This window comes from Lactuca sativa, chromosome 4 (genome assembly GCF_002870075.4).
Source record: "Lactuca sativa cultivar Salinas chromosome 4, Lsat_Salinas_v11, whole genome shotgun sequence".
NCBI classification, from domain to species: Eukaryota; Viridiplantae; Streptophyta; class Magnoliopsida; order Asterales; family Asteraceae; genus Lactuca; species Lactuca sativa.
Window position 1 is genome coordinate 132,352,593 of NC_056626.2, and position 72,089 is coordinate 132,424,681.

General features: G+C 37.5%; 4 protein-coding genes across 4 annotated transcripts; 1 reads left to right on the plus strand and 3 right to left on the minus strand.

Annotated features, from left to right (window-relative positions):
• Positions 1-17,499: 17,499 nt before the first annotated feature.
• Positions 17,500-19,790, minus strand: LOC111898732 (BTB/POZ and TAZ domain-containing protein 1). Its single transcript, XM_023894600.3, has 5 exons — positions 19,574-19,790; positions 19,207-19,340; positions 18,604-18,907; positions 18,115-18,434; positions 17,500-17,783 (listed from the first exon to the last, which is right to left on the minus strand). The coding sequence occupies exons 1-5, from the start codon at positions 19,691-19,693 to the stop codon at positions 17,609-17,611; spliced, it is 1,053 nt and encodes a 350-aa protein (XP_023750368.1). The 5' UTR covers positions 19,694-19,790; the 3' UTR covers positions 17,500-17,608.
• A 4,336-nt stretch (positions 19,791-24,126) lies between these two features.
• On the minus strand, positions 24,127-24,696 carry LOC128133521 (glycine-rich cell wall structural protein-like). The gene is made up of 2 exons (XM_052770989.1): positions 24,610-24,696; positions 24,127-24,519 (listed from the first exon to the last, which is right to left on the minus strand). The coding sequence occupies exons 1-2, from the start codon at positions 24,694-24,696 to the stop codon at positions 24,127-24,129; spliced, it is 480 nt and encodes a 159-aa protein (XP_052626949.1).
• An 8,634-nt stretch (positions 24,697-33,330) lies between these two features.
• LOC111898739 (F-box/FBD/LRR-repeat protein At1g13570) lies at positions 33,331-34,905 on the minus strand. Its single transcript, XM_023894610.1, has one exon. The coding sequence runs from the start codon at positions 34,903-34,905 to the stop codon at positions 33,331-33,333; it is 1,575 nt and encodes a 524-aa protein (XP_023750378.1).
• A 10,388-nt stretch (positions 34,906-45,293) lies between these two features.
• Positions 45,294-46,691, plus strand: LOC111898740 (F-box protein At5g03100). Its single transcript, XM_023894611.1, has one exon. The coding sequence runs from the start codon at positions 45,294-45,296 to the stop codon at positions 46,689-46,691; it is 1,398 nt and encodes a 465-aa protein (XP_023750379.1).
• The last annotated feature ends 25,398 nt before the right edge of the window (positions 46,692-72,089 follow it).

Consider the following 72,089-nt stretch of genomic DNA (forward strand, 5'->3'; position numbering starts at 1 on the left):
CATCCAATATGGAAACATTTCCATATTTTCCAATATTGTACTTCCAACTACTCACAAGCGACCAATTCTCGACGAACTTTGGATTGTCCTTTGATAGTTGTTTAATTATTTAGTCAAAACTGATTCTTGTCCCTTTTCCCTCTAAATGCGCTAGACATTTGGAAAAATTAGAATGGTCAAATATTATAGCATTTGCAATCGATCCTATACCCGAAGCGTATGGGACACGATGCATAATGTCTTATATAAAGATTCGATACTTTATCAATCTTCTGCCATAATATTTTATTTGCTATGTTCTCAAAATTCGAATTGTGAAGACGAATGTTGTAATCATAATCGAAATTTTAAGAACACACTATGTACCTTTGACTAAAATATTAACATTCCACAACCTAACCCTTTAGATGTGAAATGAAGCATAATATTCTCTCCCTTAATTATAGCAAAACAACTATTCCATCCTTACGACTTTGCAAAGAATGACTCTTGTTTTCTATAATTAATATTGCCAACATGCAATACTTTCAATAATAATCATACAATCATAACATTTATACTCCCACTATCATGATGATTATTATAACCATAACACTTATGCTCCCACTAGCTTTGACATGTATTCAGAAACTAGCTTAACTTCTAGAAAATCAATACTTATTGAATTTCTTAAGTTCATGTCTAATACTTAGTGCTTTGATAATCTCTTATCAAGGCTTCTTGAACTTATACACCTTTGTCTTAGATAGCTCATATGTGTGTCTAAACAATTCGGACTAATTGCCAAACCTCACAATTCAAATTATGGAAAGGGATACCGTAACCATAATCGAATTCGAGAATACAATTTTCACAATCACTATCTTCTTAAAATCTTTCTTAGTGAAAGCATTTCCTCACAGTCATTTTCATGAAGGAGGGAATCTTATGACACTTAGATTTTAATGATGTATGTGTTCCTATCCATGTGAATTTGTCAAAACCAAAGTTTGCGACAAATTCAAACTCAAATGGACCGAACTTTCTTAATCTTGATTTCTTGTCGTATGGTAGCACAGCTGCCCACCATGTCTTCCAATTAGTTAGACAGCTCACCTTTTCCTATTAATGTACTTTTCATTGATCAAGGTCCTTGCCTTTTATGCATTCAAATGAGGACTCATAGGGCTCACATGCATAATTAACTCAATTGGAACGGCACAGAAACAATATAGTGTCAACACGATAGGTTGTAAATCTCAACTCGTGTGCTAGTGATGATCGATAAGGTTTATTTTGATTTGTTCTTGAAACCTTTCAAGATCATTAAGACTCCTACTGACTCCTTGACATATAAGATTCTCTTGTCAATAAACATTTCTTGACAAACAAATATTCAAGAGTTATTGTAGTTTTTATCAAAACACTGCATAAATTGGTCCTAGTTGGTCTTTGTCTTATCACGACATTCCGCATTTGATGAATTTTATAAACCTTCTTAATACTTATCACTCAATGTCACAATCTTAACTCTAAGACTTGTTTTGGAATGAAGTATGATTGACTTCTTGATTCAACCATTTCTTCAATTCTTGAATCCTCTTTTTAGACATACAATTGTATTAAGACTCACTTAGAGGATCAATTGAGATATAGTTCTTAATCATTAAGACATATCATAAAGCATAAAAGCTACTCTCCCTTCTTCTTAGAATGGATAAACTTTTATCTTTCTGCCTACTTGACTCTTCTTATTCGTTTTTCTATTGATTTAAACCTTTTTAATCAATTCACAATTACACTTAATCTTATAAGTGTAATCATATTTACTAAACCTTTAGTAAATCATGACGAATTTCTTTGTTACTCTTATGGTGGACTTTGATCAACACACAACTTTGTGTGCTCGATCTCCTAGTCCTTCACTTGACACGTAGTCAATGAATTAGTCTAATTTCCAAATATGAAATTTCTCATTCATCATGCAACCAAGTTGCGTGATTCCAAATTTCTGTCCAATTGAAACTTGGGCGATGAGAAACTCTCCCTATTTGGTAAATTCTCGACTTTTCCACAAACATCATAAATAAGAATCATATCCACTTGTTGTAGAAATATGCAAACATCAATTTTCATAACGATTTCATTGCAAGGAAATAAACAAATAAATAAATAAGTCAAATCAAAATTTATTTTATTTATAAAAGCAGCGGAAAACATTTGTCCTTACAATGCAAAATCCATTGAAAACTATGTATTTCAAAAAGAAAAATGTCTAACAACTCTATCATAACTATCTAAGCTCAAAATCTAATCTTCAAGTCCATGCGATCAAGATCCATTTCTTGTGATTAGATTCATCTTGCTCTTTCACCAAGCTTCCTTTCTCTTCACCGATCCTGCAAAACATTCAAATGGAATCTTATCACATCATGTATTAAGAATCAATGAATAGGAACTTAACGAAGTTAGATAGTGGATTTTACCTGAAGCGCAGCCATACTCTTTGACTCTCCCATCTTCTGGACTCTTCAGGCTCTTTGGGCAGACTTGTATCTAACGCCCTTTCTTTTGGCAGCAAACGCAGGTCGGTTCTCCTAGAAAGTCCTCGGAAGCATGGTCGGTTGACTTTCCCAACAAATACGCCCCATTGCTTCGCCAAATCATTTCTGATTCAGCAGCAATGAGCATGTAAGTTAGGTTAATGAGGTTGTCGTCATGATCCATCATATAATACTTTCTTTTGAACCCATTATATGATTCAGGAAGTGACTGCAAAACCCAATTCACAGCCAACCCATCCGGGAATGACACACCCAACATTATCAACCTATCAATGTGTGATTTCATTCCTAGAACGTGGGCACACACGGGTTTACCATCTTCATGTTTCATTTCCAATAGGGCTTTAGTGATATTGAACCTTTCAATTCTTCGATCTTGTGGGTTAGAGAGAACAATTGGAGGAGGTGGAGGAAGTGAAGCATGATTTTTTGTTCCTCGATCGAATCGTGGAATACCATCTTTATGTGGAATGCTTGTTCCACGGGATTTGGGAAGACCATAGTCGTCGAACTTTAACATCTACAAAACGGGAGAAAACAAATTCAAGTTAGTTGATCGATTGAGTCCTTAGTAAATCACCCAAATGAGATACTAAGGCTAGGACCCAACACAATACGCTACAACCTAGAAAAGGGATGTCGTAATCTAGTTGCAGAATATTTGAAGGTAAGTGAATGACGATTCATTAATTTCCACCATGAAAAACGAAAAAGAAATTTAAGTTTTAAATATATGAAAACTCCTAGATCCTTTGAGATTCATTGAACATTTCAATGACATGTTTAAATCTCGATGTGCCCCTCTTGTTTGTGACTGGGATGTCGAGGATCACAAAGCGGGTGTGAATAACCATGCAAACTACATGGTGCCCTCACATGTTACATTCACCTATTCGATGTGCCGGTAAACCACACACGCTCCACCGAACTATGACAAACATTGAATCACACTTTGCTACCTTTGCTTAGAACCATTTAGTGTGTCGGTAAACCACACACGCTCCACTAACGTCTTCGCAAGGGCACAAAGTGTAATTTCATGGAATTGCATCAATTCACTTTTGCCTAGGTAACTAAGATTGGGAATTTGTAAAACATTTAGTTACTTTTGTATTTCATTATACTTATAATGGAAGGTTCTGTCCTATCCTACCCGTTCGGCTAACGACCCTCCACTAGTCAAGAGTGCGGTGGGTAAGAGTGGATACCCATTCAATCGCCATTTTATAGGCAATTTCCTTAAACACCCCTTATAGACTAGCTTCGTAAATGAGGCCTACTAACGGTAAGACTGACTTTTACTCATACATATATATAATGTTAGACTTTTAATGTTATATATAGTATAGGGTGTATTTTACACTTTTAAAATACTAGTTGGTCAAATTTAATAATTATACCTTTAATTCAATTAAATTGTAAACCAAAACTTTTATGGAATTATTAAACCTCTTTTAATTATACACCTTAATTAATTAATAAAACCATAAGGGTGAGATTTGAACTTTTCAAAACAATACTAGTGTTTTAAAATTTAACATTCCTAATTAAACTTTTAATCAACTTTTAAATTCCAAAACTTGAGGGCAAGTTTTAAAACATTTCAAAACATTAGGGTTTAGTATTTAAATATACATCAAAATTAAACTATTAATCAAAATTTAAATTCTAAAACTTGAGGGCAAGTTTTGAAACCTTTTTCAAAACAATAAGGTTTAGAATTTAAATATACATCAAAATTAAACTATTAATCAAAATTTAAATTCAAAAACTTCAGGGCAAGTTTTGAAACCTTTTTCAAAATAATAGGGTTTCAACTATTTAAATTTCAAAACAACAAAACTTTTGAGGTCAAATTTAAACTATAAAACCTAAAGGGGAAAATATGAAACATTTCATAACACAAGGATCAAATAACAAATAATCTAAATTAACATTTAATCACATAATTATCCATATTTGATTTATTTAATGAATTCTTGCAAAACAATTTACCAATTTAATCAAAATAATTAATCAATTATCACATAAGGAAACAAATATTTTATTAATTGATAAATATCTTCAATTAGATCAAGAATTTACTCATATATATCAAAAAATCGGATTTATATTGATCTAATATGATAAGGCAAGTATCCTCCAGCAAAAACAGCAAGAAATCCCGGTTTTCCCTCTTTCTGACCAGCCGACTCGTCGAGTCACCATGGACTCGGCAAGTTCATCTATAGACTCGGCGAGTCCAGCAAGCAGAACCACAGAAAACGAATTTTTCCAACATACAAGGCATCAATACAATAGAAACCAATCAAGGCTCTGATACCACTGATGGGTTTTGGTCATAAGAACATCCTATGTGCTCATACAAACCCTAATGCTTGGATTTAGGTTTCTCTATTGTACATGCAAGTTATCCAAGACTATAAACCCCAGATCTAGCATATGATAATCAATATAACATATAATAGGGTTTAGATCATACCTTGATTGTTATGTAGCAATAACAATCCCAATTCCTCCTTGTATTGACTTTAGAAAGCTTAGAGTCACAAATGTCACTCCTCTAATGGTTCACAAACACCAAGAGCAAGAGGATGAAGAGGAGAGAGGAAGGAGGCTACCCTAAAACATGTGAAACCCTAGAAGGATGCTTAGCCACATTTTTGGGTCATAAGGGATCTATATATATAGGAGGCTATTAGGGTTATCTAACAAGGAAACCCTAAATTGGATGCTTAAGCCCTAAGCAACCCATAGATTCCTTTCCTTAAGGCCTTGGATGATTTCCCCATGGGTTTCCCCATAGAATTCGTCCACTCCTTAATATAAGGCAATCCATAGCCCAAATTGCAATTATCTTATAATTACAATTCCAGTCCCTTAAGTTTAATTAATCTCTTTTAGTCACAAAACTAATTACCAATTAATTATTGACTAATATTAATTAAACAATATGATTTCTCCTTTAATATATTATTCCCATAATATATTAATAAATCATATTTAATCCTTTCTCTCCATAATTTATCCTATCAAGTTGCTTTGGTGAAGGCAATCCAAAAGGACCATGCACAATCGGGTCAAGTACATACCAAAAAAGTTATGGATTTAGACACTAATCCAACACATAATACCATAAATTACAATAGTCTTCTTTTAAAGTCATTGGAAGTGTTCGAGTTAAAAAAAATTAAGGACTAAATGTGCACCCTACCATAAATCTCAAGGATTATTCATATAATTTACTCTAAATAATTGATGTAACAAATATAGTTTGGAGAAAAGGAAAAAATAGTATCTTTTTTAATTTTTTATAAATGATATTAAAAAAAAACTAGAGTGACTAAAATGAAAAAAAATAGTCACCAATGGTAGCTTGAACAAAGTATAATGAATAAAATAAAACACCTAAAAATATTCAATGACTAATTATAACCTTGAAAATGTCGTTCAATTTTATATACCTGCTATCCCCGGTTAGAATGACCAAAATGAACAAGTTTAATGACCAATGATAGCTTAAACAAAGTATAATGTAATGTCCCAAAATTTTCATTTTTGTATTAATAAAACCCTCAACCAAACATGTTTATGGAAATCATAAGGAAATTAGTGTACGTCACGAATCACCCAAAAGTACATCAGGATCAAATAAAACAGAAAATCATTGAGTGCGCGATGCGATCATCCCGAACTCTTCCCCTTCAAACTGGAAGTACCTGAAATATAAACTGAAAACCATAAGCACAAAGCTTAGTGAGGTTCCCCCAAAATACCACATACAATGCATAGAATGGGCCCCAACCGGTATAGATCTATCAGTAACATACAAAGGGCCCCGCCCGACACACATACAAATACATACAAACCATGCAAGAGTCACACAGACAGTTAACATTCTAATCACAATAAACTAGGGGCCGTTATTGGTGCCTTCGACCCGCTAAACACTGTGAGAAGACTCACCTCGATCAGCTGAAAAACAAATAACACTCGGGTTGTTGAACCATAAAATCTCACACTAAATCACAAATAATGAAAACCTAATTAGCAATTAGGCCATTAACCAAAACTGATACTCCAAATCCTTAATCCCGACTCCTCAGGTAAAAGACTATTTTACCCCCTCCCTAATTGGGCCTAACTTATTATGCTCCAAACCTAAAATAGCCCAAGGTCCATCAAGGCCCAAGAGACCTAAAGCCCACCTGGCCTAAAAAGGCATAAGATCCAATAGTGTCCTAATCAGCGTAAAACCCAAAAGGATTCCTGCTGAGTACACTAAGTGTACCACCAGTACATCCCACGTACCAAATTGTATCACTAGAATCGGGAACCCAGATGCGTACACTCACCGTACACTTGTGCACGCCTGACGTACGTTCCAGTTAGCCCAAAACGCCATTAAGCACTTAATGTTTTAAGTCCAAACATCCAATTTGTAGTTCTAAGTCTTGGGGAATGTCTTAAACGATAAAGTCACCAACTTGATGCCTTTGCATGGCTCAAAGACAGTCAAGTCCAAGATTTAACACTCTACTTCCATCAAATGATCATTAACTCATGCATGGTTGATCTACCACTATCAAGATGCAAACTTTATGATCTATGTGACAACTATCAATTTTGGGTCAAACAAAATCAACAAAAGTCAACCAAGTCAACTCAACTTGTATTAGAATTTTAGGTGAATTGTGATATTCCCTAATGCGTCCAATGTACGATTGACAAGTTATAATACAAAGCAACACTTTTATTGGAAATTATAGAACATAAACCCTAAATAAGGTTAGTATCGTAACAATTCGGTAATTCAATTTTATATTGTTTTAGTATAAATAATATCCATAACACGATGTAGTAGAATTCATAATCCTTACACTACATGGAAAATTCATAACAAATGTTACAAATACGAATTTTTGGTTAATTCGTCACCAAATACGACAAATTCCATATCCGCCTAAAACGCTCAACTTTTAACGAAAAGAATTTAGGGATCAACCTAATTTTCATGTAATTAACATATTATTATTTTTAATAATAATTATTTTATTAACAATTTGAATTTTTATAATTCAAATTAAATATTTATACATCATTTATATCCTATTTTCTTTATAAAAATACCACAATTTTTATAAAGAATATTATCTTTTTATAAAAATTACCCCATTTTTATAAATTACCTAGATTTTTATAAAAATAAGAAGAGTTGACTTAGTGACATGATTGTTACATCTTTACCAAATATAAAACATTAACCAACATGTATGAAGACCATTACCCAACATATAACAATGCAAACATCACCTCACCCCCACCCTTACCCCCTACCCACCCCACCACCATACCTCCCTCATAAATTTCGTTCACCTCCTCCCCCCCCCCCCCCTTCTCTTTTCATCTTCATCTCTCACTTCATCTTCTTCATTCCTCCATAATCCTCTCAAGAACAAGTTCAAGTCTTCCAAAGATCCATCCCTCCAAGTTGGTTCTTAGGATTTTTGGTAAGCATTCCTTGTTAATCTAGTGTTTTTATACACATTCAAACTAGTTTTTTTTACATTTACACACATTTATATGTGTTATTATCCATAGGGTAATATCATCTTCAAGTGTTCTTCAACCATCTTCAAGTGTCTCATCTTGAGGATCTTCATCTTCATCTCTTTATCCCCTAAGAAATTCACTCAAGGTGAGTTCATACCCCTTCATTTTCAATTTTTTCCAAGTTTTAAGAGGGTGGGGGGGAGGAGAATACAAGTAAATAAATCCTATTTGGATGATCTAATGGCTTTGTAAACTAAAAACACAAGTTAGGTCACTAAAACATATCTAAGCTTAAAAATCAGTTTTTTACAGAAAAATTGTGATCTGTTCACGGTCTGTTTTACTCTTCTTAAACTTAATATATTTCAAAACTGTTCAATAGGAAAATATTTCAGGTCTATACATTTTTAAGGACTACTCGCACGCGTTCATACGATTTTTCTACAATTTATGGTGATTTTTACAAAACTGCCTATCATTTCAGAACATTTTTGGACCAGACTGTAAAAATGAATATTTTCACTCTGGTTAGGAACCACTTAAGGCCAGGGAAAAATATTATGGACAAAGTAGACTCATTTTCTAAGCTCTGAGCGTTTACGGATCCAAATTTCGACTTACGATGAGTTTTCTATAATTTTTCAAAGAACATGGACAGAAAAGTCAAAAACTAGAAATTGTCTTTATCATACTAAAAGTTCTTATACTTGTGTTAGATGTAACTTTATATGATATATTATTTTAAAACATCTAGACATGTTAACTTATATGTATTTATATATATGATTATATAAATTGTCTTGACAAACAAACATAATAAACTATAATTGGTATAGCTTGGGAGTCACAAACACTACACTATCATTACGAAAGAAACATATAATTACTTAAAGGTATAATTTTGTCATTTACAAGAAAAATGAGTCATAGTTCATGTAAATCTGTTAATGCTCTTGTGAGACGTTCCTTCACCGTACCTACCTAGCGTACACCTTAAGTCTTGCATTATAACCAGAGTCTCCTTGAGGGAGAACGAGACCGTTGTGTATAGATCTATACAGGATTGACAACCCCACACCTCAGTTGTTCACTACAGTTAGACCGGCAAGTCTAGGGTGACAAATGTCTTACCGACTCCGACGCCTGAAGAACGTCGTTTCAGGCATATCAATCATATTAGCATGGTTATAAGAACTCACATAAGGATTAGCGAAACTATTTGATTTACGGGAAGCTTATACTTCATTAGTTTTATTAAAAGAAACGAAACTATATACTATTTTCAGTACATCATTCACTTACATCTTGGTCTTAGGGTTTAAGACTACAGTTCATATTTAAGAAAATATTGGATTTTCTGGTAACATACCTTTTTACTTTAGATGGAAAAGATACAAAGGAATCACTTACAAATACAGTTCATATTTAAGAAAATATCGAATTTTCTGATAACATCCATTATTACTTTACAAGGAAAATATACAAAGGAATTACATACAATTATAGTTCTTATTAAAGAAAATATTAGATTTTCTGAAAGTATACGAAACCTGTTTTCGCAAAACAGTTACAAACCTTTTTCATACAAAATGCTTATGAACTCACCAACTTTATAGTTGACACTTTTTAAAATCACTTGTATTCTTAGGAAACCAATAGACAGGTATTCAACCCTTCTTGAGGGCCAACGTCGTCATTTCATGTTTTCCACTTTTCAGTTATTTGTATTTAACTTTTGAACAAACATAGTTTGTAAACAATGTAATACTTGCATTATCAATGTATGGATGTTAGGGTTTGCCCCTGACTCACGTACGCCCAGTGTACCAGGGGGTTAACCCCGTGTCTAACATCCATCGAGGTACGCCCAGTGTACGTCATGTACGCCCAACATACAAGGTCCTTAAGCAAAATAAATGTGAAATTAATAACTAAGGAATTTATCTGAAATATTGGGCGTTACATATAATGACCAAAATAAAACATCCAGAAAAGTTCAATAACTAAAAATGACCTAAACCCTATAACAAACCCCAACTCTTCATCGTCGTACTTTACTTATATGGTTACCAAGTCAGAAACAATTTCCTTAAACTCAAAAAATGATTTATTAAATTTCCTCTATAGACGTCTGCAAAAACGACTTCTGCTTTATATGTATTTTATTGGTATGATATTTTTTTCATGCATATGGATTCAAGTTTGAGCGAAAGGATAATTACCTCCTTCTCTTTTAGAATCTCTTGTAGAATGTTGTTATGAGAATATACTTGAATTTAGGCAAGGGCTTTAAGATCTTTCTTCATAGTTTTCTCAATTAAATTAGTTTGTCTTTTGTTTTTGAACGCATCCAGTATATCATGTGACAACCCAAGTTGTCCCATTACATTACCCCGTTACCGTTAACGGAATAATCCACTGTATAAAAAGTTCCGTTAATTAGAGGGCGTCAATTTAATAAACATTCCATTTGCTCTTAATTAATATGCCGTTAAGTCGTGACAAAAGGGAATAGAAACACATGACACACATTTCCATTAAGCTGGAAAATGTCAAGTTTTGTGTTACGACCACTAAATCGGGTGCGACCAAAAGCCCCGTTTAACGGCAGTATCGGGTAAAATTCCACTGATCCCCGACTGTGAAACCTATATAAGAGTGAGTGGAGTCCATTGGAGACTTTTTACACTCTCTCTCTCTAGACCCGTTTTCGCCCCGAATTCGTAACTAAACGCTCCCAAATTGTAAGTCCGCTTACCCTAGCTCATTCTAAACGTATTGATTTATGTTTATAGCCCAAAAATCATCCAAGAAGGCATAGTATAAGGAGTTTACGGCCCAGGAACATTCTAGGGCCGTAAACCCCTAAAATGGTGCCAAACATGCCTCTAAACTTGTCCATAAGCTTGGAAATAATTAGGGGATATAGCCTAGGGGTGTTTAAACACTAAAATGCATGGATTTAGGACTCAAACAAGAGTTTACGGCCCAATCACAATCTTAGGCCATAAACTCCTCAAAATCTTGTTTAAAGGTCCCAAAAACACTCCCAAACTCATCCTAGGGCTTACTACATAATTTAGGGACTTATCCTCTTGATTTTAGACCCTTGAAACACTCCAAAATGATTTAAAGAAAGGAGTTTACGGCCCAGACAATGGTCAAGGCCGTAAACACCCTAAATCATGCCCAAAAGGCCGTAAACACCCTAAATCATGCCCAAAAGTTAGTTTTTGCCCCCCAAATGACCATAGGCTATCTCTATAAAATGCTAGGAAGGATTTAAGGGCTTAAACACAAGGAAAATGAGGGATTTCTTGGAGTTTACGGCCCAAGCATTTATCTAGGCCGTAAACTCCCCAAAACCCCCTCAAATGTTGGTTTTAATCACCCAAAATAGCATCAAACTTCATAAGGAAATTCTAGGAAGGCAATAGGGGCTTAAAACTTCACTAAACTCAAAGATTGAGAGTTTACGGCCGTAAACTCCCATGGGAGTGTCCATAGGCCGTAAACTCCTATAAAGTACCCTTAGAGGCCTCAAACCCACTCATACCTTTTAGGAAAAGTGCTTGGAATAATTCTATGAACAAGCTAGAAGCATCAAACACCCAAGAAATTGACCTTGGGAGTTTACGGCCGTAAACTCCCTTAGGTTGGGCCGTAAACTCCTTGTTTGGTCCATGTTGATGCTTTAAATCCATTCACACACTTGATATTTGAGTTTAGCAAAGTTCCACAACTGATAGGAGACCCTTAGCACCCTTAAACACTACCCGGGACCCCAAACACTCAACCAAAAGTGTTTTCCACTCCTTTGAGTGTATATAATTGTTTAATTAGTATATTATATGCTAACTGTATGTGAACATATGTTATCATATGTTAAAATAGGTCCTTGTGTGTGTTCAAGTCCTTGCGTGACCCTGAACGCCCAAACGGCACTTTCGTCGGACCTACTTACACCAGGTGAGTTCATACCCCTGAATGAACCTTTTCAATGCTTTTAAATGTTTTATAGGGGGGGATTACAAGTTAAACATGCCAGTTATCATATCAATCACATGTGATTGATAACCCGCATGCACAAGATTTTGCCACTATACACTGTTTTTACCGAGTAGGACGCTTTAACGCTTCTTCAATTGTTTTAAAACTCTTACTTATACCTTTTGAACTAAATTCATTCTAAACTGGTTTGTGAAAGATTTTCCAAGATTTTCAAACATATTTTACAAAAGAATACAAAGTGTGAAATTTTCTGTTCGTAAAGGCTTATCATTAAGATTCCTTTTTACGTATATTTTTATGAGAAGTTATTGCTGGTTCGCTTATACTTATTTCATATTCCTACTCTGTAATGCTTCCACTTATACTGATAGTCGCTTATACCTGATGACGCTTATACTTATTCACGCTCTTACTTAGTGATACGATTCTTCTTCGCTTATACTTGATAACAACTCTACTTCACTTATACTTGATATCGACTCTATTTCACTTATACTTGACACACCCTCGTTTCAATTATTGTCGTCACTGTCTTGTGATACGCTTATACTTATTCGACACTTCTACTTCACTTGCGAACGCTTTTACTTCACTTGTTAGGCGCTACTACTTCACAAGGATCACTTCTACTTGAAACGCACTTAGTCATAGTTAGATGTATGTCCGTGCTTATATAGGTATATATAAGTAATGATTGAAAGACTTAGGAAGGCTCGTCGGCCCTATTTCCTTTTCTTCGTTGAGATGTGGTCTGGTGGGATCGGGTAGCCGTCCGAAGGTCGTTTGGTCCATTAGTTAAATACTATGTATATGAGTATGGACATACAGGAAATTCTCTAGTCAAGTCAGTTAAGAGTCTCTACCTCTATTCTACATTTACTTTAGAAACACACTACCCACTGTTTGGAAGTCTCTACCTCTAGTATATCACTTGCATTAGAAACCCACTCCCCTCAAGAAACACACTACCCTCTATTTGGGATGCATCTTCGGGATGCGGCCTTCTCCGTCGTCTAGTCGGTAACCAGAGTCTCCTGTAGGGAGAGCGGACATTGTGTGTATAGGCCTATACGGGATTGACAACCCCGTACCCTGACTGCTAGCTACAGTCCACGGCCCACCAATCCAATGGGGTGACAAATGTCACATTATATAGATGCTTGTAGGGCGTCTGGAACTCTAGTCAGTATGGTTACGAGTATCCTGGGTTGCCTTATAATTTATGGCTTTAAGGTAACGGAATTTTCGTCAGCAATTTACACTGTATGCTGATGTCACCTTTCAGAGTCGCACTGTTTTGACCTTGCTAGATGTATCTTTCATTTGATACTGCCTGGGGTCTGTAGTCTCTATCTTGACCTTGCTAGACGTATCTTTCCTATGATACTATATGGGGTCTGTAGTCCCTGTCTTGACCTTGCTAGACGTATCTTTCATTTGATACTGCCTGGGGTCTGTAGTCTCTGTCTTGACCTTGCTAGACGTATCTTTCCTATGATACTATCTGGGGTCTGTAGTCCCTGTCTTGACCTTGCTAGACGTATCTTTCCTACGATACTATCTGGGGGTCTGTAGTCTCTGTTTTTGACCTTGTGAGATATACTTTTCATTTGGTATCGTCTGCGGTCTGTTTTCGCTGTTTTGACCTTGCTAGATGTATCTTTCTTTTGATACCGTCTGCGGTCTGTAATTCACTGTTTTGGACCTTACCAGTCGTACTTTTCATTTGGTACCTTCTGGGGTCTGTGTCTCTACTCGATAAACGGAGCCAGGCGTGTTGTTCATTCGATACTTTCCTGGAGTCTATGATTCCTTTGCCTTAGTCAGCAGTCCTCACTGCTGAGGCATATGTTATTTCCCTGCCGTTTGTTGCTTTCTTTAGTAATCAAATTCAATGTTTTGATAAAAATAGCAATTAAGGGAAAACTACTTTTTACTACATTACACTGACCAGTCTTGGTAGAAGGCTGCATTTATTAAAGAAAATATAGGATTTTCTGGAAAGAACACTAATACACAGAAAACACTTAAACTACTACTTTATAAAGTTATTTGATTAAATGACACTAAATACTTATTGACTCACCAGCATTTGTAAAAATGTTGATACTCGCTTTTCAAATAACTTGTAATCTCAGGTCAGCAATTAGACAGGTACATCCCCGAAGCTGCTGATGAAGATGGCTTAAGTACCTTGCTGCACTTTATATATTTCGCTTGTATTACTTTGATACCATGTAATGTATCCATGTAAAATTATTACTATTAATGTAATGTTTTGTTGTACTTTGATTACTATATTCATGTGTTGTGATACTTGACATGACGTCATCCACCCCAGAACATTTCCGCCGTTCTGGTTTTGGGGTGTGACATATCATCATAAATTTCTTGATTGAATAGCGCTCGCATCTTGATTCGTCATAATGAGAAAATTGTATCTCGATCTAGTAGTGGAAGGTAATATTTCAGAGACGTCATTGTCGAATATCAGCTTAACGGTGTAACATCCTAAAAATCATGACCAAAAATTTCATTTTTTATTTATTAAACAAACCATAGTTATCAAAATCATTCCATCCAAAAACATAAGTCATAGTATCAAATCAGAGTATCATATCAATACATTAGAGTGAACATCCCAGGCTAAACATAGTGGTGTGTGTAATGCAACCATCCTGAGCTCTTCCCTTTGCTATCAGAAGTATTTGAAACCAAAACTGAAAACTGTAAGCACGAAGCTTAGTGAATTTTCCCCAAACTACCACATATCAGACACATAATCATGCTACTAGGAGATACGGGCCCAGCCCACACTCAGCTAACTAGGAGATATGGGCCTTGCCCACACTCCGCTAACTAGGAGATATGGGCCTCCCCCACACTCCGCTAACTATGAGATACGGGCCTCGCCCACACTCAACTATCTATGAGATACAGATCTCGCCCACACTCAACTACTAATCATACATACAAGTATCATGCAAACAACAAGTATAACCAAATCTATCAATCAATTATGTATCCCTACTCAAATAATGCAATGAGGTACGGGCCTCGCCCACATTCCACTACCTATGAGATACGGGCCTCGCCCACACTCAGCTACTAATCAATACACATAACATATACGAGTCGGCCTTGGTGCCTTCGACCCGTTCAAATCAGAAGGAAACTCACCTCACTGTCGGATGATAGCTGAAACGTCTCTGCCCGGAATCAGCTCTACTCACTCCCTGAACCAAAACAACCCCTTAGATACCTCCATACTCATAACCCTTAAGGGTCAACTCTAGTCAAGTCAAAGTCAAAGTCAACACTCCGAGTTGAATCAACTTGTCGATTTTACCTTTCAACTCGTCGAGTTCCCATGAATCACAGAATTGTGAAATCGGGATCTTACTCGTCGAGTTTTCCTCTAACTCGTCGAATTCCTCCTTTCAATAGAAACGAGACTTTCCTGGTACAAATCATCGAGTCCCCTCGTGGACTCGCCGAGTTCCATAAACAGAATTGGGAATGATCGACCAAACACGTCGAGTCCCTCTATGAACTCGCCGAGTTCCTCGCATTTCTAGTCTATTTAGCCCTTTCCTCAGATCTAGGGTTTCAGGGAGGCTGATGAGGGCTGGTGGGAAGAGGTTAAGTCCTTTAAATAGGGTGCAAAACTCTGGAAATTAGGGTTTCGTCCCAGCTGGTCTACTCGTCAAGTTGAGGCCTCTCAACTCGTCGGGTAGGTTACTTAAATCACGCGGTCCTAATAATCTCTACTCGACGAGTTTGGGGCTTCCAATTCGCCAAGTTGCTCTGTAAACATGAATAAATTATAAATTAAATGCATACCAGGAACCATGCGTTACAAACGGGTTAAAAATAAATTGATTTGAAACCCTTTTGCTAGTTTAGATCAAATCGATGATACATTTGTAGGTGTAGGAGAATATCAACTATCTTTGCATGTTTACGGGAAAGTCAATTGATGGAAACATTTGCAGCTTTCAAGAATGTGAATGTCGATGAAAATTTTAGTAGGTTTCAAGAACTCATTTATGATACTATTTGTTGGAAATATCTACCAAACATGGACAAGTAGATGTAATAGTATAAGAGCAATCAAAACACACGCCAACTGAATGGAAATCCTTGCGAAACCCCACAAGGAGGTCGACTAGATATTATTAAAATCGACGATGCGTGGGGATGTTACAAAATTGATGAAGATGCAGGATAAATTTTGATGGCTACCAATCAAAACAACAAGCCTATTATTCATGGACTCATAACAAGTTTCCAAACAAAGGTTAATAATTAATAATATATAGAAACATGCCTAATACAAAGGATAAAGAATTAAACAAAAAACATCTGAGAATTCATTTCACTAAAACAACACGTACAACCACAAATCCCACCTAATATAATATTAATTTATGCAATTATGCATAAAAGTCAAAGTAATTAACTAATTATGTTAAATTTTTATAGGTACAATCAATTTCAATCTTTATATTGCAAAATACATAACTTCAAGCCATATGTAAACCTAAAAGTTAACAAAACCATAGAAAAAAAAATAACAAAACAAAAGATGTTACGTTCCATTGTATGAACAACAATTATTAAAAAAAATGTTTATTGGTATTGAACGTAGACCTACACACTTACGGTCCTAGATCAGTATCGGGTCGTTTTCGAAACAGTCCGGTCTTTTTATGGTTGGTTTCGGAGCCGTCCGTTTTTTTTTTTCGGTCCGGTCTTTTTTCAGACCGTTCTCTTTTGGTCCGATTTGTTTTGGGACCGGTCTCGGCCTTTTCCGGTCGGTTTCGTGGTCTTACCGTGCGCTGTTTTCGGTTCGATTTTCGGGTCAGTTTTGGTATTTGTTGGTTTTTTTTAGTTTCAGTTTCGAGTTTTTCCCTAAACAAATGTGTGATTAACAACAAAATGGTAGATTAAACTTTATTTAAAATGATACACTAAAATTTAATAAAAGAAAAAAATGAAGTTAGATCAGTGTGAGATTAAAAATTGTGTAATTAACACAAAAATGATATATTTATTTTGGCTAGCGGTTTTTTTAGATCGGTCTCAGACTAATGTCGGGTCGATCTTGTTTCGGTCTCGAAATGGTCCGATCTTTTTTGGGACTGGTCTCAGACGATCTTTAGTCGGTCTTTTTTCGCTCCGGCCTTTTTTAGGACCGAAATTTTTTCCGGTCTAGTCTTGTTTTAGACTGGTCCGCTCTCAATCTTTTTCCCGGTTCAGTCCAAAGCTAGTCCTTTTGTGCAGGTCTAATTAAACGTCCAAATGGTAACCATATTATGTGTACAAGGGTCCTCCCCCTAACACCATTTATGACCAACCAATCTATTGAATAAAAAACAAAAAGATAAAATATACATAAATTTCTATGATATTCCACACAATACACAATACACATGCTTTGCTATTTCCTCATAGAAAGAAAAAGAATCAAACAACTATTTTGTTTTCTTATATTATAATTAACAAACTAAATTTCTAATGCCATAATCATTTTTTGGTGTTGGATCCTTTTCGTTCCTTTTCTTTTTCGGCAATAACAAGGAAGATGTGGCTTTTGCCAAGGTCACCTTTCTAACCAATAACTCCCATCTTCCCTCTTCCTTCTTGTTTTTCATATTTTGTGCCTTTAATGGCCTGAAAAAAAATACATTTATAAAAAAATCAGTAAATGGTTATTACACTATTTTAAAGTATGGTAACAAAGTGATTTATTGTCAAACATTGTTAAAAAAAAAGGCATATTGAATTTATTTTGATTTATATATCGTGTCTTTTATGCGGAAAATTATTGCACATAATGCTTTTGTCTACCAAAATTATTGCAACTTTCTCAACTACTCTTCACATGTTAAACACCTGTCTTCTAGAACCCAAATCCGGTACACGGGTACCCGGTCCGTGTCAAATCTACCCGACCCATTATAATTTATGTAAAATTTTGAAAGAAAACTATGGTTATGGTTACCTGCAAAGGGGAACTTTACAAGTTGAATCAGATAGTTCGCAGATGGAAGAATGGAGTTTGAAAAGTTGCCACATCCTTTTGCACCTAATACACCCTCCATTCACTCTCTTCTTACAGTTTGCCACATGTTGAATCGAGAGCTGCAACCCTTGACATGTTGAGAATTTGCTACATGGAGACATGTTTTTGGTGGGTTCTTTGTTGCATGGTCCTACACTTATGCACCCTTCTGTGCAAATATGTTCTAAACAATCCATGGCTTCACTCAATTGAATATACAAGTTCTGTTCTTTCCTACGCTTCCTGCTTCTCTTCCTCAACTGCACATTATTTTAATCCGAATCAATAATCAGACAGAAATCAATTTTTTAACAATCTTTGATTGTTGGATAGCTAAACCTTTTTTTTTTTTTTTTATTAAGACCACTTAAGAAGAAATTACACTCTGTTCTTAAATTGTTTCTTGAATAGTTTTAAGAGAATACTCACCGATTCAGATTCATCGATGACCTGAAGGATTTCGAGCTCAAGGAAAGGATCATTGGTTTGAAGAAACTTCCAGCCTTCAGTTTTCTCAACGGCTTTGAAGCTATTAGACACGAGTTTCACACATTTGAGGTAAAGATCAGGTGCATCGCAGAGTCTCGCAAGTTGAAGAACATCAACTACGTTCTCAATTGTTAACCGTTCGATTAAGGCTTTGCTACAACGCGATTTCAGTTGTGGGACCAGGTAGACATGAGAAAGCGCCAATAGATGAATCCCGAATTTCTCCATGTCGTCTTCCGTGCACCTGAAAACGATGGCGTTTCGAACGATTAAAAAAAGTTACCGGCGGCGTTGCATTTTAAATTACTGGCGGTGCTCGGCGGAAAGGGATAACTGTCAGTTTACATTAGAAGTGGTGCCAGATGTGCCATGAAGAATGGACGGTGCAGATGTTTATTAATAAATATCATTTTATTCCACTGTTAACATTTAAATAAATCTTTGAAATAACAGAAAAACGATTATAACAATATAATATACGAATAATAAATAATAAATATATAATATACGAATAAAATGGTTGGCTTGTGGTTGGGAACTAACTTGTTTGAATAAAGGAATCCGACGAACACCTCGACGGCGTCACACGGAACGCCGAGTATGGGAACAGTCTTCTCGGAGCTCCGATGCTTTCTCGGTTTATCGATTATGCTTTTCAACACCGTCGAAGCTGATGCCTGAATGCACATAGCAAACAAATCACAAATTAATATCGTAAGATTATTGAATCTCACAACTTGAATGAATGCAAAAGACATACAAATCAACCGGAAAAACGACAACTGTTCCCGTGAAAATCATATCGCCGGGTTTAGTTAGAGGCTTTTCCGATTGACTGTTTGTCTTCAACTTTATTTTATGGGCTTTTTGGTGCGACAACATTTTCGATCTTCCATGAATGAGTGATTACCAGAATGTTAGCATGCGCCGGAATCCTTCGACCACCAGAAGTTAGAATTTGGATATAGGTATCCGTGGGTTCACCGGAAGCATTGTCGGAGTCTGTAGGAGATGCCGGTCTTTTACACATCTTGCTGGAAAATCAGTCGTTTACTATCGTTTTTCGTTTAAATTGGTATGAAAGTATAGGGAGTAGTCCAAACTTTTCGCCGATGTGTTAGATTCAGGCCTAGGATGTCTGATTTTATAGACAGCTCAAAGCCAACCATGTTTAAAAGATCTCAAAGTACAAGTTCGGCCCTTAAACTATTTACAGCCATTCAAATTTAGTCCTTTCAGAATTTTTTTTAGTATATTAACCAAAAACCAGACATCAATGAAAATGAGGGAACTTTTTTTTCCTTCCATATTTTAGACCTTTTCCTTATTTTCTTATAACAATAATCCTTGTGTATCTTTAAAAAATGATAAACCATGTGAATAACTTACATCAAATCATCCTAAGGCCCATATGAGATCAATTTCGAAACATTCTTGATGTTTTGGGTGTGATAAGTATTTGAACTATGTATTGCAAAATATATAGCTAAAAAGTTTTTTAATTTTCTTGTAAGAAATACATATCTAAACATATTTTTTAATTTTGCTGAACTGAAAAAAGAAAACTCGGTCAAGTTTAACAAAATGAGCTTTCTAAATTTTATACTAAAATTGAAAATGAAAACCGATAGAAAATACATATCCATGTTGAAATAACATAAAATGGAGACATGGAAAACATTGTTTTTTAAATAATTATTAAATATTGGAAAACTATTTTCTAACTTTGCATTCCTGTTAGAAAAGTTTACTAAAAAGTAGAAAATTTTCGACAATGAAATTGTAGAAAATTGTTTTGGTTTCCTGTAAAAGATTTTTAAAAGAAGATTTAGAACTTTCATTTTCAAATTTTAGCATAAAATCTTTTAAAACGTGTTTGATTAAAACTGGATGAGTTTTTTATTTTTCAATTTAGAAATTAAAAAACAAGTTTGGATGTTTATTTTCTATATTTTTCATTTACCAATTTTTGTTATTTAAAACAATACAATATCTAACATATTTCCTATATATATAATTAGAAAATATTGTGAGTTGTTATTAAGGACACGTCCAACTAAAGTTCTGATGCAATAATTACAGAACCGGTCCCTATGTTATTAATTTAAAGAATTCTAAAAATGGTCTTCATGTCGTAATAAAATTACAGAAGAGGTCCATGTGTCCGAATATTTTGCATAAAATAGACAAAATTACAGAAATGGTCCCTGAGCAAAAGCATGAAATATAGAGATTGTAATACCAGATTAGTAAAAACTATAAAAAAGGTCACCGTGTAATAGTAAAATACAAAAATAGTCCTTGTGTACTAATATTCGTAGGAAATAACCTTTTGTATTAGCTTATTGAATCCAAAATACATTTTTATATTATTCAAATAGTTTATAAATAAATTTTGCCCTTAAAAACTATGTTAAATGTATTTTTAAAATTAAATATTTGATAGGTGGGGATGGGTGTGAGTGGAGTGTATCATCCAATTTCAAAAAATTTCTTATTTTGAGATTATAGGCAATAAATAGACCGATTAAAGATCTTTGTTTTCAAAGGAATATGGTTTAGACCTTATTAGATGTTGATAATATTGGTTATATGGTCTAAGCCATTGTGTTGTGTTTTGGAGCCAAATGGGTAAAATGAGAAAACTTATATGTTAGGCTTATTGCATGGATTATGGTTTTTAGTTTGACATGTGTTAAGCTACAATTAACTATATAGAAGTGTGGGGCTCGTCAATACCTTTCCGTGGATGTAAAGATCGCCGTAAACGAAGTTGAAATGAAGAAGTTATAATTGTTTGAAGTTGAGGTGGATTTAGGTGAAAAGTCATGTCTACAACATTGGGATCAGACCCACGACATGGCGATCAGTCAGGCCCAAGCCCATGATTCTTTTAGGGTTTTCAACGTATTTAAGCTTAATATTCCACATTTTTTTGGCATTTTAGTAGCCTCCACCACCTCTAGGACCCCTTAGGAGAAACCCTAGCCTCCACCTTAAAGATTTAAGCTTCTCCTCTCTATTCTCTCCTCTTTTGGGTGCTTTTTAGGTTATTTTGATGAATTTTGAAGATCAAGAAGGTTATTTTGGTTGCAAGGAATGATGCATCAAGTTTGGATCCGTCAAAATACACTTCATTTCAAGACTATTTTAAGTATAAAGTTCCAATCTTACTATATAGTTCTTTAGATCTTGTCATTTGGTGGTTTTGGCACTTTTTGTCCATTTATGGGTGATCTTGGAGTTAAGTGGACTCCAACATCTTTTGATCAGTTTGAAATGTTTCTTGGACCTCATGGACTAAGAAAGTTATGATCTTTTGCCTTCCCTTTTAGACATGCAAGTTATCTTGGTCCTTTAGGCCATTTTGGTGTATTAAAGTTTGATCATGAATGACTGAGGCATTTTTATGGATAAAGCTGGAAACTTTATCCCTCTAGACACCTGAGTGATTCAAATATGGAAGTGGAAGACTTGGACTTAATGGATTAAGTTGAGAAAAATGCATTTTTGGGCCCCTTTGAGACTTAAAGTCTAGATCTTGGTGGTTTGGACCTTCCTAATGGATAAAGTTCTATTATGACATTCGAAAGGATTCAGATATGGCTATGGAGCTCTTGAAATCGGAAGAAAATGGATTAAGTTCATTTGAGCTGTTTAGATCGGTCCCCATGGTGTGGCATTAGGCTGCCACGATGTGGCGACTGGGGAGTCAACAACTATTTTGGCATTTAGGGCCAACGACATGGCCAAGGAAGGCTACGACGTGGAGAACTGTTGTTGGAAATTTTGACTTAGCTTTGACCGTTGACTTTTTTTACCAGTTTGAGCCTTGGTCAAACTTGGGTAGAATTGAGTATTTAATTAAGGATTTGTTTCGATTCGACTTTAGGAAGCTTGGGTTGGCTTTTCCGTTTTTGAGGTGGAGGTTGAGCTTCTGATGGGTAGTTCATGTGAGTTTTTATCACTGTACTTGTAGGTCAATGACACTAATGTCGGCCCACTGGATTATTTATCCTGGTATATTAGATGATGTTATGTTGGTTATATGATAAACTGGTAGATCTGTATGATTACTTGTGTTTGTTGGTTATATGTTAGACTGGTAGATATGTATAATTACCTGTACTTGTTGGTTATTGGTTGTTAGTGTATATGTCGATATGTTATGGTTTTATTAGGTTGGGACAGTCATGATTTGTGTTGAAGGCCAAGATATCCTTAGGGAGGTTCGAATAGGCTGTAGGCCCTACGAGGCAGTCCAGTCATGCCAAAGGCCCGGAGAGCGGTCCGGATAGGTTGTAGGCCATGTGTGGTGGTCTAGTCAGGATGAAGGCTCATTTATGCATGTTGTTATCTATTTTGGTTGTGTGGGGTACTTTAAGGGAAACTCACTAAGCCTTGGCTTATAGTTTGATTTCATGGTTTCAGGTACATCTGATGATCGGGGCAAGGCGAATGCATGATTGTGTACATCATCCTTGGATATTTTATTGATAACTGATGTTGGGATACTCTGATTAACGATTATGGCTTTTAGAACAATGTTTTGAATCATTTATGGATTATCAAAATGGTTTTAAATATGAAAATTTTACTATGATTTTTGGGATGGTACAAATTGGTATCAGAGCCCTGGTTTGAGAGAATTGGATGAACACTTGTGTGATTCCAAACTCAAACTAAGGATCTACAACATATTTTTCAAAATTAAATCCAAAAAGATCGACAAAAAGGATGTGATAAGTACAATAAGCCGGCCAAGGAAAGTGTTCCCCAAGATACCCACACTTGTTTTGTGTATTGATGATATGAGAGAATTTCATGCTAGTTGTAGGCTCGAGATCTTTAGGAATTGCTTGATTCATGATGTCTGATAGCTGAGGAGAATTTCTTGATATGTTATATGGAACTGACATTATTACTGTGGTTGCTTAGTGTATGAATCATAGTTGTACATAACTAAGATTTATGTCCTAAGAATGTTTGATTTTGCCTTATTTCTTGTTCTTTGTCTGGTCGTGGGCTTAGGATAGAATGAAGTATTTGACTGTCTATCGAATTTAGTGTTATGTATGATTAGCATACACGAGCGGCTGTAGGGTTAGTGGATGTTGCATGAGTGAGTATGGTTAGTAGTAGGCGATTGTAAGGAAAGATTAGCCACTCTTGAGAGAGTGAGTATAGGATGTATATGTATCCTACGAAGTGCTTTAGTGTGTTTGGTTCGATGTTGAGTGGGTTTTGGGAGCATCAGCATAAGGATGTGACTTAGAGGATTCGGGATGATTCTTGAGGAAAGTATAGATATGTGTGGAAGGTAGTGTTAGGCCCATACTACAGAAAACATAGGATCCGTACTCAAATTGAGGACAATTTTGGGGATTCTAATGGTGCATTTGGTTGGCAGGAAAGGAATGAAATTTGAGGGAAAATGATTTCAATTCCCTTAAATTCATGCGTTTAGTTGGACTTAGAGGAAGGAAAAGGATTCCTAAATGAAATAAACTTTCCACCATATGGAGGAAAGTGAATTCCTTCCAAAATTGGATGGAAAACATTCCTTCTCATCAAGGAAAGTGGCAGATTACAAAAATACCCCTTGTACTTATCAGAAAACCCACCACCACTACCATCACCATCACCGCCGCTACCACCGGCACCACCACCACCACCGCCACCATCACCACCACCGCTGCCGCCCCACCGACCACCACCACCACTGCTGCCGCCCCAACCACTACCATCACCACCACCACCACCATCACCTCTGCCGCCACCACCCACCGCCACTGCTTGCGACACCACCACCACCACCATCCTCGACGTTACCACCGTTGCTGCCGCCACCGACCACTACCACCACCACCACCATTGCAGGTACCACCACCACTACCAACGCCATCACCCACCAACATCGCCGCCACCACCACCACCACAAATAACACTACCACCACCACTACCAGCGATGCCACCATCGTTGCTACCACCACCGCCACCGCCACCAGCTGCCACTGCCACCACCAACACCATCACCGTCGTCGTTGTCGCCACTAGCTGCAACTACCACCATCACCACCACTTCCGTCACCACAATCAATGTCACCGCCACCATCACCACCACCATCACAGCCACCATTACCGCCACCCACCATTATCGTTGCCACCATCGCCACTGCTCTCACCACCATTGCCACCACCGTCGAAATTTTACTGTTTTTATAATTTTCATAATGTATTTTTACATATCAGTTAGAAAACAAGGTAAAATTAAGCAAAACATGCAAAAAGGGCAATTATGTCATTTTACATGAATTCCAATTCTATTTCCTGCGAACCAAACAGATACTGAAATTAATTCCAATTCCATTTCCTGCCAACCAAACAGCATATGGAATTAGATTCAAATTCCTGACAGATTCCTTTTCCAATTCCAATTCAAATTCTTTCAGCAACATTCTGCGAACCAAACAACACCTAAGGAGTTGTTTAGGGGTAGATAGCATGGTTTGGCACCATAATTCATTGCAGTGTGTTTTCACCTTTATCAGTTATCGGTTATGATTGTTCAGGTTGAGGATGGGTCTAGTGATTGTTTAGACCTTAGTGACCATGTTTTTTCAGATCTAGGTGAGTTAGTTGATGTTGAGGTCTCGAGGGCCTTGTTCGAGGTAGAGCCAATTGAGTCGCGAGACTCAAGAAGGAAGCGATTGTGATGATCAGCTCGAGGATTCCAGTCGAAGGCTGAGTGATTGGCGGATAGATTGGGATTATCACTATCTATGAGGGGGTTATTTTCTTCCAACTTTCCGTGTTTGGAGGAAAGAGAGAGCAAACATGTGTTTTTTAGAGCTGGGATGTAGACCCAACATGGGGCTAGATAGTTGCGGTTGTTGGCGGCAAGTATGGTAGTATGGGAATGCACAAGAGGATTATTGTGGTATGGTTGCCTTGAGATGAGATCAAATGTCTGCTTTATTTGAATATAGGCAACTCAGGTGCTAGTTTATTATTTGAGGTGATCAAGGAAGTAAATCAGGAACGACAAATTTTGTTATCTCTGATGTATCCCAACTATAAGAATAATACCTATTGTATCTATGAATGATCCTCACGATGTATTGATGGTTGGGGATTTGTAGATGAAGTGTGCGGTGGTCTATTTGTTTCTAGATAAAGGATCGGTGTTATGAATGGACTGTCAGAATTATTGTTTGTGCATCTGCATGGGATTGTTGATGTTAGGGGAAGTCATGATATGGGACTTTCCGAGGTCCCCATCTGAGATTCAAAATCTCTTTGAGTTTGCTTGGCCTTTACATGTAAAATCATCTTGCATCGTATTGTAGATTCCAAGGTCCAGGGATGTTATGCATTTGGGTGAGCCTGTTCGAGTTTTGGTCTGTTTGCAATGTTAGTTGATGGTAGTTTGAACCCTAAGTGGGGGAGAACTAGATATTCTGCGTGGAGGATCATCGACCTGCTCGAGTTATGGTTTCAAAAGAATGAGCCATAAGGATTTGCGGTTCGAGCATGCAAAACTTTGGTTCAGTATTTGGTCAAGACGGGGGTACAGAACAAGTGCCATCAGATGCATTTGTTCAGGAATACAAGAGTCGTCTTCATAGTAGGAAGCCGCCGAACAAGGAGCTCGTTGTAGCTAGTGGTTCCTTTCGGGAACGTCGAGGAATAGGCTAAGGGGCGTTTGGTTCGCTCAAGTTGAGTACTGATTATTGTGGGAAATGTCAGCTTGTTGTATAGATTGATATTTATAATCTAGGTGGGGAAGTTATTGATCGGTAAATCAACTTCAAAGTTTGCGCCCAGTTACTTCCAACTCATTTTTGGTTTAGTAGATACTGAATAACATTACTTAAAGATATCAAATTACCCTTCAAACAACCCGAGAAAGAGCATATTGATAGACTAATTACTCTATGCACTAAATCGGTAGGTTAGAAATATAGTTCAGGCGTAATATCTGCACATTTACTAGTTGGATAAGCAATGCAGTGAATGCACACATACTAATATATCCTGAACCACGCTCTTCTCAATCGCGTGTCTTCAACTCCAAAAAGATAGGAAATCGTCAAATCCGCACCGGCCCAAATTTAGAATGCAAAGTGGGGTAGGAGGTCTAATAGGCAATCTGATGTGGCAAAAAGTGATAAACCAGCTCATCAGGAAGTTTAAAGGCCGAATAAAGGGATAACCGGCCTTTGGAAGAGGGCAACCTTTTAGGTTCGACGTGGCAATAAAGTTGCGATTATTTTATCCAAGTCACACTTGTAATACTTTTTTTTAAATAAATACGTGGCAGAAAGATATTATAATTAGTAATAGACAAAAGAACAAACAAAAGGTGTGCCCACAATGACACTAGATGTTTCCGTAGATATTCTTTATCACATGTCTCTTTAACAAATATTTTGAAAGCCAAATCCCATGAAAAATATCAGATCATTAAAGAACTCTTTTTGTCACAAAAAGTTTGGTTAAAGTTTTATTTATTTATTTAATATAACCGACTCTACACTCTATATTTAAGATGCCAACTTTTTATTTATTTTCTTCTTCACAAATATACACTTGTGTTTTTTACACGACCTTATCTCAATCAACCTTGGTCTGAGCCATGTTATCACTTGTAATTGATTTTCAGTTAAAACAATATAAACTTCACAGCAAGAAAACAAAAGGTAAGATTTGGTTATTTAAGGCTCTTAAAAAAGTTTGACTAACTTAGGCGGAATGATGGTAAACCTTTGTAAAAACATATTGTAAGAACTTCCAATATTTCAAAAATAGATGTTGATATTTTTATGCTAGCTGGTTCGACTTCGCCAATATTGTTTTCAAAGTATCTCTTACTGCTCATTATCAAGTGAAAACCAAACAACACTGTAGGCAATGTATTATTTCAAAACGCCGCCACATCATTAATTACCTACAAGTAAACAAAAAGGCTGAAGACAATGTCAAAAATAATACTAGTATCTATAAGAATGATTAGTTTGGGTACTTAAGTTTATATACATTTTACCCAGTCCTTGTGGCCATAGAGGTTCGACTGCAGTGACTCCAGGGCATGAGGCAAAGTCTCATGTTTGCAGCGGGGGATTAGTCGGTGCACGTAAGTTGGCCCGGAAACCCTCGTTAGGGAAATTCCCTTTCAAAAAAAAAAGTTTATATACATTTTAGGGTGTATTATATATATATATATATATATATATATATATATATATATATATATATATATATATATATATATATATATATATATATATATATATATATATATATATATAAACACTTGCCAATGAAGTTGACGTTTTCTTTTATTTAACAATCTCAACTTGTTAACTTTTGCATTGAAAAATTGTTAATTGCAATTCTTGTTGATCAGCGCGAGTGATTATCGGTTGTTATAAGAGCATCCACAATGGGGAGTTTAATGGAAGAGTTGAATGAGGTGTCATGCTTGTCATTCAATGGATACAACTCCACCATTGTGAAATGCCACCTTGGCACTCAATGGATTTGGAACAATGTTTTAAAAATCGGTTTTTTAGTTGAACCGGTATGGTGACTGGTTTCCGGTTCAAACCGGTTCAACCGCTGGGTGAACCGGTTTCTATATTTTTCATGTTTTTTTCTATTTACCTACACATACATACATATATAAATTATGAATTTGATGTTTACAAGTTTAAACATTAAAAATAAATATAAAAATAAGTTGTAGATGAATACAAATACATTAAAATAACATATAACCATAAATTTTAGTGGTTTATATCAATTCATATACGTCAAAAAGAAAATAAAGTATAATACCGAAACAAAATATAGTTTTAGATGAATGCAAACACATCAAAAAAATTTATAAAATTTATCATATGTTTTAATTTAGAAAAAACTAAATAGATTTGAAAAAAATCATCAAAGTTTATTATATAAATGGTTCTTTTTCATGTGGTTTTATTAGGTTTAACCGGTTCAACCGGTTTATTTTAACCGGTTCAACCGGGTTTTTCTAAAAACCGGACGGTTCAATCCGGTTCAGAAATCAATATAAAACCGGTGATAGTTGAACTACTCTCTCTCCCGGTTCCCGGTCCAACCGGTTCGACCGGCCGGTTCAAACCGGTTTTTAAAACATTGATTTGGAGTTCAATAACCATTGAACTCTTCAATGGGAAAAAGAAAAGTCTTTAAATCTTTAAATTAATATTTTTTAATATGTTTTATTAAATTTGTAGAGTTTAATGCATTGTGGGATAAAAATAAATAGAGTTGTATGGAATACTAAATGATGATGTGACACTCTATTGAACTCTATAAAGTTGAATGCATTGTGGATGTCCTAAGTTAGAAAAAACATTTTCATGGAGTTATAAACTTATTTTTGCGAGCTTGGTGGTCATCTTCCAAAATCTCGAAAATCAGACTTATATAAGACCACCATTTATATATGTTCATTTTTAAAGATTAAATCACTATATTAGAATAAGGTTTTGATATTACACAACACATTAGTTACGTATAAAATCTAAAACGAAAGACAAAAACGGTTGACATTTAAACAAATTGTTTTAACCTTCTTAAAATTTTATCCCCATTTTAATTTGCCCGGCCCCACTGTTTGTGTCATATATCGGTAAGGTATGATTATGTTACAATAGGTGTGGATTAATTCGTTAAAATCTCCAGCGTTTTAAAAATAAAAAAATATATAATAAATAAACGTCATTCATAACTATATAATTCAATATCTTTGCAACACATGCATGATATAAGAAGAATGAAACTAAAACAAGATGTAGATGACTGGGGTTCTGCATCAACGCCAATTTAGTTTGAACACGCTGACACGAGCCAACCCATCTAGAGAGCTTTTCGGAAGACTCTCCCCCTCTTCATGAGTTTCTATCTCAAAATCTTTCAAGTAATCAGACCAATGCAAATCCTCCCTAACCTCTTTCGTATTCTTCTTCTTCTCAATAACCTCACTCAACATCACCTTGAAAAAGTGGTTGTTGTCTGCTGTTACAACTACTTTTTTAGGATGGCAAATCGTAAAAAACGCATCAAAATTTGGGAACGCTCCCACAGGCCTTCATCCCCAATCATAAAAAACGACAGTTGTTGTACGTTTTTAGCCGGAAACCCAACCATTTTTCTTAGATTAACAACGTTGATGTCAAATGGCAGGTTTATGACACTAATGTTCTTGATTTTTATCTTAATGTCGCATTTCATTGCTAACTTGAATGCTTTCCTCATCTTGACAAAAAAAGAAACTTGAAGGGGATTGCTCAAAGACAATGCAAGGACGATTTGCCTGATTCGGGAGTTGTCAGTGGCTGGAAAAAACACAAACCTAGGCATCGACTTGCCTTCAAAAAGAAAAACGTGTAACTTTGGTGCATTGACTTCTATCAGTTGTATGTCGATACGCATGTATTGACAAGATCGCAAGGATAATATCTCCATTGAAGCACATGTGAGATCGAACCTTCCCAACCTCCAACGTTTCATATTAAGGGTTAAAATCTTGAGAAATGGAAATTTTGATTTGATCATGTCTAGGCATGCATCGTCAATGATTATACCACGTAAATATAATTGTGTCAAGTTGCTTCCTAATGACAATGAATGCGCGTTGAATGGAAGAGGGTTCGCTGGTGGTGATTGAAAACGTAGATCGAAGCTACACTTTGTAAGATTCGGGACATGATTGATTTTCAAGAAAGTAGTGTTTCCTTCATCTGAAATTATTCTTAACGTGTAAAGATAACTAAGGTTTTTAACCTTTATGGTATTGAAACCCTTGCAATGTAAAAGCTTTATTTTCACAAGTGAGCTACAAGTAGAAAATATGTCATCAAGCACCTCTTGACTTATATGAACATGTTGCAAATTGAGTACTCGAAGAGACACACAATTGATCACAGGATGATCAATACTCATCATATAAACGGAATGAGCCTCTGAGAAAAGACTGGAAACTCTTAATGTAGTCAGATTGATACCAGAGAGTATATTATCTGGCAACGTAAACGAGGCACTTGCAACAACAAATGTGAGGGAAAGCTCATGAAGGGAACTTTTGGATGCCACGGGTCGAGTCCATTTCTCAGCAAGAGAAGCGGAATCTTGATTCTCAATGTTGATCTTAAGGTGGATGCTTTGTATAGGTATGTTGTCATAGAGATACCTTATCAGAGTGTGGTCAATCACCTTCAAGTGCTCTGTTTCTTGTTCTTTGGTGAGAGAGGTTACAGCTTCACGAAACCCGAGGATAGGAATGGTAGACCAAGCGTTTAGCCATGATTTGGAGAGGATGCATGTTCGCGCGACTTCTTTTACTGGCAAACGTGATTGTATATTGTGGATCACCTCCGGAATATCTTCCAAGCGTGGGATGCTTCCCATCGTTTATCGTTTAACTGGTTTCACAAAACAAAAATAAATCTAAAAATTTGTTATAAAAAGATGAAGGAAGGTCTATAAAAGATATACGTATATCTTTCATTAATGTGTTGTGAGTGATAACGAGATGATGAATATCATTAAGTGCACCTGTATCTAGAAGAATATATTTTTTTAATGTGATAAAAATAGTTACACTTGTATCTATAAAAATATTTTTTTATTAATGTGTTGTGAGTGATTTAATGTGTTGTAATGATGAAAGTGAATAAGATTCTTTTAGAATGCCAAACTCCTGTATCCCTAATCCTACTGATCCTACATGCAAACTATTGTCGACCAAAAGACTCAAATCCTCAACCTATTTGTCACGTAATTAAGCGTGCATGTTATGTCAAAACAATAAGGAAATGATTTTAGTAGGACCCAACAAATATACTGCAAGTAAAAAGTAATGAATATATTAAGACATATTATATAGATAAACATTTCCAGAATAGTTGATAAAAGGGTTAATTACATATAATAATGCAACAACGATTCATATTTTTACCAATTTATGCATCAATGTTGTTTTTAGTACAAAATATGCAACATTTTCAAATATACCGTTGAATGTAACCTACTTGTATATTACTCAGTGTCATTAGCATATATGCATACCCATCCAAACATCTTAATATACTCCATCCATTCCCAAAAAGGGAGATACATTTTGAAAATTTTAGATCAAAACTAATGTTTCAGCTATTTAAATAGATGTAATTTTGTTATCATTCTATCTCAATATTTATCCAAGTTGTATTCTTGTAAAGTTCAACATCTTTGACAGACTACTTGAAGATCCAAAAGCACACGATTGAATGTGAAATCAAAATTAATCAAAGTGAAGATATATGATTTAAAGTTTTAAAGTTTTAATCTGTTTGCAGCTTGCTAGTTTCCCTCATAAACTTCAATATAGAAATTAGTAATTGTAATTTCATAGTTGATGATCGAGTTGTTTTTACAAAATAAATGAAACTCAAAGCAAAAAATAAAAAAATATAAAAAAAAAATAAAAATAAGAAGTATACAAAAGGCAGCCTGACTCTTGAAGTCCTTCTTGAAGTCCTCCAGATCGAAATTTCAGACACTAATTCAGAAGAATTTTGCATTACAGATATATAGACCAATTTAATATGAAAAGCTTATGATGATAGGAAGTTAGGAATTTCACATGTGTTAAATGCTCCTTTTTCTCCTCATAACTCCTTGTTCTGCATAAGAAGTTGTGCTTCCTTTGCCTAAAACAATAAAAAGAGGGTCAAAAAGCTTACAATACAAAATAACAATAATTAGAGTTGTAACTTCAAAATACCTTTAGCGTCCTAAAATGTTCTCCTAGGCGGAAAAGACCATTAAGAATATGTCATACAACATTTGATGTGGACCTTGATAGCTTTTTTAGTCATTACTGTTTTTACAAAGAAAATGGGTAAACGTAAAATCTTTTAATTATTAAGATATTATGTTTAACCCCTAAGGGAATGGAAGTTTCTTAATCTCCAATGGAGTTATTTTAAAAATCAACAAATTGAGCTAGCTGTTTGGATGTGATTAAACTAATCAGTTTACAGTGTTCTGTAAAATTGATTATTATTCTAATATTTAGGATAAAACAATCAACTTTGTGTACAAATTGATATAATTTTAAGATTTTATGCAAGACAACTAATTATTGAAATAAATGGAGAACTACCTAATTATCAACACAGTACATGATTGATTATGATTGTGGCTAAACATAAATAGAAGCTTCTCAAAAATTTCATTTCTATAATCTAACACAAGCACATAATAATACGTACCAACACATCATCCTTAAGATCAAATTTCTTACAGATTATAATTTAAGAATAAAAGCCAATCATATAGACCCTGGTTCGAATAGCATTCAATGGATTCCTTTCCATTTGCTTTTAAAAATGACACATCTCCATATTGAAACACGGGTAAATTCTACCTACCTATAAAAATGTTAAATCAAAATGTACCCTCAAAGTTCAGGTTTAATTGGAAAAAAGAATGGTATATTTTCCAAAAAAATACTTGTCAACATAAGGAATTTTATGAAATTAACTATAAACATAATATGTTTAAGAATCTTTGTAACACATAATATAAAATGAAAACTAAAACATGATGTGGTAAAACAAGTAACTCAACAGGAAAAGAGCAGGTTCTATTTTAACGCCAATTTAGTTTGAAAACACTGTGACGTGACGACCCATCTAAAGAGGTTCTCAAACCATCTGGAAGGCTTTTCTCTTTTTCGGATTTTACTTCAAAACCTTTCAAGTAATAAGGCCAATTCAAATACTCCTCGGCCTTTCCAGTGTTCTTCTTCTCCATGACCTCTCTCACCATCAGCTTGCAAAAGTGATTGTGGTGTTGGAACATCTTGTCTGGCTTTGTAATTATTTTCTTAGGATGACAAATCGTAAAAAATGCATCAAAAAATGGAGAACTCTCCCACAGACCTTCATCCCCAATCGTTTTAAACAACAGCCGTTTCACGTCTAAAGCCGGAAATTTTGCCATTTTTCTTAGATTGATGATGTCGACCTCAAATGGTGGGACTATGACAATATTGGTCATGGTTATTCCAATTTCACGCTCGATTGATAACTCAAGTGCGTTCCTCATCTTGAGAAAAAAAGAAGTATCAACCGGATTGCTTAGATACATTCCAAGCTTGATTTTCTTGAGTCCAGAGTTGGCAACAGCTGGAAACATGAGACTAGGCATTGTCTGACCTTCAAAACAAAAAGAATGTAATTTTGGTGCATTAACTTGTACATTGATAAGCCTCAATGAGCACCCCAGTAATGACAATCTCTTCAAGGAAGCACATGTGAAATGGAAGCTTTCGAAATTCCATAATCTCATATAAAGTGTCAAACTCTCGAGCAAAGGGAATTTTAATTTCATCATGTCTAGAAATGCTTCGTCCATGAACACATCACCAAACGATAAATGCGTCACTTTTTCTAAGGAACCCATGTTAACTGAAAGAGGGTTTCCTACACACCAAAAGAAGCTTAGATTCGGGACCTCATTGATTTCCAGAATACGGTTTCGTTCATATGAATCAATTTGTAAATTGTTAAGAAAACCAAGGTTTTTAATCTTGATGGTATCAAAGCCCTTGCAATGAAAAAGTTCTACATCCACAAGCAATTTACAAGTAGAGAATATCTCATGAATAACCTGTTCACTTATGTGAACATGCTTCAAGTGCAGTTTTCGTAGGGACACCGAGTTGATGACAGGATGGGTAGTCATTAAAAGGGAATGGATCTTTGAGAAAGAACCTGTAACTCTTAACTTAGTTAGGTTTTTGCCAGAGAGTATATCATCTGGCAAACTAAAGGATGCACTTGTAACCATGATTAAGATGGAAAGCTGCTTCAGACAACTTTTGGTTGCAACAGACGTAATCCATTTTTCAGCAAGAGAAGACGAGTACTCCTGATTCTCGGTGTCGATCATAAGGTAAAGTCTTTCGATTGGTATGTTGTTATGGAGATACTTTTTGAGAGTGTGGTCAATCACCTTTAAGTGCTCTGGCTTTTGTTCTTTGCGAAGAGACATTGTGGCTTGAAGAAACCTGAGGGTAGGGATGGTAGACCAAGCGTGTAGCCATGACTTCGACAAGACGCTGGTGCGGGCGGCTTCTTTTACCGGCAACCGCATTTGTATGCGGTGGAGCAACTCCGGGATATCTTCTAATAGTGGGCTTCCACTCATCCCTTCCGCCATCTTTTGTTACACAAGAAACAAGAAAACCAGCAAAACCCTGTTAGTTTTATTTTTATAGGTTTACAACGAATGAATGCCGAATAATCGGTGACTTTGTTATAAAAATTCAAATATCTTTGATATTGTTTCCATTTTCTAAAATTTTAAATTTGTTATTAGGAATTTAACCTACATCAAAAGAGTTGTGTTTTTAAGAATTGACTACTAACCGGTCAATTGGTTTTATATTTATGTAACTTTAACATAAAAACGATACTTTATAAGCGTAATTTTAAAAAAAGAGTGAATATGGAATTGTAAATATCATATCTATCCGGATTAAAAAAATCTAAATATTATATTTATTTACTTTTAAAATTTTTAAATTATCTATTTATCCAAAGTTTTTTTTTTTTTAAAAATATTATATATTACTAAAGATTATTAAAAGATATGGTAATCTTCTTCTTCTTTTCTTAATAAAAGAATCTCTATAATGCCACATGTCACTATTTTAAGCCTCCTTATTACCACGTGTCACTACACACATCGTCTTTGACTGCTTTTCCACCCATGTCTCGCTCTCTCATTCATCCCTCAATTTCGGGATTTTCATTTATAAGAACCAACTAAACATGAAGAAATTGATCAGAAATCCCTTAAAATTAACCATATTACGTTGTTGTTGGATTTAACATCCATATTTATTATCGTTTGTTTTCCAAAAAATCAGCAAAAATACTTTGAGTTTCGTTTATCAGCAAGATATTAAAATCCTTATCCTTCAAATTCGAATCTACACATCATATAAGCTAATCGCCATTACACCTTCACCTCCATCGCACCCACATCATCTTCATATGTTGCTCTGCCTCCTCCCGCCTTCAACCACCGACACCATTAAAGGAATATAAATTTAAAAATCCCAACTTTATGTTTGTTTCCACTTTGGGATTTGAAATGTTGAAACCTTTTTTTATGTTTGTAATTCTTGGTTTTGTTCTTCAGTTCATCCTTTAATTCTGGCAATTTTGCATGTTTTCTACGGGTAAATTGTTGATGTCTAAGCTGTTAGTCATTTATTTTTAGGATTTTTCGTTTGTAATTCTTTTAGATTTTCTACTATTTTTAAGCTTTAGGAAGAAAGTGATTGACTTTGTTCGTGGGTATGTATTTTCTCTCCATTTGTATTGATATTGATTTTGGAATTCCCTCTCCATCTATGTACTTTCTCTTCACAATTTTTTTTTTTTTTTGATTTTGAGATTTTTGAATCTCTGATTATCAACTCAATTTCATTCATTTTTTTTATCATGAATCGTCTTTCTCGACAGGGGCGGTTCCACTATGGTCACTATAGTGTCACCGACAACCCTTGTTTTTTCGGACACAATGTAAAAAATTTTGAATTTTTTGTTTTTTCTACTATTGTGCCACTATGTAAAAGGAAAAATGTGCCACAGGCAACACTTACTATGAAATCTTGCGTTCGCCCCTGTTTCTGGATTATACTGGGGTTTTTCTTTATGTTGATTTCTTCTTCTCTTTGTTGTTTTATTGTCATGAATAAATTCCTGTTGAATTGGTATGTTGGTATGATGTAAATTATTTTTCACAATTTTCAAGCTTTTATTATTATTATTATTATTATTATTATTATTATTATTATTATTATTATTATTTTCTAAACAGGAGAAGAATGGAGCTAAACCATATCCAGATAATAACTTTTAGTTGCTTTGACTTATAATTTGTGATATATTAAGGTAGTTTTTAATATGTATCGCCATATCTACATGCACACTACAGGCACAAACATTTATTTGTTATGGATTTGCATGTTTTTTTGAAGTAGAAGTTCTATTTATTTTCCTTCTTTTTTACATTAGATCTTGAATCCAGTCTTGGCTGTTTGTATGTATGTATGTTATGCACCATGACAAAAATAAGGCACCAAAATTGAGCTATCTTTATGATTGTTGTTGAACTTTAATCCGCTCTCAAAATTGAAATTTCAGTCGTGATGCCTCAACGAAGAATCGTTATGATAAAGCTTGGTTCGATATTTTTGGAAGCCAGATCTTCTTTCGTTTTTCTGTTTTGCATCGATTAAGTCACCGCCACCAACATATCACCATCTTCCGCCATCGATTGGATCTTCGAATCCATTGAGTTCAAACATCATAAAATGATGCAGATCAGGTTTGATATTTATGTTTTTACTTTACTAATCATGTATCGCACACCTTTCTGGTTTTGGGTACTTCTTTTTCTTTGTGTTGACACTCTTTTGTTATTAATTGCAGGGTAACCAAGTTTTGGGTTCGTATAATCTTTATGATTGAGGTGGTAGATTGAAAGGAGAATGTTACACTCTTTTCTTATTAATTGTAGGGTAACCAGGTGGAATGTAACATCCCAAAAATGTAGGTCAAAAATTTCGATTTTTAATTAATAAAATTATTATCCAAGAACATTATCATAAAGCCATAGTGGAAATAAGTGTATCAAATACATCGAAAAATATCAGAGTAATCATAAAATATGGATGTAACACTCATAAAAATCATGATAAATATGAGTGTTACATCGGCATTTTATGATTTCAAACATTTTTCCCAAAACAATCAGAGTATCCCAAAATCATAAAAACCATAACCAAATGGATATGCACGGTCATGCCTTCGTCTTTCCATAATCATTCGAAGTACCTGAAAAAAAAAATTAGATTGTAAGTCAACGCTTAGTGGGTTCCCCAAAGTACCACCACAAAACAAGCATATACACAAACACTCATTCCTGACCCAATCAGCCTCGGGCTGGAATACCAGGCATGTCCACGATGGGTCCAGTCATCCTCGGGATGGAATACCCTCGTATCATAAGCATGTTGGCCCAATCAGCCTCGGGTTGGAATACCAACATGTCGGGTCCAATCAGCCTCGAGCTGGAATACCCCCGATCTGTTCACTAATGTACTGAGCAGTCCAGTCTCACCATATACCATAACATGTCAACATGTACATAACAGATAAACAAATAACATGGCATAGGTAAACAGATAACAGATCCACAGATCACTACAGTACGCCAGGAACCTACTCTTGGGACAACTATCGGGGTTGCTAAGTCAGTCGGAGAAGTGATCAACGGTAGTATCGCCAACAAGGTTGAAGTTGGCAGGAAGAGGAAATTTGAGGGGTCTTCAAGGTCTGACAAGAGCAACATGTTCTCGAAGTCTAGAAAAAGAGGAGGTAAAGAAAAATGGTGCGGTAAATGCAAAAAGAAAAACACTAGAAAAAATGGTGAGAAGGTAAAATGTTTTAAGTGTGGAAAGTATGGTCATTACGCCGACGAATGTCTATTCAAGGAAAAGGTATGTTACGAACGTAATGAGGAAGGGCACTTCAAGTTGGACTGCCCAAAGAAGGAAGAAGCTACAAAGCCAAATGTACCACTGAAGCATTATGAGAGATGCGATGAAGAGGTGACTTGTTACAAATGTGGAAAGACAGGGCATTACGCCAACAAGTGTGTATCCAAAGAGAGAGTGTGCTATGAATGCCAAGAAGAAGGGCATTTATCTAGGGACTTCCCGAAGAAGAATGAAGGAGCAAGACCAAATTCACTGCTGCAGCCAAAGGCAGGAGCATTTTATATGATCCTTGACGAAGCAGACAATAACGCAAGGAATCAAGGATAAGGATGTTATATCCAAAGATCAAGATATGAAGTAGCAGTGTGAATACTAATTTATGGTGTAGCCTATTAGAGGCATAGTATAGGGTGAACTTGAGCTTTTGTGTAATAGTTTCAAGAATTAATATAAACCCTGGTTTTGTTATTTTATGTGCTGAATGACACCTATCGGAAGATATCGAAGGTGGTATCTAGAATGCTATATGCAAAAATGTGATTATATCACATTAGAATATGAAGGAAGGTATATTCCATTCTGGAATTGACTCTAAGAGACCTAAGTCTAAGCGTTGCATCATACGATGCGAGGTCATTAGAACATGACCCATCGATCTGTTACAATAGATAAAGGAAAGTACGTATCCTAAGAATAAGAAGGAGTCCACAATAAGGACTTATTTTGTAACTTAAAGGTTATGATTGAAAGTCCAACATAATACGAAAAGAAGATGCAAGATTGAGCATCGCCTGCAGTCAAGAAGCCCTAGAGTTAAATACTCTTTCGAATAAACATAGAAATTACGGGGATGAAAAGATAAAGTATGGAATCATTATACAAACCTTATTTTCGTTGATGATTCTGGGACGTAATCATCCTAAGGAGGAGATAACTGTAACGCCCGTAGATCCGGACTAGTCAATTTAGAGACGATAAACGTCAAAAATGACTTTCTGATAGAAGAGTGTTTAGAATAAATAATCTTAACCAAGTTATAGTATATGTCACAAGGTTTCTGTGTATATAAAGAACGCCGAAATCCGAGTTATAACAAAGAAGTTATGACCTGTCGAAGTTTCGCGACAGAATCAACGTGACACAGCGCGACGTAAATAGTGAATTTATGTTAGAGCGATATTTGGCCTTAGCGATCTAAATAAATGTCGTAGAATATGTTAAACCGAGAGCGTTCATAAAAAAACGTCCAAATCTGACTTCGTATGAGGAAGTTATGCTTTTCTAAGTTTCGACTTAGCGGTATACAACCCAAATCTCGAAATTGGGATCGGGTGATATTTGGCCGAAGCAATCTAAACGATAATCAAAGATCTCATCGATAGTTGTCCAATGGTGAAAAGACAAACGAAAACGGGCGTCGGATGAAGAAGTTATGAAATTCTAACGGAGTTTTCCTGTCCCGGCCTACTAAAAATAATATAATAAAAATAAATTCAAAATTAAACGACGGAGTCTAAACAAAAGTTGTAGAGCATAGTCTCACCTACGTGTGGATATAAAGAACGTCAAAAACGGTCCTCGTATGAGGAAGATATGAATTTCTGAAGTTTTTAAATAATTAAAATATATTTATAAAAATTATAAATTCGGATAATATCCGAAGCCATGACACGTCCGATCCTATCCACCCGGTACGCCCAGCGTACTCCGGTCTCGTGTGGTCCGAGAGACGGCCATGTAGCCCCACCGAGACTTCACCACTTGGCAGCCCCATCTGAACTACGCGGGGCGTAGATCTTCATACGCCCAGCGTACGCATGAAAGAGGCGTTACGCCCCGCGTACATGGAAGTCACGCCCAACGTGACCTGATGACCAGCACACTATAAATAAAAGAGGAGGGCTGCCGATCTTGTTTGCAAATTTTCACTTCCCTCCCCTTTTTCTTTCTTCTTCTTGGCAATTTATACCCCCGAAGCCCCGATATCAATCCCGACACCCGAAGTAAGTCCCAAAGCCACGTCCATGACGTTCCTTCCACTAACATAAGTCGATTGCTCGTAGCTCACCACAGAACCAACTGTCGTATCAAAATTATGTCAAAAAACGTACAAGCTCAGTAATGCAATCATAAAAAACACAAATACTTAGCCAAACTTTATAATATTTCCATAATATTGTTCCTACTATGATCGTGTTTGCTTATTGATGGTTTATAGGTTTGGTATATTTGGCTTTCATATATATAAAAACATAAACGAGCTAAATATAGGCTTAAAAAAATCAGATTGTCGATTTTCGAAAATAGATCATTCTTTAATATTTTCATTTTCATTTTTGCTTTACGCACAACCCTACCAAATAATCACAAAGTAAAAAACCAAGGCAGTAGAAAACATCAAAAAGAAAATTATTCATCCCGACATATACACACCTAGCTATAAACTATTAGTTGAAAACAAGTATCATGCTCAAAGGATTCCACAAAAAGACTGAAAGAACTATCTGACGCAAAAATAAAACTAATCGTTACATAGGTTTTGTATATTTGGCTTTCATATATATATATATATATATATATATATATATATATATATATATATATATATATATATATATATATATATATATATATATATATATATATATATATATATATTATGTTCAGGTGTTTAAACTAAGTATTGTTTTATTGTATGCATCAATGTGAGCCAATCAAAATTAAATAAAAAATAGATAATTTAATAAATAAATAAGGGTAATGTAGTAATTTGTTCAGTAACTTCTAAAAATAATCCTTGTAATCATGAGATTGACTTTTTAACCTAAATAATTCCACCCCTTAAAGCCCTAGCATCATATTGACGCTTTCAGATCGCGTTCCTGTTTGAAATCGGAGCGAGTAGTAGCAGGTGGGGCTTCGGTGGCATTGGCTCGACACCAGTGACACCAGCAACCCTTTCTCCCTTATAGAGCTCGATCCATAGGTTGTGGATGTTCTTGGTGCCGGGTCTGGTGCCCCAAGCGGCGAATGAATTGCAGGGGAGACGGGGGCAGAGCCAATCGGAGGGGGAAAGGAAGCAGGTTCGTGTCAAGAGCGACGAGGGTGATGAATTGAAGCAAATTCATATCAACGACTAGAGACCTTCGCACCCCACAACTACAGGTTCCATTTTTCTTCAACTTTTTCGACTTTCGTTCTTTTCCTGGTTTCTGTTGAAACCGAAATATTGATTTCAAGGTTACCGATTTTGTTAGTGATGATGACTTTTGCTTATTTTGGTTGTTGGTTTACAGAACTCTTGTTTCTTGTTCATGTTTCTAATTGTTTGTTGTTTGGGTTCATTGATTGATGTTAATAACCATGTTCATCTAGGTTTGCTGGTGTTGAAGTGTCTTGATTTGTTTAGTCTTATGACTTCGATTTCTAAGGATCCAAAGTTTAGATGATGAAAAAACTGCTCAAAATTAATAGAAAGGTTTGAAATCAGATTGCTTAGAATGACCAAAAGATTAGAAATCAGATTTCATGCAAGCTGTTTGATCAAATGCCTGAGACAGATTACCTTCTTTACATGTTATTACATTTCTCATTTTCTTAAAAGTTTAGCAAGTGAAGTTTCAATTTTACAATTAAGCAATCGAAATCAATTGCCTTCAAAGTTGAGCCATTGCCTTTTGAATTCATTATCAATAAGAAAGCTGACATGGACTGTTAACATTACAGAAATGCTGATGTGGATACATCATCATGCAATTGGTCACAAGTTTTACTTCTTCCTTTGCATAATACTCCTACAAACTGTATACGGGTACTTTCTTTTCTACATTCTACAAACTGCCTCCGTGGACGACTGGACTGGACGGTGTTGAAAGAGAGAAGGTTGAAATCTGGTTTTGGTAAAAGAATTGAGGGTTTGTTTGTGAACAAACAAGGAGATGTGGTATCTTCTTCCTTCTTCTTCTTCTTCATTACATTAGGATTTTTAAATCCCTAATTTTGTATATATATTTTATAAGTTGGTGATCTACTTTGTCCTGATAATTTCTTTGTTTCCTCTATATGTGTCTATAACAAAATGATGACTCCACTCTAAAACAGTAGGATGATCATGCAATCTTCTGTTGGATGATTCAAAAATACAGTATTGAATGATAACATTGAACGAAACCTGTGCAAAATTGCTTACATTTACAAGCTCCAAGGCATATATTAACGATAATCTGATAGAAACGAATGTAAGGTACAATAGTTTTTTGTTGGAATGGAATCACGAATCCATTTCTCTTTAATGGGTTTTGCGTGACTTTATTTTGGTTTGCTTCTTTATGCTTGAATTTTATCTTATATTGTTGGTTTATAATGATCAATTGTTGAATACCATTATTTTTGTAGGTACGAAACGAGAGATATCAAAGCAAAACATGGTACATATGAAACTTACAACATTCTACTGGAATGGAATCTTGAATTCTGATTCTATGAGAATAGAATCTTGAAGATGAACATTGTATGGGATGAAGATGAACAATGACCACCAATCTTTCAAAAAGAATGGATTATTCTACCAGAATAATATACAATATAATGAAAAAAATGTATGTAATTGTATATTCTGGTAGAATGATTCATATATTGTGTTTTTTGTGTTATTAATAAGTGTAACATTCGCATAGAATAATATGTATTTTTTTTTCTTTTCTAAGAATGTAATGAAATTTTTTTTAACTTGTATCCAAAATTTTGTTATTCTTCAAGAAGTTCATTAAATCAAAATATATATTATGTCAGAATGTGTAATTCTTGTATGGTTCAATCATATTTGTTATTTTTTAATATATTGATAAACATATTCCGTCAGAATTTTCGAATTAAAAGAATTATCATCCATACAATCAGATTTTTAAAATTAATACAATCCATTTTCCTTAAAATATGTAATTTTGCTTTTTTAAATTTATGTTAATTGACTAAAATACCTTTAGAATGAAATTAGTTGGTATTTTTTATTTATATTTAATTTAATAATATGTATTATTCACTTTCCAAAATTAAGTAAAATGATTGGCTCAAAATTATGTATACAATAACACAATACTTAGTTTGAATAGAATAACCTAAGCCTATATATATATATATATATATATATATATATATATATATATATATATATATATATATATATATATATATATATATATATATATATAGGGAAAAGTGAATATACCCTTAAGGGTATATAAGCGTAGGTACCCAAACTCACCATACTACATCGTTTTGTATCATATATAGACATTGTAATTGTCCAATGTTCTTATAATTCAACTTCTAACTTGAATTACTTTAAAGATTTTTATAAATTTCATATTTATCTTCCTCTTACATAATTGTCATTTTCAACAATAATATATATAGCCTAGTAAGTGTTCGACAAAAAGATGTGATATAAGAGGAAGATAATAGTGAAAATTTAAAAATATTGAATATAAATCAAGTTAAGGATTGAAGTTTAACAATATTATAATGAATATATCAAACAAAACAACGTAGTATTATGAGTTTGGGTACCTAAGTTTATATACCCTTAAGGGTATATTCACTTTTCCCATATATATATATATATATATATATATATATATATATATATATATATATATATATATATATATATATATATATATATACTGTAGAGTTGATGAAGCGTTATAAGGCAACTGAAAAAATAGCAGCAATCAAAGAATCCGCATATCTTTCGAAAAAAAGATGAGCAGCAAAAACGTCAAAAGCATCAAAAATACACAAAATCACCAAACCAGGAAAACATAACTGCATGTGTCAAGACCACCAAATCAGGCCAACCAAAACAAGACAACTGTAGACCGATAATCAATATAATAGTAAAAGTTTTGATTTTGTTTCCGTTGCATTTGTTTATAAACAAACATCATTCCATCATGTTCTAACGTATGGGAAGTCATTAGGCTCTCTCTTAAAGTGGTTTGACTATCAATTCATAATGAAGAAGTTGAGTTCCATGGTACCATTACCATATAGTGTAGTTTAGTCGAAACGTCCGATATCATGCATTTGTTCTTTAAGCTACCATAAATGGAAGATTAAAAGAGATGACAAAATGAGGATTTTGGAATGTACACATGAAGTAACCTGCGTGTTTTTGTAGTTCCCAAATAGTCTTTCACACAGATCCATTCTTCAATGCCACTTTGCTTATAATGGATGTGGAACAAGTTAAAAAAAATCGTTGGCATGATTTTATCTATAAAATTGAAAGTCGTAAATAGTATGAGGCATGACATAAATATTACTGAGGCATGACATGGTGGAAATGCAAAGCCTCAAATTTTAGCCTTGAGTTGATAGTGAATTTTGTATATGGAAAATAATTCGTACACAATATTTTTTTACAATACACAACAATTTATGTATTATTTACCTAAATATAATAAAATGATTGTGGCAATTGAGATTTTCTAATATGAGGCCTAAGGGCACATATAAGAAGCATTAATTAATGACAAGTATTATCATAATTAAATATAAAATATATTAATTATAAAGAATATTATCATAATTAAATGTGAAATGCATTAATAATCTCCATAATAAATGTATTTTAAATTTAATTATGATAATGTTTTTCATAATTAATACTTCTTAAAAAATAAAGATATTCGATGATGTTGATCAGTGTCATTTTGTGGGGTTTTGTTTCCTTATAAACCATTGTCAAATTAAGTAAAACTATATCTCAATAAGCAGCGAATATTTTCAATTTAAATCTCTATATTTGCCGACTAAGCATGCAAAATTATAGTAATAATTTTGTATATCACAACTATATTCTATACACTAGTAAATGCCAATACAATTAATTAGGAAATTATAAGATCTTGGTTTTTATTTTTAAATTAAAATCTTGTGATCTACAAGATGACGTGCTGGTACGAATCGTCTACAAAACATTAACAGGGTTAATTAATTTGCTGTTTTTTTTTGTGGTTGGTACCCAGAGATGGAGAAACAGTTGAGAAGCGGCCCAGGATTAGAAGATATTCCGGATTTGTTCCACTGCATACAAATGCAATTACCGATAAAAGAAGCCGCCCGCACCAGCGTCTTGTCCAAGTCATGGCTACATGCTTGGTCCACCATCCCTACCCTCAGGTTTCGTGAAGCCTATCTGTCTGTAGTTAGCAAAGAACCAGAAACAGAGCTGTTTAAGTTAGTCGACCGCACTCTCGTAAGATATCTCCGTGACAACATACCAGTCAAAAGTATTGACGTTATTATCGACATTGAGAACCAGGAGTCCGCCTCTTTTGCTGAAAATTGGATCCGGCCAATGGCAATCAGAAGTTGTCTTCGGGAGCTTTCCCTGGCAATCCGGTATAGCAACGCCTCCCTTACGTTGCCAGATGAGATACTCTCCGGTGAAAACCTAATTAAAATGAGTGTTTCCAGTTCAATGATTGATTCTGTTTTGATGGCTAGTCATCCTGTGATCAAGTGTTTGTCGCTTCGAGAACTGAACTTGCAAGATGTGCACATAAGTGAACAGGTACTTAATGACATACTGTCTACTTGTAGCTTGCTTGTCAAGGTACAGCTTTTCTCTTGCACGGGCTTCAAGACTATCAAGGTTAAGAACCTTCATTGTCTTAGAGAATTAGGAATAGTTTCCGAATATGTATTAGCAATGAGTACTGTTTTGGAAATCAATGATGTCCCAAATATTCGCTCGTTTACGTTTATATCTAAGCCTCTTCCTTTCGACCTGGATTCACTAGTAAGCGTTACGGAATTATCCTTAGGTCATATGATCGTGGACGATGCTTTTGTGAACATTATCCAATCGAAATTTCCTTTTCTCGAGAGTTTGACACTTGATCTGGATTTTTGGAAGTTGGAATGCTTCAATTTTACTTGTGTTACAATGAAGAAATTATCCATAGTGCTAGACCAATTCATTAAGCCAGTCAACATAAAGGTTTATGCACCAAATTTAATTTCTTTTCATTTCCGTGGCTTTACAATGCCTAGTCTCTTGTTTCAAGCCACCATTCTCGAGGAAATGGATCTTGATCTGTTCCTGATGCGTCCCCTTATAATTGATGAATCTTTCTTTCTTAAGATGAGGGAAGCATTGACTTTCTCAAGAAAGTGCAACATTCAAATACAGATCACAAAGTTTGATGACATAATACCATCGGACATCAACGTCGACGATCTAACAAGAAGGGTCCCATTTCCGGCTATAAACGTAACACAACTGACATTTAGAACTTTTAGACAAGACAAAGGCTTGGGGGATCAGCGCTTGCCATTTTTTGATGCATTATTTACGATTTGTCATCCAAAGCAGGTAGTCGCAGTTGTAGACTCAAATTCTAAGCACAACTACTTTAGCTAGTTAATGGTAAGGGAGGTGGTGGAGAAGAAGACCAGAAAGGGGTATTGGCGTGATTACCTGCAACTTGTTGAAATAAGACGTCATGGTGATGAAAAATGGGAAACCCTAACAAATTCTTGGAGAAGCTTTCCAGAGGGACTGGCTCATGTGCCTTGTTTAGAGTTCAAACTTGATTGGCGTTAGTCGTTAGATTAGGTATTTTACTATTTCTTTTTTAAAATTTCCTTCTATCAATATGTTTCCAAATATATACAAATTAATATAATTATGAATCTTAACAGGCATGCACACGGGTTGATACCATTGCTTTTTTTTTAACCTATAAAATGAATCAAAAACCATACCAATATATATATATATATATATATATATATATATATATATATATATATATATATATATATATATATATATATATATATATATATATATATATATATATATATATTATTTTATAAAACAAATCCCACTATTTTTAAAAATAGATTGAATAAAATAATAATATTTTTTTAAGACGTCTAAATCATTAAGCTAATTGTACAACTAATCATTAATAAAATAATATTAAAATTTAAACAAACTCCTATAAATCCTCTTTTCCAAGGTTTTGACTAGGTCTTTTTTTATCCAAATAAATACTCAACACCCTATAATTTGCTCATTTCATTAATTTTCTTTATTTTTAATATGACATGTTTCCTAAAACAAACTAATGATTGAATTGAAAATAATCATTCTCCATCGAAAAGAAATTAATTGTCGAAACAAACTATTTGTCGTCCGCCGCTTTGCGCGGGTAAACGGCTAGTATATATATATATATATATATATATATATATATATATATATATATATATATATATATATATATATATATATATATATATATATATATAGGTGGGATGTCAAGCCCACCAAGCAAATTACACCCTTTGATTGCTAAATAAACGTAATATAATGGTAAAAAGAGGTATCGATCCTCGGGGAAATGGTTGTATTCAATCACTAATGCAATTCAATAGAACTAGTAAAATTAAACTAATTAAGTACAATTAAACTAAAATGGGGGGTTTGATTACTTGAAAACTAAAATATTTGAATAACTAAAAACCTTGCAATTAAGCAAGTTGATGAGATGCTCAAAGGTTGGAAATAATTGGTTAACTAAGGCAATTCAACACAATGAACATTTGTGTGTTTATCATTAGGATCTAATACAAAGCTTATCCTTCATCCAAAATTGGTTATAGCAATCATGAAGCATGATATGCCAAGATTCCTCATAGGTTGTATGGAGGTTGGGGAAGCCCACAACACACCTTCTTAATTAAGATCAATGGTCAATAGAAGCAATTAATCCCAAGAAATCAATTAGCCTTAAGAATGAAGGAATCCCCAATTCCTAGAGGATGTCAAATGCTTACACATCCATAAAGGAGATATGATTCATAAGCTAGAGATGATTTCTACCATCATAAAGCCTTTGTTCTAGATAAATTCAATGATCCAATGCAAAATCAATGAAATAAATCAACCATTGCTCAATCAAATACTAAGCTCATGATCAAAGCATCAAATAAGCATAAGAATTGCAAACTAGAATCATAAACATGGAATAAATTGATAATCAACATAAATCCTTCAAAACCCACAAACATTCATTGGTTTTCAGCCAATGTCAACCAAACAAGAGTATTAGCCACTCATGGCAACAAAGTAACAAGAACAATAATCTAATTGCATAAAGAAACTACCTAAGATTTGGAAAGATGAAAGGAAATGGTTTCTAGCTCCCAAAATCGCCTCTTGTAGGTCTCCAATGGTGGAAAAACGTGAATTAGCTTCTAGATCTAATCCCCAAGGGTTATGGCAAGCCAAATGACCAAAATGCCCAAACTGGGCAGTTGCACGGGTACCCGCGCGACGAAAATTCCACCCGCACAAATGTTGTTGTAATACTATTGGTCCACCAAGCCACTCCACCCTTCCACTACCAAAGATTCCTTTGGTCCCCCTCCTTGTCCATGTAATTTGAAATGCACCAATCATCATTTAGCAACCAAATGGATGCTCCAAGCCCAAAATTTGAATTTTATGATCCATCTTCACAAGCCCAAATGATTCAAACCAATAACTTTCAAAGCCCAGTTCTTCCTCTTTGATTCCGCCAAGCCCAATAATGCCTCGGAAGCCAACTAAGTCCGTCTCCAATCAACCCGCAACCGCAACAAACACCGAAAAACCTACAAAATATCTCATGCAACATAACAAGCACCCGGTATGATCCATACTAAAGAAAAATAATTAAATTACAATGCATTAATGATAAAAAGATCTAAAAATCTAAAAATAAACTAATAAAATAAAGAAATAAAATAAGCTATCAAATCACCCCAAGCTTAAACCTAACTTGTCCTCAAGTTAGAACAAGACTAAAAATGAGCTCAGGATGAACTATCTAAAAAGGAAAAAGAAAGATACCATAGAACTTGGTCAACATCAGTCAAATAGCAGCTGAGAAAGTGAAAGATAACCGCAAAGTTGTTCATAATCTAATTAACAAAAAGCAGCAAGTTCATAATCAATAGAAAGCAAGTAGAAAGGCCTGAAGAAAGAGAGAAAGCAAGACCTGAAGAAAGAGAGAAAGCAGATTTCGAAGCAAGAGACAACAAGATTCATAGGATGACAACAAGACCCAAACGAGATTTTAGCAAGAATGGTCAGTGGGAAGAAAAAAGCATGAGAGAAGTGATATGTGAATAAGGGGATTGTTCCAACAATACACAAGTAATAAGAGTCAAAAATCAAGAAAACAAGTAGCAAAAGCAAGGACAAGATCAAAAGCAAGCAACATGAATGAAATTAAGCAAGCAACAAGGCATCATGTTTGGTGATCAGAAGAAAAATATAGCAGCGGAAAGTTTGTAGCAAGTAGCAAACCAAAAGTCTGTATCATGTAGCAAGTAGCACCTGGTTCTTGGTACGTATTATGTTACTAAATCTTCAATTATTTTGCATTTTTGGCCTTGGACTCGGCGAGTTGAAGGACTGACTCGCCGAGTAGAAGCGGGATGAGACGCGGAGTTTAAGTTGCGGACTCGGCGAGTCGGGTCCCGGACTTGGCGAGTTGGGTCCCGGACTCGGCGAGTAGCCGCTGTCTGGACAAAAACCCTAATCCATGGGTTTGCACCCTATTTAAACGACCTTATGCAGCCTCCATTCCCCCCTTTATGCTCCCAAACACTTCTCATAGCAAACCCTAGCATTTCTTGAGAAAATCTAAGGCTTTTGAGTGATTCTTGTGAGTTTTTACCTCAAGGAAGAAGGAAGAGCATAGAAGGATCAAGAGGAGACTGAAGGATTCGAGTTTAGTTCATCATTTGCAGTCTACAGAAGGTATAAAGTCTGAACCTTACTCATTCATTTGTTAAATCCCTCTTTGAGGTGATTTAGGGCTTTTATAAGCCATTTTTGGTGGCCAACCATGTTTGCAAACATGGTTGGGGGTTTGAGCTTCTGGATCATGTCATTATTGGAGTCACAAGACATATTTGGGTTGCTTTTGCACCCAAGGAAGGCCCCATGCAACAAAACAACCATTTTAGAGCCTTTTAAGTTCAAAAGTCCCATGCATGCACGTAAAGTTTGTAACTTTACGTGCTAGATCGAGTTTAGGGGCTTGGATCTGTCTTTTAGACAAGTGTTGTACATCAGAAATCGAAGTTTTAAGGAGAGGATGTGACCAACTCGGCGAGTCCATTCCTGGACTTGGTGAGTCCAAGGGTTCTATCCCATATCAGTGAGGGTCAAAAGGACCAGATGAGTATGGAAAGGTTTTAGGGAGTCCCGGGGAGTGACCCAACGTTCTGGACTGAGCAAATTGTTCCGGAAATTCATGGTACTCGGCGAGTGTATGAACGGACTCGGCGAGTCCAAGGCAATCTTCATAGAACTCAACGAGTTGTTCATCAACTCGTCGAGTCGAGGACAGAACGTATTCATCGGATGAAGATTAACTCGGCGAGTTGGATGAAGGACCATTGAGTATCAGTTAGGATGTGAACTCGTCGAGTCAATGCCTAACTCGACGAGTAGAGATGGGAGTAAAGACAATCGACTGGATATGGACTCGACGAGTTGGCAAGCCAACTCGGTGAGTCGGGTCAACTGGAAGTTGACTTTGACTTTGACTTGACTTTGGTTTGGAATCGGTCAGGGGTAAAATAGTCATTTTACCCTGGGAATAGTATCAATGTCTGATTAAGTGTTTTATGGAAATATAGTCAGGGGATCACCGGAGCAGTTGTCAGACATTTGCGGATCAGCTTTTCAGCAGCCAGCCTTTTGAGGTGAGTTACCTTCCAGTAGCGGTGGGTCCACAGCCACAATGCCAGCCCACCAGTAGAAGTTGTATGTTAGATGATTGTCTTCCTGATATTTATCTAGGTCTGCTACTACTTGATATGTTTATGTGCTAGCATGTTATGATGTTATGTGATAGTGGTAGTAGTAGGGGTGAAATAGTCCCCAGTATCCGGTCGAAAGGACCGAAGGGGAGGCCGGGCCCTAGATATGCCAAGCAGTGTCCGGTCGAAAGGACCAAAGGGGAGGTCGACACCCATATATGCTTGGCAGTGTCCGGTCGAAAGGATCGAAGGGGAGACCAGCACCCAGATATGCTAGGCAGTGTTCGGTCGAAAGGACCGAAGGGGTAGGTCGGGCACCCAGATATGTCTGACAGTATTTGTATGTTATGTGATTCTATGGTATGTGGTACGATGGGGGAACTCACTAAGCTTCATGCTTACAGTTTACAGTTTTGTTTTCAGGTACCTCTTCTTCGAAGGGGAAGGAGTTGGCGTGGTAGCGGCACATCATACACGCACATTGTTTTCCGCACCATGAGTTATTCTGGGATTTGTAATCTGACATTATGGTTGTTTTATGTTTTGGTTTTCAGAAACGAAATATGTTTATGAAATGATAGGATCAAACTGTTGGAATAGTGTCTAAGGCTGCAACTATATTTGGCAAGTATTTGACCCGGTTGTGCATGGTCCTTTTGGGTTGCCTTCCCCATAGCAACTTGACAGGATGATTTATAATGAGAGAAGAAATATTATTAATATATTATGAGTATAATATAAGGAATAATAATATTGTTATTTGATTAATATAAGTCATAAATTAATTAGGAATTAATTTAGTGACTTAGAGAGATTAATTGAATAAAGGGGCATAAACTGTCAATTGTATGATAGTTGTGTTTTGGGCTGTGATTCCTTATGGATAAGGGATGGACAATTTTAGGGTTTGGAAGAGCCTAGAAATCGTCCAAGGGCTTATCAATAAGAAGATTGGATTGCTTAGGTCCTAAGTTATCCAATTAGGGTTTTAAGGGTGAAACCCTAGGAAGCTCACTAGTATATATAGACCCTTTGGGTGAAGGAAATCAGCACTCTTGCATCTGAAGAAACCCTGGCCGATTTCTCACCCTCCTATCTCTCTCTCTTATCATCCTCTTGCTAGTTGGTGTTTGTAAGCCATTAGAGGAGTAACAATTGTGACTCTAAGCTCCAAGGACAAGAAGATTCAAGCAAGCAATTCGAGGTAATCCATTAGATCTGTTTTCATATGTTATGATTTGAATGTTTACACTAGATCTATCAATCAAAGTCTTGGATACATTGCATGTTCAATTAGAGAAACCTAGATCCAAGCATTAGGGTTTGTATGTGCACATAGGAATGTTCTTATGGCTCAAACCCATCAGTGGTATCAGAGCCTGGTTGGTTTCTATTGAATTGATGCATTGGTTGCTTGATTGTTGATTGCAAAATTGTTTTTTTGTCCTTCTGCCTGATGAACCCGGCGAGTACCACAGTGTACTCGGCGAGTCCATTGTGGTACTCGGCGAGTTCGAGCGTCAGAAGGAGCTAGTTTCGGGATTTCTTGCTGTTTATCTTATGGAAACTTGCCTTTATCTTTATGGGTCAATATAAATCCGATTTTAACATATATTTAAGTATATCCTTCACCTAGCAAAAGATATTTACCAATTAATTGAATAATAATTTCCTTATGAGATAATTGATTAATTATTTTAATTGAATTGGTAAATTGTTTTGCAAGAAACATTTAAATAAATCAAATATGGATAATTGTGATATTAAATGGTTAATTTAAATTATTTGTTATTTGATCCCTTATGTTTTGAAAAGTTTAAATCTTGTCCTCAAGTTTTGAAATTTATGTTTTGTGATTAAAAGTTTAATTTAGACAATTTAAATTTCAAACCCTAGAATTTTACAAGTTTAAAATCCAACCCTATACTAATATAATATTACAAGATTAATATATATATATATATATATATATATATATATATATATATATATATATATATATGTATAATTAAAATGTTAGTCTTACACTTAGTAGGCCTCATTCACGAAGCCGGTATATAAGGTGGGTATAAGGTTGTGGCATATAAAATGGCGCTTAATGGGTGTACACTCACACCCACCGCTTGCTTGATCGGCGGAGGGTCGTTATCCGAACGGGTAGGATAGGGTAACACTATCTCCTCATTAAATGTATAATATTAAAATACAAAGTAACTACATGTTTTTCAAATTCTCAATCCTAGTTACTTTAGGAAAACTGAATTGATGCAAACCCATGAAATTACACTTTGCACCCTAGCTAAGAAGTTAGTGGAGCGTGTATGGTTTACCGGCACACTAATTGGTTCTAAGCAAAGGTGGCAAAGGGTGATTCATTGTTTATCATAGTTCGGTGGAGCGTGTATGGTTTGCCGGCACATCGAATAGATGATTATAACAATGAAGGCACCGTCTAGATTTGCATGGTTATTCACACCCACTTTGTGATCCTCAGCATCCCAGTCACAAACGAGAGGGGCATATCTAGATTTAAACATGCCATTGAAAAGTTCAATGAATCTCATCGAAATCTAGGAATTCTCAATACATTTAGAACTTAAGGTTATGTTTTCATGGTGGAGAATTAGTGAATCGTCATTCACTTACCTTCAATTTGTTTGCATGTTGGATTACGGCATCCCTTTTCTAATGTGTAAATAACGTTGTTGGATCCTAGCCCTAATTTTTCATATTGGGTGATAATTAGGGATTCAATTCTAATCAAACTTTGTGCTTTCTATTTGTAGATGTCGAACACGAACAACGATGTTGCTAGCTCATTCACGCTAATGAGCCTTTGCCAAAAGGTGACTTTCGATGGAACGAACTTTAGCGAATGGATAAGATACATTCGCACGATTGCTCGCTACGAGGACAAGGAGTATGTCCTTGACGAGAAGCTCGAGAAGATCAATCCAGAAGTCGCTACTCCGGCTGAAATGACTGATTTTGAGACTCATGAACGTGATGCAACGAAGGTTCATTGCATCATGATAGCCACAATGAACGCCGAATTCCAAAAGTCCTATGAGGACATGTATCCGTACGAGATGCACCAAGACTTATTGGAGAGATACCATCAAAATGCGAGGCAGGAACGTTACGAGATCTTCACTAACATGATCACCACTAAAATGGGACATGGAGATTCTCTAACCGTACACTTGCAAAAGATGCAAAGGTATGTCGATCGTCTTCGCAAGTTGAATGTCGACTTTGGTGAAGATTTGGCTATCGACATGGTACTTCATTTCTTGCCTCCTTGTTACAACCAATTTAGGATGACCTACCACATGAACAAGGAAGAGGTCACCCTAAGCAAACTCCAAGGTCTCCTAAGGGTTGCTGAGAGCAACCTCAAGGACAAGTCTGTTGCACCAACTCCCAATCCACCCGCTGCTCCTGTTTTGGCTTTTGGGCAGGGAAGGGGCAAAAAGAGGAAGGCTCCGTCTAAGAGCCACCGCAAGGGAAAGTCTTGAGATGGTTCCTCTTCTAGTGGGACCAAGGTTGATCCTGCTAAACCCAACCCTAACCCGAAGGAGGCAGAGTGCCACCATTGCCACAAAATAGGGCATTGGAAGAGAAGTTGCCCAGAATACCTGCTAGCCATCAGGGAAGGAAAGATCAAGCCGTATTTCGCATGTATTTACACAATTAAATCTAATGATTCATCTCATGCTATTTCTTCGGTCCTTGATACCGGGTGTGGTTACCACATTTGTTCTGAATTGCAGGGACTAAGAAGAAATAGGGATGTGGAGCATGGAAGAATAAATCTAATCATGGGGAACAGAAGATCGTCGTCTATGACCAAGATTGGAGTGTATTCTTTAGTGCTTAGGAATGGATTAAGTTTAGATTTGAATAATTGTTGCTACTCGCCAGATATGGCAAGAAACATCATTTCATTTCATGGTTTGTTTAGACAAGGATTTAGATTTTCGTTTAATAATGAGAATGGTTCAATTTATGCTTATCTAAATGATGTCTTATATTTTGAAGCAATACCGTGTAATGGAATTTATGAAACTGTTATGATTGTAGATAACCTAGGAAATGATGTTTTATGCATGTATTCTTCCAATAGTATGGATAAAGCATGTTTGTGGCATTGTCGTCTTGGACATGTCAACAAGAAGCGCATAGCCCAACTCCAAAAGGATGGAGTGTTGGAGTCATTCGACCTTAGGGAAGATGACACGTGTGAGTCTTGTTTGCTTGGAAAGATGACCAAGTCACCCTTCACTGGTACGTGTGAAAGGGGTGAGGGTTTGTTGGATCTCATACATACCGATGTATGTGGACCCTTTAGATCCACCACAAAGGATGTGAACCGCTTCTATGTGACTTTCACCGATGATTATAGTAGATATGGGTATATTTACTTAATCAAGCACAAGTCTGAAACGTTTGAAAAGTTCAAAGAATTCAAACATGAAGTGGAGAATCAATTGGGCAGGAAAATCAAGATGCTTCGATCCGATTGAGGAGGAGAGATCCCAAGTCTTGAATTCCACGACTATCTCAAAGAATGCGGAATAGTTTCGCAATTGACGCCACCTAGGACACCGTAGTTGAATGGTGTGGCAGAAAGGCGTAATCGAACCTTGTTGGACATGGTTCGTTCTATCATGAGTCATGCTTCACTACCTATCTCATTCTGGGGGTATGCCTTAGAGACTGCCGCCCATATCCTTAACCGAGTCCCTATAAAGAAGGTTGCCAAAACACCTCACGAGATGTGGATAGGGAAAGCTCCCTCGTTGGCACATATCAAGGTTTGGGGTTGCGAGGCTTTCATAAGACGAGATACTCACGAAAAGCTCGAACCTTGTAGTGAGCGATGTATTTTCATCGGCTACCCGCAAAAATCCTTTGGATATCTCTTCTGTAGACCGAATGACAATGTTGTCTTCGTTGTGAGAAGAGGGGTTTTCCGAGAGCTAGAACTCATAAGCCAAGGAGACAATGGGAGGCAGATCGAGCTTGAAGAGATTCAAGAATCGAGTGATGAAGGAACCTCCACCGCTGGCGCTCAACCCTAGGAGGAAACTCCGGTTGAACCAATTGACGAGTCTTTACCTCTTAGACGTTTCGAAAGAGTTAGAGTTCAACCCCAGTTTTATGGTTTTCATATTACTACCGAAGGGGACACGTATATTAGTGATGGTACACTAATAAATTTAGATGAACCTAATAGCTATAAGGAAGCCATGGCAGGCCCGGAGTCTGCAAAATGGAAAGAGGCGATGGACAGCGAGATTCAATCCATGTATGATAACCGAGTTTGGAATTTGGTTGAAAATGTGCCCGGACGTAAGACCGTTGGGTGCAAATGGATCTTCAAGAAGAAGACCGACATGGATAGAAATGTACACACATATAAGGCGCGATTGGTTGCGAAGGGCTTTACTCAAACTCCCGGAGTTGACTATGATGAGACCTTCTCACCAGTTGAGAAGATAAAGTCTATTAGGGTGATGCTAGCCATTGCTGCATTTCATGATTATGAGATATGGCAGATGGATGTCAAGACCGCTTTCCTTAATGGAAAGTTGGCTGAGGATGTTTACATGGCTCAGCTAGAGGGTTTTGTCGATACGAAGCATCCCAATAGAGTGTGCAAGCTTGAGAAGTCCATTTATGGGCTTAAGCAAGCGTCTCGCAGATGGAATCTTTGCTTCGATGAGAAAGTCAAAGAGTTTGGATTTGTACGAAGCGAAGATGAATCATATGTATATGTCATATCCAGTAGGAGTATAGTTAGCTTCCTCTTTTTGTATGTCGATGACATACTCCTCATAGGAAACGACGTCCCGACACTGCAGGAGGTTAAGTTCTGGCTCGGGAAGTGCTTCGCTATGAAGAACCTCGGAGAGGCTTCCTATATTTTGGAATAAGGATAGTGAGAGAACGAAGTAAGAGACTAATAGGACTTAGTCAGAACACTTATTTAGATAAAGTACTAAAACGTTTTAGTATGGAAAATTCGAAGAAGGGAGAATTACCGATACAGAGTAATGCCAAGTTGAGTAAGACTCAAAGTCCGAGTACCGAAGCCGAGATAGCAGAAATGAGCCGAGTACCATACGCTTCCGTAGTTGGCTCAATCATGTATGCTATGACTTGTACTCTCCCGGATGTAGCTTTTGCTTTGAGCATGGTCAGTAGATATCAAGGGAACCCAGGCAAAGCCCATTGCATTGCAGTCAAGAATATCCTTAAGTACATTCGGAGGACCAAGGAATGGTTTTTAGTCCTCGGGGGGGAGTGATGACTTAAAGGTGCGAGGGTATAGTGACGCCAGCTTCCAGACCGACAGGGACAACTACCGTTCGCAGTCAGGCTGGGTCTTTACCCTTAATGGAGGAGCAGTAACTTGGAAAAGTTCCAAGGAGGAAACCGTAGTTGATTCAACGTGCGAATCATAGTACATTGCAGCGAGCGAAGCGTCGAAGGAGGCAATATGGTTGAAGAACTTCATCGGTGATCTTGGAGTTGTACTTGCCATACAGGAGCCTATGGAAATTTTCTGTGATAATGAAGGAGCGGTTGCCTTGACCAAGGAACCAAGGGATCATGGTAGATCTCGACATATCGACAGAAAATATCACTTTATTAGACATCGAGTAGAAGAAGGACACCTCATGGTTAAGAGGATATCATCAGAAGATAACCTAGCAGATCCGCTTACGAAGGGATTGACTAGGGTTAAGCATTTGCAGCATGCTAGGAGTATTGGGCTTAAGGATGATATTAGTTTAAATTAGATAGTTTTAGAAACTTATAATAGATAAATGTAATTGACATTTGATGATTAAATAAAGGAGTATTATTTACGAGTAAAGTTACTGTCATATGTTAATTGTTTAACTATTGTTTCACTTTGCATGTTTTGACTTCCTGAATAATTGAGTTATTAAGAATAATCGAATTATTCAAACAGTCCACAATCGTTCATATGTTGGAAGTAGGTATGAATAAAGATTGTCATGAATTGGTATGTAGATTGTCTAAATGGTATTAGACATAGCAAAGGTTTTCTACAACGTTCATGAGTGCTTACGAACTAGTTTTGAGCATTGGAACAAACCCTCACTTGCTGGAATCACTTTAAAGTGTGTGTGTGTGTGTGTATATATATATATATATATATATATATATATATATATATATATATATATATATATATTGTAAGTGATCGCAAGATGATAATATCATATGGTCTTAAAACCTAGATATATGGTTTGTTATTTGTTAATTGGTTGTACATTGATGATGCGAAATCGCATTAGTAAATTGATGTTATAAAACGCATTGTTGTGTATAATTGGTTAGTGAATAAGTAAATGCATATAAGTCGAAGTTTATCAGTTACTTTTATCCTAAGAGGGTAAAAGCGATATCTCGGTCGCTCGATGATTTGATTTGACTTATGTGTCGGGCCCGGTCAGAACTGAATTGATGTGTTCGATTAAGTTCTATGTCGAATAAATCTGAGATCGAGAAACTAAACGTTGGACAATGATTATGTTTGTGTGATGTCTGAACAGAGGACTATATGATCCCTTATCTAAAGGACAGGACTGATGAGATCAGAGATTGACAGCGTCTTTGAGAGCTACGATTGAGAATCGGATTGTGCTTGTATATATAGTTACTAGACTTATTCAAGTGGGAGACTGTTGGAATAGTGTCTAAGGCTGCAACTATATTTGGCAAGTATTTGACTCGGTTGTGCATGGTCCTTTTGGGTTGCCTTCACCATAGCAACTTGACAGGATGATTTATAATGAGAGAAGAAATATTATTAATATATTATGAGTATAATATAAGGAATAATAATATTATTATTTGATTAATATAAGTCATAAATTAATTAGGAATTAATTTGGTGACTTAAAGAGATTAATTGAATAAAGGGGCATAAACTGTCAATTGTATGATAGTTGTGTTTTGGGCTGTGATTCCTTATGGATAAGGGATGGACGATTTTAGGGTTTGGAAGAGCCTAGAAATCGTCCAAGGGCTTATCAATAAGAACATTGGATTGCTTAGGGCCTAAGTTATCCAATTAGGGTTTTAAGGGTGAAACCCTAGGAAGCTCACTAGTATATATAGACCCTTTGGGTGAAGGAAATCGACACTCTTGCATCTGAAGAAACCCTGGCCGATTTCTCACCCTCCTATCTCTCTCTCTTACCATCCTCTTGCTAGTTGGTGTTTGTAAGCCATTAGAGGAGTGACAATTGTGACTCTAAGCTCCAAGGACAAGAAGATTCAAGCAAGCAATTCGAGGTAATCCTTTAGATCTGTTTTCATATGTTATGATTTGAATGTTTATACTAGATGTATCAATCAAAGTCTTGGATACATTGCATGTTCAATTAGAGAAACCTAGATCCAAGCATTAGGGTTTGTATGTGCACATAGGAATGTTCTTATGGCTCAAACCCATCACAAACGATGTTTATTCACAATTTTTTCCAAAGTATTGATTTAAAAATGAAATTTTTGGACGTGAAAATTGGGTCGTTACAAGTTGGTATCAGAGCCCTGGTTTGAGGGATTCGGACACACCTTTGGGGGTGTCTGAACTCAAATCAAGGGATTAAAGGATTTCGAAAAAGAAAAAGTCTTCTAAAGGATTAAGTAAAAATTTTTGAGAAAGAACGAAGTGTGTGATGTGCGCGACCGGCCGAGCTCAAGTAAGTATTCCCCAAAGTACCCATACAATATTATATTATGTTCATCAGATTCAGTAGAATAGCATGCTAGAATAGGACTAAGGATCTAGGAATGATGCTTTATGTGCTTCAGCTTATGAGAATTGCATGCTAGTATTGAGTAGACAGTAGTAGGATAGCCTAATTAGGTTATGCCTGGTAGTATGAGCTTAGCATTATAGGCTAGTTCAGCTTCTCATTTTGAGGACAAATTTGCTTGAGTAGTTTTCCTCTCTCCGAATGCTGCTTGCTTTGTGCTACGTGGGACTCTGCGTGGTGGAAGTTGGTCCTTAGGTGAATACGTCACATTACATGTGATCAGGGTTGAATAATCTCAGAGTACTGGATTTGGCCCTATTGCGCAGCTCTTGTTTGAGTCTAATCGTTGTAAGGACGAGTATGTTACTTGAAGGATTATCTGAGCCTCATCATGTGATGGTATTCAGCTAATGGCTAACTGGAATTAAAGGAGGCCTTCAGCGGCTGAGGACCGGTTTGGGTGGGTCAGAGATTTCCCTAGGGCAAGCCTAGAATGGGAATAGCAGAGGATCAGTAGTGGGGAAAGGAATCTGCTGGAGTCAAAGTTGTCCTTGAGGAAGGTACGGATAGATGTGGAAGGTAGTATGGGCCCGTACTACAAAAAGCAGAGGATCCGTACCCGAATTAAGGAAGGCTAAGGCAAGACCAGGGAACTTGTAATAGATGTGATCCCTTTAGAGGTATCAGTATCACTAATGGTTGCCTGTGTGTATTGCAGAATGGTGGTACTACATCAGAGGCCAGCAGGTGGCAGTTCTGGAGAGGGATCGGGTTCGGGATCAGGCTCTGAGCCAGTAGATGAGAGGCTACGCAAGTTCATCGCGTCAAAGATCACCAGAGGCATCCTTGAGTCGACCCCCATCATTTTTGGGTCAATCAAGGAAGGGATAGTTGAGCTGATGGAGGACCGCCTCAGGGCGTTTAGGAGTGACATGGCATCTGGCCAGTCAGGATCTCATACACTGTTCTTTAAGGACTTCAGGGGCATTGGTGTGCCGGACTTCCATGGGGCAAAGGACCCCATTGCTGCCAAACGATGGATTGCGGACATTGAGTCTGCACAGCTGACCAGCTTCTGCCCCGAGGGGTCGAAGGTGAGATACGCAGCAGGGTGTTTGAGAGACAGAGCTAGAGACTGGTGGGAGTCTGTTGGTGACTCATTGGGAGCCTCGGCTGTTGAGGCTATGACATGGTCGGATTTTGTGACCCGGTTCCGAGCAGAGTTTGCACCAACGGTAGAGCTTCAGCAGCTGGCCAGGGAGTTTTTGGACATGAGGCAGACTACGGAGACTGTGGAGGAGATCACCGCCAAGTTCCGGGAGAGGGCATTGATGGTGCCCCAGTATGCGGGAGATGAGGATATGAGGAGGACCCGCTATCATAACATGCTACGAGCTGACATTCGGGAGCATGTTAGTTTTTCAGCTTACGCTACCCTGGATTCCATGATTGTTAGGGCTAGGGAGAGGGAGATTGATCTGGAGAATATCCGGAAAAGGAAGGCAGAGGAGGGACATGTTACAGGGGCTTAGGAGAAGAAGCCCAAGGGATCAGATTTTGGGCCGAAAGGCCAACAGAGCCGAGGCCACTGTAGGAAATGTGGCAAGGCACATGAGGGGGTGTGTAGGTTGGGATCGTCGGGCTGATACAAGTGCAGCAAGACGGGGCATATTAGCATGGATTATATCGCCCTACACCTTTCTTTTCAACGTTTGAGTTGCTGTGTTTCCACTACAACCAGAGGGGCCATAAGAATGCCAATTGCCCCAGTTGACAGCAGCATCAGCACCAGTGAAGGCGCCAGCTCCAGCGACCCTGAGGATCACAGATGGCCGGCAGGGCAATTCGGAGGCTCTAGTGGTGAGGAGTCGGGCCTTTTAGCTGACTACAGAGGAGGCACGAGCCACACCCGATGTGGTGACGGGTATGATTTCTTATTTTTGCTTTATGTTATGCTGTTGTAATTTTGATATCTTATATGTAGGTGCTCTGTTTAGGATCGTTCCATGTGAACGGTATCCTAGTTCAGCTGTTGTTTGACTCGAGGGCTACCCGATCATTTGTTTCTCTTGCGCTCAGCAAGAGATTTTCCGAGTCTTCAGGCATGTTGGATTGCCCTCTAGACGTAGAGATTGCAGATGACCGTTCGGTGCGAGCATCGACGGTGTTCCGAGATTGTGTACTGAGGTTATTTGAGGAGCGTTATTTGGTGGATCTGGTTCCCATACCTTTGCGGGGGAACAAGGTTATTATCGGTATGGATTGGCTAAGCCCCAATGGGGCAGTGATCGACTGCGCGCAACAGTTGGTGCGGATCAGGACCCCAAGTGGGGGAGAGCTGGTGATTCAGGGCGAGAGGCCACTGCGAGGACCAGCCCTATGTTCAGCAGCGAGACTAGGCGTTACCTCCAACAGGGTTGCGTATGTTATGTCGCGTATGTTATGGATGCCCGGGAGGCGGGTAGAGCGACGGTGGGCGAGGTGCCCGTGCTACGAGAGTTCGCAGACATATTCCCCGAGGAGCTGTCTGGGATACCTCCGGAGCGCCAGGTGGAGTTCAGGATCGACCTAGTCCCTGGTGCGGCTCCGATAGCCAAGGCACCCTATCGGTTGGCTCCTCCCGAGATGCAGGAGTTGTCTACGCAGCTGCAGGAGTTGTCTACGCAGCTGCAGGAGCTGCTAGACAAGGGATTTATCAGGCCAAGTAGTTCGCCTTGGGGAGCCCCGATTCTGTTTGTGAAAAAGAAGGACGGGTCGCATCGTATGTGTATAGACTATAGGGAGCTGAATAAGGTAACGGTGAAGAATCGTTACCCACTCCCGAGGATTGATGACCTCTTTGACCAGCTACAGGGAGCATTTTGGTTCTCCAAGATTGATCTGCATTCAGGATATCATCAGATGAGGGTCAGAGAGGAAGATGTGCAGAAGACTGCGTTTCGGACGCACTATGGCCACTACGAGTTTGTGGTGATGCCCTTCGGGCTCACCAATGCTCATGTCGCGTTCATGGACCTCATGAACTGCGTGTGTAGACCGATGTTAGACCGGTCAGTGATAGTGTTTATTGATGATATCTTGGTTTATTCCAAGACACAGGAGGAGCACGAGGAGCACCTGCGGGAGGTGCTGGAGACTTTGAGGAGGGAGAGCTTGTATGCCAAGTTCTCCAAATGTGAGTTTTGGTTGCACGAGGTGCAGTTTCTTGGGCACCTTGTCAACCAGAACGGGATTTCGGTATACCCGGCCAAGGTGGAGGCCGTGATGAGATGGGAGGTTCTGAAGTCTCCATCCAAGATTAGGAGTTTCCTGGGATTAGCGGGCTATTATCGGAGATTCATCCAGGATTTCTCCAAGATAGCCATATCATTGACCAGTCTAACAAGGAAGGTCGTGGTCTTTCGTTGGGGGCCTGAGCAGCAGACAGCGTTCGAGACACTGAGACATAGATTGTGCGAGGCGCCAATCTTAGCCCTGCCAGAGGGCATGGAGGATTTTGTTGTGTACTGTGATGCGTCCATCTCAAGTTTAGGCGCGGTGTTGATGTAGAGAGGGCATGTGATCGCCTACGCATCGAGGCAGCTGAAGCGTCACGAGGCGAATTACCCGACACATGACTTGGAGCTGGGGGCTGTTGTGTTCGCCCTCAAAATTTGGTGTCATTACCTCTATGGGGTTCGTTGTAACATTTACACGGACCTCAAGAGCTTGAGGTACCTTATGGATCAGCTGAATCTGAACATGAGACAGAGTCGGTGGCTTGATGTGGTGAAGGATTATGATTATGAGATCCTTTACCACCCGGGAAAGGCCAATGTGGTGGCCGATGCGCTTAGCCGCAAGGCAGCACCGATCAGGGATGTCTGTTTGAGGATCACAGTGGTAGCTCCGCTGCTGGAGCAGATTCGGGAGGCCCAACAAGAGGCTATGAAGGAGGAACATCGGAAGAGTGAGCGCATAGTGGGTCAGGTTCCTCCTTCGACTATGACAGCAGGGGATTATTAACATTACACCGTAGGGTGTGGGTGCCATACCTCGGAGGTGTGCGCTAGATCTTGATGGAGGAGTCGCACAAATCCCGATTCTCCATTCATCCCGGGGCGACGAAGATGTATAGGGATCTTTTTCTGGACTATTGGTGGCCCTACATGAAGCGGGATGTGGCATGGTACGTGGAGCGGTGCTTGACCTGCAGGAAGGTCAAGGTCGAGCATCAGAGACCTCACAGCAAGATGCAGCCGTTGGATATCCCGCTGTGGAAATGGGAGGATATTACGATGGATTTTATCACCAAGCTTCCCTGGACCGCGCGGGGAGTGGATTCGATATGGGTCATCGTGGATCGATTGACCAAGAGCGCCCATTTTATCCCAATTCAGGAGAGCATCTCGGCCGAGAAATTGGCCGATATCTATATCTGAGAGGTGGTGGCCCGACACAGAGTGCCAGTTTCGGTGATTTTGGATAGGGATGTGCGGTTCACATCCAGGTTTTGGAAGATATTCCACAACGAGTTGGGTACTCGTCTGCATTTCAGCACTGCCTTTCACCCGCAGACGGATGGCCAGAGCGATCGGACCATCCAAACTCTAGAGGACATGCTGCGGGCATGTGTTTTAGACTTCGGAGGTAGCTGGGATACCTACCTTCCGTTGGCGGAGTTCTCGTATAACAATAGCTATCATGCGAGCATCGACCGTCCTCCCTTCAAGATGTTGTATGGGAGGAGGTGAATGACCCTGATATGTTGGGGCGAGGTTGGCCAGATGGTCATTGGGAGCACCGAAGTAGTGCTCAAGACGACAGAGAAGACTCAGCAGGTCCGGAGCAGGCTTCAGACTGCTCAGAGTCGGTAGAAAAGTTATGTCGATAAGCGTCGATCCGACCTGGAGTCCCAGGTCGGAGATATGGTTCTCATGAAAGTGTCTCCTAGGAAAGGCGTCATTCGATTAAGGATGCGGGGCAAGTTTGGCCCAAGGTATATTGGACTGTTCAGGGTTATAGCCCGGGTGGGCAAGGTGGCATATAGGCTGGATTTGCCAGCCAAACTCAGTCAGATACACAACACTTTCCATGTCTCTCAGTTGCGGAAGTGTCTGCTAGACGACTCAGCAGTAGTACCCTTGGAGGACATTCAGGTTGATGGCAGCCTGAATTACATCGAGCGGCCTGTAGCGATCCTCGACCGGAAGTCGAAGGATCTGAGGAACAAGAGGGTTAAGCTGGTAAACGTGCAATGGCAGCACCGGAAGGGCTCGAAATGGACATGGGAGCCGATGGATGAGATGATGGAGCATTACCCAGAGATGTTCTAGGATCGAGCAGCAGACTTCGAGGATGAAGTCTAAAATAAGTGGGGGAGATTTGTAGCACCTGGTTCTTGGTACGTATTCTGTTATTAAATCTTCAATTATTTTGCATTTTTGGCCTTAGACTCGGCGAGTCGAAGGACTGACTCGCCGAGTAGAAGCGGGATGAGACGCGGAGTTTAAGTTGCGGACTCGGCAAGTTGGGTCCCGGACTCGGCGAGTAGCCGTTGTCTGAACAAAAACCCTAATCTAGGGGTTTGCACCCTATTTAAACGACCTTATGCAGCCTCCATTCCCCCTTTTTATGCTCCCAAACACTTTTCATAGCAAACCCTAGCCGTTCTTGAGAAAATCTAAGGCTTTTGAGTGATTCTTGTGAGTTTTTACCTCAAGGAACAAGGAACATCATAGAAGGATCAAGAGGAGACTGAAGGATTTGAGTTTGGTTCATCATTTGCAGTCTACAGAAGGTATAAAGTCTGAACCTTACTCATTCATTTGTTAAATCCCTCTTTGAGGTGATTTAGGGCTTTTATAAGCCATTTTTGGTGGCCAACCATGTTTGCAAACATGGTTGGGGGTTTGAGCTTCTGGATCATGTCATTATTGGAGTCACAAGACATATTTGGGTTGCTTTTGCACCCAAGGAAGGCCCCATGCAACAAAACAACCATTTTAGAGCCTTTTAAGTTCAAAAGTCCCATGCATGCACGTAAAGTTTGTAACTTTACGTGCTAGATCGAGTTTAGGGGCTTGGATCTGTCTTTTAGACAAGTGTTGTACATCAGAAATCGAAGTTTTAAGGAGCGGATGTGACCAACTCGGCGAGTCCAAGGGTTCTGTCCCATATCAGTGAGGGTCAAAAGGACCAGATGAGTGTGGAAAGGTTTTAGGGAGTCCCGGGGAGTGACCCAACATTCTGGACTAAGCAAATTGTTCTGGAAATTCATGGTACTCGGCGAGTGCATGAACGGACTCAGCGAGTCCAAGGAAATCTTCATAGAACTCGACGAGTTGTTCATCAACTCGGCGAGTCGAGGACAGAACGTGTTCATCGGATGAAGATTAACTCGACGAGTTGTTCATACAACTCGGCGAGTTAGATGAAGGACGATTGAGTATCAGTTAGGAAGTGAACTCGTCGAGTCAATGCCTAACTCGACGAGTAGAGACGGGAGTAAAGACAATCGACTGGATATGGACTTGACGAGTTGGCAAGCCAACTCGGTAAGTCGGGTCAACTGGAAGTTGACTTTGACTTTGACTTGACTTTGGTTTGGAATCAGTCAGGGGTAAAATAGTCATTTTACCCTGGGAATAGTATCAATGTCTGATTAAGTGTTTTATGGAAATATAGTCAGGGGATCACCGGAGCAGTTGTCAGACATTTGCGGATCAGCTTTTCAGCAGCCAGCCTTTTGAGGTGAGTTACCTTCCAGTAGCGGTGGGTCCATAGCCACAATGCCGGCCCACCAGTAGGAGTTGTATGTTAGATGATTGTCTTCGTGATATTTATCTAGGTCTGCTACTACTTGATATGTTTATGTGCTAGCATGTTATGATGTTATGTGATAGTGGTAGTAGTAGGGGTGAAATAGTCCCCAGTATCCGGTCGAAAGGACCGAAGGGGAGGCCGGGCCCTAGATATGCCAAGAAGTGTCCGGTCGAAAGGACCAAAGGGGAGGTCGGCACCCAGATATGCTTGGCAGTGTCCGGTCGAAAGGACCGAAGGGGAGACCAGCACCCAGATATGCTAGGCAGTGTTCAGTCGAAAGGACCGAAGGGGTAGGTTGGGGACCCAGATATGCCTGACAGTATTTGTATGTTATGTGATTGTTTGGTATGTGGTACGATGGGGGAACTCACTAAGCTTCATGCTTACAGTTTACAGTTTTGTTTTCAGGTACCTCTTCTTCGAAGGGGAAGGAGTTGGCGTGGTAGCGGCACATCATACACGCACATTGTTTTCCGCACCATTAGTTATTCTGGGATTTGTAATCTGAAATTATGGTTGTTTTTATGTTTTGGTTTTCAGACACGAAATATGTTTATGAAATGATAGGATTAAACGATGTTTATTCACAAATTTTTTCCAAAGTATTGATTTAAAAATGAAATTTTTGGACGTGAAAATTGGGTCGTTACAAGACATAGAAGAAGAAGAGAACTGTGACTGGTAACTTGTGAAGACCGACACTTCAATAGAACAAGACCGACATGTTGAATCAAATGACCGAAGATTCACATTAAGATTGAGACATTTTTCATGATTATGATCATAGGAGTCAAGATTATGATAGGCATCAAGATTAACGTGGGCAAATGTTGGGTTTTAATCTTGATTGGTTGTTCTTGTAGTAGTATTTTAGTATTAGTTTATCTAGTGAATTAATTAAATAGTAGTAGGTTGAATGGGTCAATGAAGGATCGGGTATTTTGGAGTAGTAGAGAGTTAGGTTGCAACTAGAAAAGAGGGAACGTGGGTTTACATTTTTGTAGCACCTGGTTCCCGGTACGTAAATCTTATTTGAGTATTTTCCATTTTTAGTCTTGGACTCGACGAGTCATAGGCCCGACTCGTCGAGTAGAGACGGGACCCCGGGACGCGTTTAAGTTGGTGACTTGGCGAGTCCATATTCCGGACTCGACGAGTCGCCGTTGTTGGATGAAACCCTAAGTTTCAGGGGTTTGCACCCCATTTAAACTCTCATTCTGCCCCAATCTCGCCCCCATTCACCATCAGAGCTCTATATCTCTCTCTAGCCTTGTTTCCTTGTGAGTTTGAAGTGTTTTTGGGGTGTTCTTGAAGTTTTTGAGGAGAAAGAAGAGTGAATCAAGAAGAGGAGAAGGAGGCCAAGCATCTCTGTGTCATTTCAACATTTCCCCTAAGGTATAACTCGTTTCCCCTCTGTTTGTAAGCTTATTGTCCCTTATAGCTCCATTAAAGTCATCTTTGAACCATTTCCAAGCTTGTGTATGTTTGAGGGTTTGTAATAAGCGGATGGACCTTTAGATCTAGGCAAGGTTGAGCTCCAGGAGCTCAGATCTACTGCCTTTTTGGACCCATGTTGCTTGTTCACCCTAGATCTACCATTTTGAGGCATTTTGAACCCTAAAATCCGTATTGGTGAATATCTACACGTAAAGTTGGAAACTTTACATGTGATTTGTGTTGTAGGAGTCCAGATCTTTGAATGGCATGGACTGGAATCGAGCAAATCTGTGTATTTAGTGGGTGCATGGCAATGACTCGGCGAGTCTGTTCGCGAGTCTCCGAGTTTTCCCCTTTTTGTAGGGTCGAGTGAACAGTGAGTCACGGGGTGTGACTCATCGAGTCGGAAGCTGAACTCATCTATGGAGGAACTCGGCGAGTCAATGCCCTGACTCGGCGAGTTCAAGGCAATCTCCTTAGATCAAGAACAGACTCGGCGAGTTGTTCATACAACTCGGCGAGTCGCAGCAGCAAGTGTTCTTCGGATGAAGATGAACTCGACGAGTTGTTCATACAACTCGGCAAGTAGGATGAAGGACTTGAATATCAGTTTAGAAGGAGAACCAGTCGAGTCGTCGCCTAACTCAACGAGTAGAAACGGGATTCAGGATAATCGTTTGGGTAGGGACTCGACGAGTTGGAAAGCCAACTCGGCGAGTCGGGTCAACTGAAAGTTGACTTTGAATTTGACTTAGGGCATGATCAGGGGTAAAATGGTCATTTTACCCAAAGGACAGTTAGCAGTGTTTGATTGAGTATGTTGTGGGAATTGCAGCCGGAGGATTTTCGGAGCAGCAGCAGTAGACAGTCAGTTCCCGATCAGATCAGCAGCTACTTCGAGGTGAGTTACCTTCCAGTAGCGGTGGGTCTACGGCTTCAATGTCGGCCCACCAGTAGGAGTCGTATGTTAGATGATTGTCTTTGTGATATCATCTAGGTTTGCTACTACCTGATATGTTATGTGCTAGCATGATATGTTATATGAGATAGAAGTAGAGATCGGTTGATAGGACCGAAGGGTAGTTCAAACACCCCAGAAATGTCTGACAGTACGTGATGATATGTTTGCATGCTGGCTTGTTATGTTATATGCGATAGAGATAGTAGGAGGGGACTAGTCCTCGAGGATCGGTTGTTAGGACCGATGGGTAGTCAGCACCCCAGAATGGCTTGACACGGGTAGTCAACACCCCAAAATGGCTTGACACGGGTAGTCAGCACCCCAGAATGGCTTGACACGGGTAGGACAGCACCCCAGAATGGCCGCACAGGTATTCGGCACCCCAGAATGGGCGTACCGGGTAGTCAGGCACCCCAGAATAGCCTGGCAGTATGTATGTTATGTGTTTGTATGGTATGTGGTACGATGGGGGAACTCACTAAGCTTCGTGCTTACGGTTTTCAGTTTTGGTTTCAGGTACCTCCTCAGCTAGGGGAAAGGAGTCGGCGCGGTAGCAGCATGTCACACACACACACACTCTCTGGTTTCCGCATTTACGAGATTCTCTGGGATTTATACTCTGATATTTTGATTGGTTGTATGATTTGGCTTTTAGACATGGTTTACATTGTGTTATGGTTTGATCAAACAATGTTTTTAATTATTAATGTTTTCTAAAGTAATGTTTTAAAACGAAATTTTTGGAGTTGAAAATTGGGTCGTTACAATTTTCCTCTTAGAGTTAGGCCCTGTTTGGTAGCCTCTTAATTGAAAATTTAAGAGGCAGACTCTTAACTTTTCAGATGTAGAATGTTTGGTTGCATATGAATTTATGCCTCTTAATTTTTAAAATACCTCTTAAACTTTCAAATGTAAAGACATGTCTGAAAAAAATAAAAAGAACTTGTGTTCCCCTTTTGCCCAAATACTTCATCTCCTTTTCTATGCCCTTTCTTCTTGTCACTCTTCTTGCTCCTTCCCACTAAAAATCCGATTGCAACCTTCCACCATCCCCTCTGGTCATCCCCTTCGGACACCCCCTCCACCAGAGACGTCACCTTTGCCATCACCGCTGGCAGCCAAGCCGTCTGGCTCCCACATCGATGCCAGTTCTCTTCCACCCCTTTCTCCTCCAGCTCTGATCATGTCTGCAATGACTCCGCTGTCGTCATCTTCGTCTCCATCTATCGCTGCTTCACATGTGCTGCCTTTGCCTCTGACATCTTCTGTAGGTAACATTTTCTTTTTCTCTTGTAATTCGATTTTAATGCTTGAAATGATGAATACCCAAATGGTACAAACTTTGTAAGCCATGAAAAGGAGCATGAAGCTCTTATATGTTGAACTGTGCTTGTACCTTGGATTGGGGAAAGAGGAATTGAGCCAAAAATAGGATCGAATGGAGGAAGATGACAAATGGGTTTTTGCTAAAGAATTCGTTTCAGATTGGAGCTTCGATTTTCATTCATTATTTGTTAAATTTGTTAAAAAATTGGTCGATCAACAATTGGTAATAACAATGATAATAATTCATCTCAAGATTCGTTTTTTTCATTATTGTTTAGTGGTTTGAAGAAACTCATGGGATTTCTAGATGGTAAATGATGGAAAATAATTAATAGTTCTTTGCAATTTCAAGAATTTCTTGATGATCACCATGTTAATTGAGTTATAGTTTTTACATTATGCATTCATGAGTTCAAAGAAATTATGATTATGCATATAGCTATACAAGTATGATCGTCATATTATCATAAAGCTTGTTTATTCAGTTTATCATTGCACTGTATGTTCAATTATAGATTCACAAAATGGAAAGAAGTGTCATTACACTTTCATCCCAAGAAATCAACTAAGTTACAATATTTAATTGGATATGTGTTTAATTTGTTTTATTATTTGTTTGGTGTTTAAATTTTTTTAAAAATAAAAATATTGAATTTAACAATAGATAATACAAAAGAGTAAATTGGTCTTTTTTTTATTATTCAGCACAACAATTCAGATGATCCAACCAAACAGCATGTTAAGAATTCATATCTTAAAAATTTAGACCCTCTTAAAATTCAGACCTCTTAAATAAATGGAGTACTTTCTACTTAAAATTTTTGTTGTCTTTTTCTTTTCATCCCAAAACACAAACACAAAAGTGCATAAAGGAGGGCCTAATTTCCTACAAGGTTTTTATCACTGTGAAAGTAAATAGAACACAATACAATTTCAATATATTCATCAATAACATTCAAATTCAATCAAATAAAACCTACTTACTAATCAACATATCCTTACTAAGTAAAAAAATACAAGTAAAACAATATGATATAAGGAAATCAAATTAGTATGAAAGTATGTTGAACAATCAACATTGCCACAGAGAAATTTTATATTATTTTTGAAAAATACTTTTGAAATTACAACTAAATGATCAATATATTTTGTATTTCCCATTTCATACCTTAAAAGCAACCAAATAGTGTTCGCCATCTGGTGACACTTATGACACTGACAACCCATGTTTCATAAGATAGATGTACAAATAATGCAACTGAACTCAAAACTACCATTTGAAAACCAATATTTTAAGCAACAAAGAAAAACATTCATGGATGTACAATATGTTAGAAATTGGGGTATAGTAAGGCTTGGAATTCTGAGAATTGTGTAAAACACTTTCAGATTAAAGCATTTGGGTGGTACTCCCAATATTCTATAATCGGATAAGACTCAGAGAGGCAAGAATTTAGAATGCTTTGATGATCGTTTCGTCTGTACCAAAAAAATGAGACCAAAACCAAATTTATGATCCTTGTCTGAAAACTGTCATATGACAGTTTCTAACTGTCATAAACTATAAAATGATTTTCGACCCCAGCCAGGGGCTCTGCCCCTTGGACCCCGCCAGGGGCTGCCGCCTCTTGGACCCCGCTCCCAGGGGCGCTGCCCCCGG

Excerpts from the sequence above, each read along its gene's own strand:
- LOC111898740 (XM_023894611.1), top strand. The coding sequence starts at position 45,294 with ATGGAGAAACAGTTGAGAAGCGGCCCAGGATTAGAAGATATTCCGGAT.
- LOC111898732 (XM_023894600.3), bottom strand. The coding sequence starts at position 19,693 with ATGTGTAAAAGACCGGCATCTCCTACAGACTCCGACAATGCTTCCGGT. Across the intron at positions 18,908-19,206 it reads GGATTCCTTTATTCAAACAA|GTGCACGGAAGACGACATGG; the intron begins GTTAGTTCCCAA and ends CATCGTTTTCAG. Across the intron at positions 18,435-18,603 it reads TCATCGATGAATCTGAATCG|TTGAGGAAGAGAAGCAGGAA; the intron begins GTGAGTATTCTC and ends AATAATGTGCAG.
- LOC128133521 (XM_052770989.1), bottom strand. The coding sequence starts at position 24,696 with ATGGTGTTGGTGGTGGCAGTGGCAGCTGGTGGCGGTGGCGGTGGTGGT. Across the intron at positions 24,520-24,609 it reads CTGGTAGTGGTGGTGGTAGT|TGGTCGGTGGCGGCAGCAAC; the intron begins GTTATTTGTGGT and ends TGGTGGTGGTAG.
- LOC111898739 (XM_023894610.1), bottom strand. The coding sequence starts at position 34,905 with ATGGCGGAAGGGATGAGTGGAAGCCCACTATTAGAAGATATCCCGGAG.